Consider the following 72,089-nt stretch of genomic DNA (forward strand, 5'->3'; position numbering starts at 1 on the left):
CAAAACAGCGGGTAGTTGTTGAAAATATTTTATAAATTTTTCTTTCATTTTTGCACCCATATCAAAATAAGGTGCACCCCTACAATGAATTTCAGTCAACTTTGTGCACATGACAGCAATTTTTGGTAAAGCAATGGGGCTTGTTGGATAGTAAACCCCGGATAAACTAGTTGTGCAAGATTTAAAAATTTGAAGAACCTCCGTAACGATCTCAATCAATAACCAGTTTCTAGGATCGTACGGTGCACATTTACCCCTACTTGACATTATTTGATGAAACGCAACTAGTGATTCTTTTTGTTGGATGGCTTTCTCAAACATATCACAAGTCGAGTTCCATCTTGTTGGACAATCCCAATTGGGCCCCAACCATTGACAATTAGCTTCATCACAAAATTTTTTGTATCTTGAAAATGTTTTATTGTTGCTAAAAACATCTCGTAACATTCTTTTAAAATTGTTTCTTTGCGTTTCGATCACGTTTAACCCATCTTGCACGGCCAAGTTGATAATATGTGCAATGCATCGGCTATGAAAAAACGCTCCATCACAAATAGGTTTATACTTTAATTTTAAATGGCCAACCGCGGCCGTATTGTTGGACGCGTTATCAAACGATATTGAAAAGATTTTATCTTCAATCTTGTATTGTCGAATGACTTTATCCAAGAGTTTAAAAATATTTCTACCCGTGTGCGGGTAATCAAACAATTGAAACGCAACGGTTCGTTTCATCATTTGCCACGACCGGGGGTCAACCCAATGAGCCGTCACACAAATGTATGAGTCGGGCGAACCATTAGGTACCGACCACACATCCGTTGTTAAGTTCACACCAGTTTGTAAGTTTGAAAAGTATGAAATTAGTTCGGATTTAGCGTTTTTCCATGCTTTAAGCATATCTCTTCTAAGGGTCGAACGACTTACGTGTTGGTAGCGTGGTTGAACATACTTTTGCATCATCTCCGTGAATTGAGGGTTGTCGAAGTGGTTGAAAGGAAGTGATTGTTGAATCACAAAGTTGCCAAACTGTTGACGTACCGCTTCAAGGTCGTACGTAAACACCGTTCCTTGATTCGTCATCTCCGGCTGCGAACTACTTCCGGATTCGTCCTTCAAGACCTTGCAAGAGGGCCTTTCTACATGAGCTCTTAAACTGGAGTTTGCTTCTTTGTTATAAAACTTCAAACAATGTTTGCATCTAGCTTTTTGGGTTCCGTTAGACATTTCGCATAGGTCGAAATGTTGCCAAATATCTTGGTTTCGTTTCGTGGGGATGACCCGAACGACGGTTTCTCCCGTGTTCGAGGCACCCATGTTGACCGATGAAGCAGCACTTTGGGAGGCCATGATAATCGACTACGAATTAAGAGTGGTATACTCGAGTATGAAATAAACGACTACGAAAGAAGAGCGTTTGGAGTTATAATCGCGTATGAAATAAACGTTTAGAGCTTTTGGAGTTGTATAATCAAGTGTGATCTAACCAATACCCAACCTAAACTATATATAGATGTTTGTGGGGGTAAAAAAAACCAAAAAAAACGGCTAAAAAAACGGGCAAAAAAAAAAAAAAAACGGCTATAAAGCCGTTTGGTAACGTTCGAAAACCGGTTTAACCGGTTAACCGGTTATTAAAAAACCGGTTAACCGGTTTTTTTATAACGGCTATAAACCGGTTATTTTAAAAACCGGTTAACCGGTTTTTTAATAACCGGTTATTAAAAAAAACCGGTTTTTTTTATAACCGGTTATAAAACCGGTTTTGGCTCCAAAAAGTATAACCGATACGTAAACCGGTTACGTAAACCGGTCAAACCGGTTTTTAAAAAAACCGGTTTTTAAAAAACCGGTTTTCCGGTTAACCGCCCAAACCGGTTCCGTAACCGGTTTTTTTGAACACCTCTAATTGAGATTGAGATTTAACTAGTCATTATTATATTATATGTAGTTATATTTTTTAATCAATAGTTATAATAAAAAAATATTGTTACAATTTCTACTACTTATAATTTGTAACATCCCAGCCTTCTCGTATCACCAATATTGTTCGCTTTGTCCCCGATGGGTTGCTCATCGGGAACTCACGGCTTTGTTTTTGGTTGCCCAGATAAAGACTTCCCGGGTGGTCACCCATCCTAGTACTACTTCAACCTAAGCACGCTTAACCGTGGAGTTTTCATGTGCTCCACAACCAACTAAGCCCAAAACGCGTTGGTGATTGAGGAGGCAGGACATTACTTATGAACCAAGGATCTTTCTTGTCCACGGCCGATGTGAGATTTGCCTTAGAGTGGGACAATGTTATGTTTGCCAAGGGTGTTACATAATTCATTAGATCTTATCACTAGTTATTGGGTATACACATGTCATAATTTCTACTAATTGTCTATCGAATAGATTTACCAATTATAAATACATACTCATATCATACACAAATTATTAGAAACAATTTTTTTTTTTAAAAAGTAGGTTAACAAAATAAAAAAAAAATGAATACCAATACCAACTCCGATAAACCGATACCGGCACAATGGTATCGACGTTGTTTGGTCGGAATCGGTTTAGTTAGTTCTGTCGTTATTACTAGTACAACGTCATCACTTGTAAGACTTACTATAAAAAAGTATAAAGCTTTTGTTTTAACTTGGTTTTGTTAACTAAATAAAAATATGAATTTTATAAATAGTTCTTAACACTATTTTTGTTATACACTTTTGGAATACATATACAGAAATTGAGATGAAAAAGGGAGTACGTTTTGATATTATTTTAATTCTTTTTTTATGTTTTTTAAATAGAAGTTATTTTTAAATTAAAAAAGATTAAGAGTGATAAATGGTAACTTTATAAAAAAAACCTATTTTGAAAAATATTTTTCAATTCACCCATTTTAGTAAATAAATTATCTCATTCACCCATTTTGATAAAAAAAACTCGACACTTTTAAATAGACGGTTAGGAAATGACCTCTTACACTCTTCTCATAAACCAACCCTCACTTATTCGTCAAAGTTTCGCCACTTTCAGGCTACTCATTTCACACTAATTCTCACCGGACGCCGGTGATCTAACGTGCACCATTCCCACCGGCGACCTTATCCTACGCTCTCTTCAATGTCTAGCATTCCGATAACACTGTTGTTATTCATTCTCTGTATCTTCATCATGACGTCATCATCAGCAACATCTAAAACATCGATGACGTCAGGATCTCGTTCAATACTACGTGTTATGAAATTACCTCAACAACAAAGTAATTACGTGGTTGATTTAAACGCTACTAATTTCGATACGATTCTCAACGAATCACCTGCTACTTACGTCGTTGTTGAATTCTTCGCTCACTAGTTAGTTTTCGTTACGTTACATTACGGTTTATGAATTGAATTACACGTTAGTTTGATTCATAATGCTACGTTTCATCGTCTGTATTGTTATATTATATTATATTATATTATATTATATTATATTATATGAGTTTGGATTAAATACAAATGAAATTAACGTGCTAAACGTGAGAATCAAGTAGAGTAATTATATATACAAGTAGAGTAATTATGTAATTACACTAATGTAATTACATAATTACTCTACTTGTATATATAATTAATCTACTTGATTCTCACGTTTAGCACGTTAATTTCATTTATACGTTAACCTTCCCTTATATTATATTATATTATATTATATTAGGTTAGTGATCAGATCACATGTGAGAATTTGTGAAATTTGTAAGTGCACACCTGTTAGAGTTTATTATGATATTTCTGTGTTAAAAATTTAAAACCTCATTCGCTCTTAGGGGTAGGGGTGTATGTAAGTCGAGCCTGAGTTTGACTAGGCTTGAGCTTGGCTATTTTTTTTACTTACATTACCAGAGGTCAAGCTCTTTTTTTCTAAAGCTTGAGCTCGGCTCGTGATTATTTTTTTCAAGCTTGGGCTCGAGTCGTTTGTTATATGTTAGTTAATTTATATACATTTTTGATTATTTTTATACATTTTGAGAAAAACCTTAAACGAGCCCCCAAGGCTCGAGCTCGCCTGTGTAGTGTGAAAATAATATGTAGAAGTCCAAAATAGGTTTAAAAATTCATGAGCTCGTTATGGCTAGATGAGCCTAAGCGAGCTTCACATACAAAGCTCAAGCTTGGCATTGATAACTAAACGAGCTTGTTGAGGCTCGGGCTTAGCTAGAGCTTGGAAATGCTCGGCTCCTAGTGAGATTTTTTATCGATCGATCAGAGCTCGAGTAGCTCATGAGCGACTCGACTTGTTTGCACCCCTAGTGGCAACCCCTGGCTTGGGTCGATTTTAAAATTGGACGCGATTTTAATTAAATTCATTAGAATTTTAATATCAATCCGGAATTGTCACGCATGAAATTCGTAATTAAAACTGGGTTCAGTTTTAATTGAATTTGGATTTCAAAATGACAGCTGCTTGAGGCAGTTTCTGGCCATAATCCTGTACATATAGTTTCTTCGGTGGCGGACCCAGGAAAAAATTTCACAGGGGTCGGGAAGAGCGTCGTTGTCATAATTTTATTAAAAAGTGATAAAATTTCACAGGGATTGGCTGACCCCTACACTCAAACTGTGGGTCTGCCAATGTTTCTTCATCAGTTTTGATCATTCTCTTGAAATCTCAGGTTAAGGGAAATTCACACAAATTGACTTACTTGTTCTTGTCTCATTCCGAGTTTTATCCAATTAAGAATTAGTTATATCTCACGGATCGCCAACATAAGTTAGCATTATACCAATCAAATTTTCTATATAATGGATTAATTCTGTTCATTGCAAGTTGATACATTTGTTCGAAACTTCTGTTAATTGTCCATCTTGTTAGCTAATGCATGCTATTTATTATTAATAATAATAATTTGCAGGTGTCCAGTTTGCAGAAACTATAAGGTATATCTATTTCATTATTATTCATTTCATCTCAAAATAGTATACATTTTTGTTGTGTTTCCTATCATGCTACAAGCTTTACTTTTGCAGCCTCAATATGAGAAGGTTGCGAAGCTTTTCAATGGAGCAAATGCTGTTCATCCTGGAATAATATTATTAGCAAGATTAGACTGCGCTAATAAGGTATCATTACTTCAATTTTCAATTGGCTTGTTCCTATAATGTATGTTAGTGATAGGTTTATTTTAGATACATGTTTGGCAGTACAGGTAAATATAAAACTTTGTCGTAAGTTCCATATTTCTCATTATCCAATCCTGTTATGGGGCGCGCCTTCTAAATTCGTGGAATGTCATTGGAATGGCAAAAGAGAAAAAAGTGAAATTATTCCCATTGCTGATGGAAGGACTGCTGATCGCCTGCTAAAATGGATTAATACTAAATTAACAAGGTATTTAACTATTTATAAAGTGATTGAATAATACTCCCTCAGTCCCGGTCAAAGTGTCTTAGTTTGAAAAACACAAAGTTTAAGGTAGATTAAATTATTGTTTTTTTTTGCTTACCAAATGACAATAATGCCCTTGGAAATTGGGTCCATAAATATTGTTTATTAATGTTAGTAGTGTGTGTTTAAGGGTAAACTTGGAATTTAACTAATAAATTTTGAAAGTAGACATTTGTAATGGGACAAATAAAAAAGAAAACGTGGACACTTTTAATGGGACGGAGGGAGTAGTCAATATGATTACTATACATATGCATGTGATGTTACTAAATGTTTGTTTTTCTGTATAGCTCATATCACCTTGAAGACTAGAAATGTGAAAACGAGAAGTTTTTTCAGTCAAATGTCTCAGAACCTGGACAGGTTAACAATAAAATGAAAATTAATTTTTCATTGCTTATCAGGCCAGTGACTCTATCTTAAAATGTGCTAGATTGCACGCGCTATATACGACGTTGAAGAAGCCACGAATGCTGTGTTTAACATTATTACGGAACATCAGGTTTATTTATAATTTTTTAGGCTTGTAAACGAACTGAACAAACATGGACAGATGATGTTCGTGTTAATTTCGTTTAACTTTAAACGAATGGGTTTTCTTGTTCGTTTGTGAAGAAATCGAACGTGTTCGTGTTTGTTCGTTAACAATATAAACGAGCGGTTCACGCACGTAAACAAACAAATGTAACTGCACATTAAATGAACGAATATAACAGAGCTAAAAGTAGTTAAAAGTAATTTGAAAAACAGTGTGTTGGGTCTAAAAGTTTATAAATTAGACTAAATTGTAACGAGCCAAAAAGTTTTAAATGAAAATATTAACAAACACAAAGTGATGAACTTAAACAAAAGTAAACTAATGATTTATATTTAGTAGAATAGGCTTTGCGATTCAAAAGGGGATAGCGGCGCAGCTTGTTGCTCGCTTACCCATTATCCAGATGTAGTTCGGTTTGTGTTATATATAAAAGGATCAATATTTTGAACTAATGAACAAATATAAACGAAATAAAATGAACGAACATAAACAGACGTTCACAAATTAGACATGTATTCATGTTCAGTCATTTAACTAAATGAACAATACTTTCTGACTACTAAGCCATTTTATGTAAATTTTTGATAGATGATCAAATCAGATACTCGAGCTACATTCATAAAGTTTTTGCAGATTATGGTGGCTCATAATCCTTCCAGGAGGTTTGTATCTATCTACCTTTTCTTCATTTGGATTTTCTATTAGTTTTATTTTATTGTTGCTTATGAATATGTTAAATTTAAATATATGACATCAGGTGCCGAAAGGGAACTGCTAAAATACTTGTGAATTTTGATGATTTATACCCTTCAAATAATTTGTCAGTTAACAACGATGAGCACACTGATACCAATGGACCTGATGCTCTGCATACCTTTCATATTTGCGGAAAACAAGTTCCTCGTGGATATTGGGTAAACTTTCGCTTATCGACAAGGGTATTTTCGTCATTTTCAAAACGTTAAACCGGAAAACAAACGGTGTTAGTGTAATGCACTGAAATAATAAAAAATGAAAACCACAAGGCAAAAAATAAATCTTTGGATTAAGTGATAATTTTGACCAAACCACAAGGACGAAAAATGTTTTTTAATCGAATTTAACTTATTGTTCCTATTTTTGAAATTTAGATGTTTTGTCGTGGCAGCCGGGACGATAATAGGGGCTTCAGATACACAACCAGCTATATTTCTTCTTTACTTCTAAATTATTATTGTCTACATATATATGAGAAAACAACAGGAAATATGCAACTTTATGTCTTTATGCAGTTGCGGATTATGGGTTTTGTTACATTCACTATCTGTTAGAGTCGACAACGAAGAAAGCCAGCTGGCGTTTACTGCAACGTGCAATTTCATCCACAAATTTTTCATCTGTGAAGAATGTCGTCAACATTTTTATAAAATGTGCTCAAGGTAACCACCATTTTTATTATCATTTCATAATTTAGTTGTTATTTACAGAAACATGATCAAATACGTTTTATTCTTAACATGAAAACAGTGAGAACCAATTTGTAGTTATTATTATGTTTATTTTTATAGGTGTTTGCTGTTATTTTTTGTTCGTATTTGCTAATTTTCGATTATGAGACGTTATAAGTATTTTGCTGATTTATATTTTGTTGTTTTTTTTTTAATTAACAATCTTTTCTCATTATATAGAAATATAGATATTACATCAACATAGCAGGTAGGCGGGCAACAAGCTGCGCCGCCACCCCTTTCTGAATTACAAACCCTAACCTGCTAAAGACATACCCCTGCCCCTTTGGAGTCGATACATTGCCATACACAACCCGTTGGACCCTGGTTAGGAAACGGATAGCTTCCGGTGCCAAGGAGCCAAATGTAACAAAAGCAAGAGGGACAAAAACCTTCAGCTCATCCTTCATTTCGCTTCAATAATAATAATAATCAATTTCTACACCATCAACCAGGTAAGGTAAACACCTAATCTATACTATACTCTTTCGATTTATATTATTATTATTTACATCAACATCAAAACCCACTGTTTCATTTCAATCAATTATGTTTCATTTCGAAGAGACTGTCAAACATAACTCACAAACCACAACCCCCATTTCTTCGTCTTCTACTCCTCTCCACTGTCAAACACAACTCACAAACAAAGAACACCAAAATCCCATTTTCCCTAAAATAATTAAATCACAAATTCCATTTTGGTGGTTAATACGTGTTGCACGCCAGGTGTTCGACGAAATTACTACTTACGTTCGGATAAGTTAAAGGTTGTTTACTTGCATTTGGGTGCTTGAGGGGGTATTTTGAGTTGGAGTTCTACCCAGTTTGCTTTATTTTGGAGTTATACCTTCCTTATCTTATGCCTTAGCGGTTGTTGTGGGGTGCTAGATGGGGGGTGAGCAACCCGTAGTTGCTCCCCTCCTTCGAGTGTGACGAGTTTGGTCTTTGATTCTTGCTCTAACTCATCTCGAGTCCGGGTCTTTAGGGGTCCGTTGTCTTTTGTGATTTGTTTGTTTTCTGTTCTTGTGTGTACATGGCTACCATAAAAAAAATTCGAAACGTAAATACAGGAGGGCTTAGTCCTAGCTCCACTAACGGTTTAAGGCCATGCCCCTTTAAGCATTTCCACGAGTGTAAGGATGGTAGACGTGGGTCCTCGGGGTTTTTCCGCCTACTTGAGCACATGCAAAGTACCCATTTCAAAACGGATACTCGGAAGAACCTTTTAAAAGATGCTATCTCCAAGGATTTGGACCTTTTTATAGATGTTGGGGAAGCCCTTCGGGCGGGGAATAAATGGTTATGTGGGAGGTGCATGACGTTGCATGCCCTTAGCAGGGGGTGCAAGCATGCTGATGGTGTCTATTCTTTTTCTGTAGATTATGGAGATGCTAGAGAATTCATCGTTGGGATCCAGAAACCTAATCGTGTGTCTGTGGATAGGGACTCAGGTCCATCTGTAGGAGTGGTTGGGGGTGTATCCCTTTTGGAACGGGTTTTCTCCCTTCCCATTCAAACAGTTAAGAGCATCCCCCAAGTTGTCGTTTGGCGTTTGCTTAGACTTTGGCATGCGCTTTACGCAAGGTAGTGGATTCACCAGGCTCGATTGAGAATTGGGTCAAATTACTATTGCTACCGCGTTGGACTTTAAGGGTGGTGAAACCTTCCACTAGGCAGGAACGCAGGTCAGGGAATCGAAAGTCTTTGCAATGTAGTAGCATTCAGCAAGCACTTGCGGTGTGGAAAGATGGATCTGGATTTGCTGACTTGGTTCTTTCTCTCTTTGATAACGTGGGGGGAAGCACATTTTCTAAAAGAGAGGTGGGAGGGGAGGAGGGTTCTGAAAACAGCCTCAATATTAAACAATGTCTCAGGAAAGTCAGGGATGGTCATTTCACAGCCGCAGTCAAGGTATTATGCTCAAGTGGGGTTGCCCCTCTCGGAGATTCAACCATGAAAGCCCTCATTGATAAACACCCAGTGGTGCCGCTTCCGTCCTTGCCTTTTAGCTCTGTCGCCCTGCGTACTCTCTCTGTGGATGGGGACTGTGTGCTTAGATGTATCCGATCATTTCCTAAAGGGACCTCATGCGGGAGAGACGGGATGCGGGCGCAACACTTGTTGGACGCTCTTAATGGTGAGGGATTAGTGACTTCCATGGGTCTGCTCTCAGCCATCACTGAAGTCGTCAACTTATGGCTAGGGGGTCTGTGCCCCAAGGTGCTCGCTGAGTTTATTGCTTCGGCCCCCCTTACCCCTTTATTAAATCCGGATAATGGAATTCGGCCCATTGCTGTGGGGGCTATCTGGCGTAGGTTGGTTTCTAAAGTGGCTATGAAGATGGTTGGGAAGGAAATGACTCAGTATTTAGGGGACTTTCAGTTTGGGGTAGGGACCCCTAATGGGGCAGAGGCGGTGCTTCACAGCGCGAACCGGTTTCTTAACTCCTTTCACGCGGACGGTTCTTTAGCTATGCTTACCGTGGACTTCTCCAACACCTTCAATATGGTCGACCGCACAGCCCTTCTCCGGGAGGTTCATCATCATTGCCCGTATATCTATCTATGGGTCCAGTTCCTTTATGCCCAGCCGGCTAGGTTGTACGTTGGTGATGACTGTATAGGGGCTACTACTGGGTTCAGTAGGGAGACCCCCTTGGGCCCTCCTCTTTGCCTTAGCATTACACCCTCTTGTTCTCCGGGTACAAAATGACTGTAACCTCCCATTTCATGCTTGGTACTTGGATGATGGGACTATTATTGGTGGTGCCAACGAAGTCGCTAAAGCCCTAGACATTATCAGCTCTGAAGGGCCATCATTGGGGCTTCAACTTAATATTAAGAAAACCGAGGTTTTCTGGCCAGCGTGTAATGGAGTGAAAGTTAAAGATGGGCTTTTCCCTAGTGGGATTGGTAGACCAGAGAGAGGGGTAAAGATCCTTGGAGGGGCTGTTAGACAAGATCCCTACTTTATTAAGGAGTTGGCGAGGCGGAGAGCATCTCGTGCGGTTGATCTTATGAAACTCTTACCTTGCCTTAGGGATCCCCAGATCGAACTCCTCCTGCTTAGGTCTTGTATGGGGGTTGCTAAGTTGCTTTTTGAGTTACGAACATGCCACCCCCATATGATGGATGATGCGGTATCCTGTTTTGATAAGGGGCTTCGCGAAGCCATCGAAGACATAGTTGTATGTGGAGGCCCGTTCTTTGGTGATCTTCAGTGGCGACTTGCATCTTTACCGATGCGCTTGGGGGGTTTAGGCCTTCGTTCGGCTCATGATGTTGGGGTTTACGCTTTTGTAGCGTCGAGGGCTCAGTCTTGGAAGCTACAGAATCACATCTTAAAGAATAGCGGAGTTGTCGACCTGGAATCAGACTACGTGCAGGCCCTGGAATGCCTAAATGGCGCTCTCCCAGACTTTGACATTGGCGGTTTCTCTAATAAGGACACCGCCCCACCAAAGCCTCAAAAAACTTTGGCGAATGCCCTTTTTGGCAAAATCGCTCAGAGCCTGGGAGAAGTTTTTGGATTGTCCCCCCGACAGAAGGCGGTTATTGAATGCTTACAAGGTCCTCACGCCCAAGATTTTATGACCGTTATCCCGATTGATGGCTTGGGCCAAAGCATGTCTGCGGTCGAGTATAGGGCCATTCTTAAGTACCGTTTGATGGTCCCAATGTACCTAGAAGACGAAACATGTCCGATCTGCCGTAAGGCTTGCCTGGATAAATTCGGAGAGCATGCGGTTCATTGCAAGGAGATGCCTGGGTTCAAATACCTACATGATTGGGTGCGGGACGTTCTTTGGGACATCTTAAGGCGAGCTGGGATATCAGCTAAAAAGGAAGCCCCCGTAAACTTCCTTACAGACCCCACGGAAGGGAGATCCACTCTACGACCGGCAGATTTGCTCGTCTTTGGTTGGGCCGGGGGAAAACACGCTTGCGTTGACCTCACAGGGGGTATCTCCTTTAGCTGGTTTGAGGGATAATGGGTTTGTAGCTGGGCAAGCAATGAAAAGGGCTGAAACGAAGAAGGTGGAGAAACATGCTAAAGCCTGCGAAGAAAACCAACATGTTTTTGTCCCTCTTGATTTTGTTGTTATTATTATATTTTTTCTTTTGCTGTTATAAGTATTTGTTGGTATTTGTTGTTATTATTTCTTTCTTGATTTTGATTCTTTTGTTGTATTTTTTAAGATTTTTTCTTTGTTATTACAAATCATTGTTTATGTATATTGGTATTGTAGTTGATATTGTTTCTTACGTTCTTATTTCTTTATAAATTGGTATTATTTCCTACGTTCTCATGTTAAGATTAAAATGCACATGAACGTTCCCCGTTATTTATATAAACATCTTCAATGTTTTATACTTCTAGTGTGACAACACCTTTCAACACGACACACGACTATGCACTCTGGCTATGGTCAACACACAACAAAGTCAACAAACGAGTCATGAAAACCGAGTCATCATTCAAGACCGGTGACCCCAAATTCCCAAAAATAATCTGGCCTCCACAACAACTTTGTCCATCTTGTTACACAAACCAAACAAAAAACAATATTATTATCTGGGACCATAATGAGGTGTTCAAGTTCTTGGTTAACTACTACAGGCCCATGCTCGTGAGCCGTTACAGGGACAATGACACGGTGATCACAAGCCATGTGGACACCAGTTCAGAAGATTTGTTAGCCTCCAGAAACTCGGTTGCAGTGCCTGTGGGTGCGGCTATGGCGATTGGAGTGGCTAGCTGTTTGTTTGGAGCCATGGCTTACATTTGGCGGTCACAACAAAAGAGCCGGAAGTATTTTTAAACACCTCGTTTTATACAAAACGTTTAATTAATCTTGATTTGATTAGATTGGGAGATTCGGTCTAAACTTGTTCCAAATAAATTTCAGGCCAAGGAGAAGCTGGAGCAGAGATTTGTGATTCGTGCACGATGATGAAGTTGCTGAAACGAGTAAACATTTCGAGCTTGAATTGAAAAACCGAGTGATAATCCTGCCTCGGTGTCATTCTGCATGCTCTTGAGGTTTTTTTATTTTTTTATAATATATATGCTATGTATAGATTTGTTGATCTCAGTAGTGGTAGTTGTTTCGGTTAGTGATGATTACTCGATATTCTTTTTGGTTATGTTTTCTCTTGGTATGTGTTATTTTCTACATGCTGAAAATGTTCGGTTGGTGCAAGCACAAAAATGAACTACCTTTAGCTTAGAATATGTTAGATTTGTATGAGTATTTTAAGTTGGGCACCTATCAGTTTTTTGGGTAATAGAAATCACAAGTGGTAGTTTTGAAACCATATAACATCATAGACGAGACGGTTTGGGTTGGTTTTAAGCTCAAATCGAACAAAAAAACAAAATTTGGTTTATGATTTTTGAAAAATATTTGGTTTCGGTGTTCTCATTTTCTGGTTTTGGTGTTTTTGTTTTTGCATTCTCTGCTTGAAATTTCTAGGCAAAAGAAATTGGCACAAAGAGAATGGATTTGGGTATAATTCTTTTTGTTAATTAATTACTATAATCTAAATTATTTGTATTATTTTCTTATAATTACCATAAATTATAAATGGCAATCCATAAATTATATATAAGGATTTTATTCAGCATTAATCTTGAACCAAAGAAGTTAACCTTTAGAGGGCCCCAATTATTTCGTTTGAAGATTGGGTCGGACTGAATGCCTACGACGTATAGAACAACTGTTGAATTAAGTAGGTTGAAAATTGCCTGAGACATCCGCAAGCTATACCCAACTATCGGATTGAGAGGAGAAAATTGTTTGCTTTACGAGTTTATACATTGTTTGAGTTTTGTGCATTCTTGGTTATTAGAAATAGTGCGTGTCTAATTCAAGTTGAAGTCGCCAAAGGGATCACTGACAGTCTTACAACACACACACACACACACACACACGGCAAGTCATATATCTAGCCAGAAAGCAATATTGCTCCCGTTTCCAACAACTCCTTTCATTAGACTTCGAATATTCATACCATCGATCTAAATAAATATTTTTCCAAGTTGTAGTGAAACTCGATTTTTAAAAGGATTTTGTATCATCTACTATTTTTAGAATGAATTGAATTTATAACGCTAGACCAAAAAGTCCAAAACTTGGTTCTATGCTCCCATCATTTTTATTCGAGATGACAGTGTTTTCGATTTCCATAACAAGAGCCTTGATTCAAACGACTCACTTGTCGACTTCTAATGGCTAATAAGGTTCATGTTAGCACCTAATTATAAACAAAGATAATTTAAAGGAAATGTGCCTTTTGACATTAAAGAATGTTGGTGAATTGGACTAGCTCGGCATGATCCACACCAATACCAAAAATTCGACTATGTTCATGGTTTACCCTAAGATCGATTCGATGTGGAAGCGACGTAATAACCATTCCAACTCCTAACTGTTTCGCGATGGCCATTCTTCCTTTAGGATTACATCATGTGCATATGATAAATTAGAGAGTTGGGCCATTTTGTGATGTTTGAATGCCATAAAATATTCTCAATGTGTAATCTTGTTTGATGGCCACATTCAAAGCTTCTAACCCATTATGGAAAGGCGACAAAGGATCTCCTTGACGAACATCCCTTTGCGGACAGAGTTCTTTGGTTAGAGCCTATATATCGTTACATTGTTTCATGTGTGGGAAGAGTTTATTTCGTTACATTGTTTATTCTTATCGATAATCGAGTCTAGCATGGACATATATATCCGGACATAGAAAGTACCTTTAACTAGCTTTTACCCTCCAATCCAAAAGATCCAAACACATCATCATTAACTAGGATAGAACAAATGGGTGCCAAACCAAATAGTTATATCCAACTTGTTTGTTATAATAATGTTAATTAGTCGAATGATTAAGAAAATAACCTGTATTAGTCATTAATTTTGGCCAACCCCCTTTTTGCTAATCATGTTTTTGATGTCATTTTCCATCATCTAATAATCAATTAGTTTTAAGTACACCATTTTATAAAAGAAATGGTTCAAGATCACACAATGAGTTGTAGATAATATATATATGCTCCACAAAGTGTCTTAACTCTTGATTGACCATTCCATGACTATCAGGATCAATCATATCAAAAGTTATTACCAAAAGTAGCAAATGCAAATGTGTATGTAAAGTGTTTCATGCTTAAAAGACATGCAATAAGAATTTATATGTAAGCAAGTGGGTATTTCAACATAAGAGAATCTTGATCTCTTCAGGAGAATGAGGGCCACTAAGTTTTCTCTTTAAAAAAAACTTTATTAAGCAATATTATATATTTAGACTCCACATTTTAGTAGATCTGTGTATGATTGGAGACTTTTGGAACTATTTGAGATCGGAAAGTTACTAAAAGTTTAAATTAACATGAACTTAAACAAGGGTGACCAAACTTGAATATATCAAGGCTCATTTAATAGACATGCTTGAGCTTGAATTTGTTCATCCTAATGAGTTTAAAGACACTTATTATTGATATTAATATTATATTATATATATAATAAGACGCGAGTTTACATTAGTTGGCCCAATACCCCATATTCAATACATACATACAGAGCCTTTTGCATCAGGTTTAATATGTGTATGTATATATATATATATAATGTGTGTGTATAAGAATTAGGGTGAGTTTTGAGAACGACAAGGAACTCGAGCAAACCATCAAACTTTTTTTCAGTATTTTTCATATTCATCATATATAATTAAATATGAAAATAACGTATCAAAGAGAAGGATGTGTGAGAAGTAAAATTTACATGTGTAATCATCGGGCCACATTTCTTTTGCAAACACGGTTACACATATTTAAGAAGTCAACTTATGTAATTCTTTTAATTTCCGCATCTATAATTGTCATATTGACTTGATTGGAAAAATTTAGAAACCAGGTTACTATTCTATGGAGTTTCTTGCGACTCTTAAAACTTAACATAATTCTTATGGTTTGGATGAGTTCCTGGCATCCTTCTCTTTGATACATTAGTGTTGTATGTGGTTACTTGACAATTGACAAGTAAATCACACTTCCGTTACTACTAGAGAGAATGATTGATTTGGAGAGAGGTTCGATGTAAAGAAGATTTTGAACTACATTTGCAAATTCAACAAGACATTTATGTCAAGCATTAAGCCATTCGAGCGATATAATTTAGAAAATATTGGTATTTGGACGAGAAAACAAGATCATCATTAGAAAAACAATAGTGTTCTTAAGTGAATTGCGGTTATTAGTGTAAGAAACCGAACAATCAATTGAAACAAAATCAATCAAACAACGGTGAACTTGGAATTTCTTTTCATTAGATGCGATTGGGAGGTATAACAAATATTTTATGAGGACAAGGTATTTTTGTGTATAAATAACACTGAAAAAATCTTTTTATAAAAGGTGGCTAACCCCTATTCTCCTAGTGTAGATTCGTCCATGTTGATCAAACTTAAATGTCCCTTGTTGATTATATATCATACCCCTAAAACATTACATTAATACGAATTTTTAGTTGTCTTCTCATTTTATCTTACTATTACTATTACTATTATTATATTATTTTAAAAAGGTTTTTATGAAAAATTAAGAATTTTTATTAACTAAAAATGACACACACTGTTTTTTAAAAAACATATTAAAAAGTTTTAATAAAAATAAATTGTTTTTCTAATAAAAGATAATTTATAAAATTAAACATACACTTTATGTAAACCAAAAGTAAATTTAAAACGTTGTTTGAAAAGAAAATGTTTTCTGGAAAATAAGAAAGTTTTTACATATATTTTGTTAATAAAAGAACAAAAACAGCAGTTTTATAAAAAGAAACATAGAAAAACACTTTGTCTAAAAGAATTAACAGAAAATTACTTTCTCTAAAAAATTTAAAATCCATTTTTAAAATAAATTTAAGACAATATTAATAATAATAATAATAATAATAATAAAATCAATGATGATAATAATAATAATAAAAAAAAAACAAAAATGACCAAATAAAAAAGGTTTGAATTATATTGATATGATAAGAAAACTTGAAGGTGCAGTTGATATGAAAAATAAAGGAACAATCCATTAAAAATCCCTAATTGGTCAAAGAAATAAAAAAAAAACTCATAATATTAAAACTACCACACTTGCAAGCAAACAAGAAGGTATGATTTGTAGATTTCTCAAATCTTTTCTCCACTTTTATGATTTATCCCATCAAATAAACAAATGATTTTAATCTTTTTGTTGTGCTTTTTTAATTTATTTTTATTTCTTGTAAATATGTAAAATATTATTCAATTTTAAAATTACATATGTTTTATGATACAGTGTTTTCTTCTGTACATAAATGTCATAACGTATGAAGTTAATATTGCTTTCTCGTTATATCATAACCATTGTTTATATTCTTGAATGATAAAATAAGTCAAAGAGTAGAAGATGATAACTTGAAATGATTTGATTTAACTTGGAGCTTTTGATTAATATTGATATAAATCATTTCTAGTATATCAATTAAGTTGAATTAAATCAATTACAATGTAATTAAACTAGTAAGAATGGATTAGTATTGCAGCAAAGTAATTTGTGTGCTTTAAGGTCCGTATGCACACTATGTGTTTGTAAGAAATTTGGAAATTTTGTTACTCTATACTAAATTATATAGTGGAATCCTTCCTAATGAGCCAATGATTAAATGAATGTAGTTAAAATGTGAATCTAAGTTAAGCTTTTTTAGTGGATAAATTAATCATAATGATAATATTGGGATATGAGGATTGAAGTCGTTGCACAATGTAATGATGTATACTAAATGTAGTGTATTGACACGCAAATTATCAATGTATGTTGACTTCAGGAAGTCAATGGTCCGGAGAACGAGTTCATGATTCAATCCATCATATGGGCGAATGTGGATCATATAGATCAATTTTGTTAAATTGGATGATTAAACTATGCTTTTGAGTTATGTGTCGTAAGTCACAAAAGATATAGTGTGATACTTATTTGTGTGATTATTTGAAAGCTATGTTTGGATATGAATCTAAGTTGTATATTGGATTTCATTGTGGCTGTTGCTAAGCTATAGGAATACATCATGTTGGATGTCTTTATGTGTCTCAAAAAGTTTGCCATTTGAATCACAAGGTGTCTTATGATCCATCATGTTGTCAAAAACTACAAGAATGATTAGATGGATAATGAACATGCTTTGTTGGGATAAATGGCTATTCAACAAAAAAAATGTTATATATATGTTTCATGACTTCATTGACTTGAGTACTATTGTGTTGTTTAAATGGGGATGAGTTGTATAATAAGTTTATGCAAGTTAATATATTGGGACTTAAAACTTCTTTTGGGGGTGTGAAGAAACACTAAGTGACCCGGTGCAGATTATAGATAATCTGGGGGTTAAGTAATGTTTCCCACGAGAATGAGGTCCAACAGAGACGGTTGTTCTTCAGGGGACCTGCAAAACAAACACCGTAAGCTCGTCACTGAGAAGGGGGGGGGGGGGTTCCTCCTTGTGACCACCCTCCGGCGTGAGAATCAGACTAGGTTGCTCTGAATATAAGTGTATATTGAGAGATTGCTAGATAACAGGATAGCAGATGATCTTACCATTCCAAGATGTTGGAGTATTTATAGCCGAAGGTAGGTTTCCTAGAAGGTACAGCCGGCTGAATAGTATTCCTGTTCTACCAACAGTGGACTATGCACAGGCCATACTGGTTGGTGGATAGGTTACGGCCAACAGTAACTATGTCGGCTGCACTATTCCTCCAACTGTAGATTATGCACGTCCTACCTACTGTGGATTATACGCAGGCCATGCTGGTTGGTGAATAGGTTACGGCCAACAGTAACACTATTTCACCAACTGTAGGCTGCGCACGCCCTGCAGTAAGGGTTGGTGAGTAGGCAGCGGCTAATAGTGACAAACAGTACTAGAGGGTGCTCCTCCTCGTACTGTTGTCGGTGAGCTGTCACCCTGTGATTGGCTCATGGGCTGTTCTGATCAGATTGTCTGTCCTATCCATACCTTGGTAGGTATAGTACAGATCTTTCAGAATCATACGGACTGGCTCACTTTGGCGGGATTGTTCCCGCCTTGCTCATTCCTTCATGTGACTACTGAAGTATCTATTGTCTTGTGCGTGTAGCCCTGCTGTCTGCGGGTAGCCTTCCCTGATGGCTTGTATCCGCAACTGCGGGAACAGGCGGGGTACTTCACCATTGGGAGGCTTTCCCTGCGTGTACAGCTTGCGTACTGCGCGTAAGGTTCTATGAGCATGGTGGGTCCTGCGGAAGCAGATGGCCTTTGCGCAGACGTCCCTGTTCAAGGTGAGTCTTGCGGGACCAACTGGGCTCTGCTGGGACCTACCTCTTCAAGTCCCCCCAGTCCAATGTTCTTCTCATGAATGTTTAATAAAGTGAGGTGAACTTTTGGACTTTGAGCAAGGGGTTTTGAAAAGGGTTTTTAGTTTTGAGGTTCTCCGTGGGGATTCTTCCCGCGGGTTTCCTAATGTCACTTTGCAAAAATTCCCGATTTTTTTGCTTGATCTTTGGGTATGATGCGGGTAGGTATGTAACCTTCTCGCAAGGCAGGAACGTTGAGTCTTACTTGTATATAGTCTCCATGAGGTTCTGGTGGTTTTCAACATAGTGATCAATTATGCTAAGACCACCAATTCCATTACGGAGTTTCAAACAATATAATTCTCGACGTTCCCGTTATGCGGGGATATTATTCCTCTATCCGCAAGCATTGCCTAGAAGATCCTTCTTGGTTTCAATTCTTTGCGGGTGCTAGGTATGTGAAGGGTTTTGCCTTAACACTGTACCCGCACCTGTCTTATAGTTACTTGATTGCCAAGGTATTCTTGGCTTCAATTCCCTGCGGGTGCTAGGTATGTGAAGGGTTTTGCCTTAACACTGTACCCGCATCCGGCTTATGGTTACTTGGTTGCCAAGGTATTCTTGGCTTCAATTCCCTGCGGGTGCTAGGTATGTGAAGGATTTTGCCTTAACACTGTACCCGCATCCGGCTTATGGTTACTTGGTTGCCAAGGTAAGGGGTGTTTTCCCGCTTACTTTTGAATCTTTTTTGAATTTTGAATTTCAAAATTCGAAGAGTTGGTAGAAAGATAGGAACAGTCCAAACGTCTGAAACGTCGTGCGACGGTTTCTTCTGACTGTGTCAGGACGTGCAGGAAGTTATGGTGACGTGACATTATATGGTCATTCCAGTCTCTTTTTCAGGCGCGTGGGCGCGATTTTTCGGGCGCGTGGCCGCGAAATTACTGGCACACGTCATGTCAACAGCTGTTGCCAGCCTGCTTTTTGCCACGTGTCATAGTTTCATTGCACCCTCGATTTCTCTCTCCTCCGCATTAAATTCACCGCATTAATTGCGATTAGTATATAAAGGGGGAGAGGCCTCTTTGTAATCCACACTTTCACCTCTCTTCTTCTTCTTAGTGATTTCCGGCAAATACTCCCCTTTTCAGGCAAGCATTTTCCCGAAATCACTTTCTTTCTGCAAAATGTCTTCTCGTGATGCTGAAGCTGTAGCCGACGATAGGAGTACTACTGGCGAGTGCCAGTGTGCTCTACCTGTCGATCAGTACCAGTACATCGTCAGGAAGTTCATGCTTGAGTCTCTCGAGCCTGAGTTTCCTGAATCCCACCAGACTGTGTACGATGCCCCCAGTGGCAAGATCGGGGTATATGCTGCATTCTTTGTTTATGGGAACCTTAGGTTCCCATTGACAAAGTTTGTGTACCGTGTCCTGGAGAGGCACGGTGTGCACCTGACCGAGGTGCATCCGATGGCGATTGCCAAGGTCCGGCACTTCGAGTGGGTGTGCCGGATTCTGGGTATTGAGCCCTACGTGGACCGCCTGATGACCTTCTATACTTGGAGGTGCGTCCAGGGGTGGTACACCCTGACAACCCGTATTAAGGGTTTGAAGATCTGCGTGACCGAGCGCAGTCTCCGATCGTGGAAGCGGGAGTTCTTCTACATCTCTGCCCGCGCCATCCCCATTGCCATGAAGTTCAAGAAGGGTCAAGCGCTTCCGAGCCTTCACGCTTCCAGCTACCAGGAGGCGGAATGGTTCGCGAAGATATCCCGGGTCCAATCTCCGGTTTACCGGTTTGCGGAGTCCGGGATGGTGCTGCTGGGGATGAGCCGGGTATGGAAGGAGGCGTCTCGGTTTCCCATCCTTCTCGAATATGGTTTGAACTCTATTCCTTATGGTATGTCTTGTCTTTCTTGCTGATATTAGTTTATTTTCTAACTGTTTCTTTTCTTTCAGAGGGGAATAATTTGGAGTCGCTCCTGTTCCCGCGGGAAGCTGACGGTCCCGTGCGGGTGGGCACTCGTGCTCTGGACGACAATGAGTTGCCCATCCTGGAGCAAACGGCGGATCGGTTTGTGGAGGTCTATCCGCCGGGCCAAGAGATCCTGAGCCACCGGCGGCCAGGTAAGGCGATATTCTATCCTCAACCCCTCAATGCTGTACCTGCTGCTGGAAATCCTTACATCCTGTCTTCTTCTGAGGAATCCGCAGATGGTCCTCCCCTTGTGCGGAAGAAGAAGGCTGCCGGAGGGAAGGGAAAGGAGAAGGTGGCCTCCACGGCTGATCCGGTGCTTCTATCTGACACCGAGTCAGATAGTGAAGAGGTGGCGGGGAACCCTGGTGGTGAGAAGACTACTGCTCCGGAGGCTACGACTGTTACCTCCGAAGCACCAATGACGACGACGGTGACCGGCGTCAAGAGACCGGCCCCATCGGGCTTGTCCCCGCCCCTCCGTACATTCAGGCTCAAGAAAACCCGTAAGTACAAACATTCTTTTTGTAGATTTATCATACTTCATAAATTAACACTAATCTTCTTGTGCAGGCGTGGATGTTGACGCATTCCAGGGTGAAGTACCGAGTAGTACCTCTCCGCCGATGACGGTAGGCTCGGTCAGCCTACCTGAGGCGTCGACCCAGGCACCTTCGCCTGCTTCCGCTGGTCCAGTTGCTCAATCTTTTGAGCCAACTGTTCCAGCCGAGATGACGTCACCGCCGGCGGTGAGTGCAATTTTTACAGCATCGTTCACCGAGCCGGCGGTTACTGTTGCTGCTGACTCTTCGGCGGCGTCCGCGGCGGACACCATGCCTCCGCCATCGACTGCGGCGGAAACCATGCCGCCACCGGCCTCGACGGCTGGACCTTCAGGTACGCGCGGGACTTCTCGCCGATCTTTGTTACCTTCCCATCTGCCTGACCTTTTGGATGGATTTCCCTTAGGTTCAGGTGATGGGTTCGGTGGCTATCGGCCTGTGATCGACCCTACAGGTGCGTAGGGTTCTTTTGTCCTTTATGTAATTTTTATCATCTTTTCCTAACTGCTTTGTTTATTTTGCAGTGTCGGATTCCAATGAAGTGTATGTTCCAAGATGGAACATACGCCGAGGAACAACCCTTCGTACCCCTGTGGAGTGCGTGGACTGGGCTCGCCACGCTGCTCCTCATGGTGCGTTGGGGGAAGCCATGGCTAGCTACCAGGAGGGTAGGCTAACCAATGAGCTTCGGGTTCTCCAGGCCCGGATGCAGCCGCGCGTCGAGCTGCTTTGTCGTGAAAACGACAAGTTGAAAGCAGCTCGCGCCAAGGACGTATCTCAGGCGCGTGCTCTTCGGGAGGAGAACCAACGATTGACCGCAGCTGCTGCGGAGAAGGAGAAGGCTTTCAAGGCCCTCGAGGTTGAAGTTCAAGCGCGACTCGAGGCCCGCTCCAAGGCTGCCCAAGCTGTTAACGAACAGCTTCGGCTGGCTAAGGAGACTGCGAGGAACGCGACTGAGAGGGCTACCAAGGCTGAAGCTGTTGCTGAGCCTTTACGCATGGAGAACGAGGAGCTCAAGGCCCAACTAGAGGCTCTCCAACGTGCTCATGATGCCTTGGCCATGGAAGATGCCAAGAAGCTCCAAGAGATCCTGGACCAAAGGGGCGTGCTTGACCACACCGAGCGGAAGCTTAAGGGCGTTGAAGAGGCTGCTGCAAAGGAAGTGCAACTTGCCAACCTCAATAAAAGCGAAGCCGAACGCGCCTGCACCCAAGCCCTGGTTGCCAAGGAATGGCTTCTTCGAGAAGCGTTGCCTAAGGTATTTTATCTTTACGTCTTCACGCTTTCCTCTGTACATAGAAAAGGTGTTTGACACTTGTATTTTCTTTGTAGGCTGTGCATCGGGTCTTCTCAGAGACATCCTACGACGATGCTATGAGCGCAGCCCTCAACGCTTCTCACGAGGATGGGGAACGGGCTGGCTTCCTGCTTGGTCTAGGGTTCGTTGAGAAAGGCTTCCCGCCTTCCAACTTCCCTTTGTACAATGTTGACACTGAAGCCATATATGACCAAGCAGTAAATCAATATGCTGCCTTCCCGCATCCAGTGGTGGAGAAGGTAAATGAAATTGCTGCTGCTGATGATGGGCTTGCTGTCCTTAGAGCTTTCCTTGAACCGTCACCCTCTGCTGATGGTGCGGGTCCAAGTGGGAGTGGTCCTGAAGCATGATCCAAAAGATCCCTTTCCGCCACTAGCGTAGATATTTGCTCTTGTACTTTTGTATGCGGGTATATACCCAGCAATGTTTGTAATATTCAACTTGATGAAATAAAGAATGTGTTTGTCCTTTTCTTTGTTTATTTTACGCATGTTTACACTTAGCGATTTCTTTAGTACTTAGATAAGTTAACTTTTTGACATGGTAAATTATAAGTTTATTTTTGCTTCCTCTTTCATGATTGTGCGGGTAGGACCGTCACTTGCACTTAGTAGGATGGCTAAACTTACATTTATCCTGCGTGGAAGTTTTCCTTATCTTTTCCTTGAAATTTTCTAAGTGTTCAGAATAAGTTAACCTTTGAACGTGGTAGATGATAGGTTGAAGTTTTGCTTCCTTGTTTGTGATTGTGCGGGTAAGACCGTCACTTGCACTTACAAGGATGGCTAAACTTTACTTACATCTGACCTGCGTGTAGGTTTTCCTTAGAACTTTTTAACATTTTTAGCGTTGTGTTTATGCGGGTTTTGCCGCCTTCCACACGCAATTACTTACTTCTTCACGCATTGGTGCGGTGAATACCGGCACATGGGAAGTTCATAAGTTAAAGGTTAGGCTATCAACACATTGTGTAAGGAGAATCATTTCCATTAGAAGTGGCTCTAGGCCTTTTCTTTACAAGTTTGGAATTGATCTACATATAACATTTGCGTAATTGAGCTCCATTCCATGTTCTTGGGATAGGAGTGCCATCGAGCCTTTCAAGCCGGTATGCGCCTTTTCCCAGGACTTCTTTGATAATGTATGGCCCTTCCCAGACCGGGGCCAGCTTTCCTGGGCGCTCTTGGTTTGAAGCCTCGTTGTTACGCAGTATGTAGTCTCCTTTATTGAAGTTGCAGAGTTTTACCCGCGTGTTGTAGTACTTTTGCATTTGTCGTTTGTAATTTTCTTCAAGCACTGCGGCTAAGTCTCTGCGTTCCTCGGTTAGCATAAGGTCTAACCGTCTTTCCGCATCATTGTCTTCTGGCTGGATCAAGACCCTTGGTGAGGGTAAACCAATTTCGACTGGGATCATGGCTTCAGTGCCATAAGTGAGACTGAACGGGGTTTCCCCCGTACTGGCCTTTTTCAGCGTTCTGTTTGCCCAAAGGACGTGCGGGAGCTCGTCCACCCAGCCGGATCTGTGTTTCAAGAGTCTTTTCTTTATGCCATCGACGATGCTCTTGTTTGCTCTTTCCACCTCACCATTACCTTGCGGGTGTGCCACTGAGGTAAAGGTGTGGGTGATTTGAAGTTCTTTCAGCCACTGCTGTAGCTTCTTGTCAGCAAAGTTGGTGCCGTTATCGCTCACCAGATTCTGTGGAAGTCCAAAACGACAGATAATAAATTCCCAAATAAATTTTTTGATATGTTTTGCGGTTGTTTGGGCTAAAGGTTTTGCTTCTATCCACTTGGTGAAGTAATCGATGGCTACCACTAGGAACTGAACATTTCCTGCTGCTGTGGGAAATGGGCCTGTCACATCGATGGCCCACTTCTGAAATGGCCACGAAGAAGTGACTGGAACAAGTTCGTTCTTCGGGCGATGCGTGTTGGGTGCGTAAAGCTGGCAAGACCTGCATTTTCTAGTGTATGCCAGTGCATCCATATGCATCCCCGGCCAAAAGTATCCCGCATTGTTCAGCTTAGCCACAACAGCGCGGGGTCCTGCGTGGACTCCACAGATGCCCTCGTGTACTTCCCTTAAGAGGTAGTCAGCATCTTGGTTGTTCACGCATCTTAAAAGTGGGCCAAGAAAGTTACGTCTGTAAAGGTTGTCATTGATGAGTTGATAATTCAGTGCTTTACAGCGTAGTTTTCTTGCCTGTGTTTTTGATTCTGGTAGTGTTCCTGCTGCAAGGTAATTTATTATTGGTGTCATCCACGTTTCTGTACCGGTTTGGATGACACAAATTTCCTTGTGCGGGACTGATGGTACTTCGAGGAGTTCAATGCGGATGTCCTTTCCCAAGTGGGTAAAGGCTAGTGATGCAAGCTTGCTTAACGCATCCGCAGATTTGTTTTCGCTGCGCTTGACATGTATGACTTTACAATCATTAAAATCACGCATAAGGGTTTTTGCCTGGGCGAGGTACAGGGCCATTGTGTCGTTCACAGCCGTGTACGTCCCATTCATTTGGTTGGCCACCAGCATGGAATCCACGTGGGCTTCCAAGTTTTTCACTCCCATTTTACGTGCAATTCTCAATCCGGCCAAGAATGCTTCGTATTCGGCTTCGTTATTCGTACTTGGGAAATCCAACCGAATAGCGTAAGTATATTCTTGGCCCGCTGGGTTGGTTAATTTTAGCCTTGCGCCTGAACCCTCGTTGTTGGCTGCTCCATCAGTGTAGAGTCGCCAGATATCGTTGATGTCTTGTGCTGGGGAGGGTTGAGCCTCCTCCTGGCACTCTTTCTCCCGCGTAGCGGGGACTTCTGCAATAAAATCGGCCAGGACCTGGCCTTTTATGGCTGGTCTTGGCTTGTACTTAATTGCATATTCTCCCAATTCAATTGCCCATTTGGCTAGACGTCCCGATAATTCGGGTTTGCCTAGAACGTTTGAGAGTTTGAAGTTGGTGAGAATGGTGATTGGGTGGCCCTGGAAATATCGTCTTAACCTGCGTGAAGCGTGTATAAGTGCTAAGACTAATTTTTCGAGGGTAGAGTACCGGGTTTCTACGTCTGTTAGTACACGGCTAACATAATAGATTGGCATCTGGATGCCTTTTCGTTCTGTTAGCAGTACTGCCCCGGTTGCTCTATCTGTTGCGGAAAGGTATAGGATTAACTCCTCTCCCGCTTGTGGTGCTGTAAGTGTTGGGAGTTCGATCAGGCGTGACCGAATCTCCTGAAAAGCTGCTTCCGCTTCTGGTGTCCAGCGGAAGTGCGTTTTCTTTAAGCAGTTTCTTAATGTTGACACGAAAGGAAACGACTTATCTGCATGGTTTGCCAAAAATCGATTAAGTGCGACTAGTCGTCCATTCAGTGTCTGAGCCTGTTTGATGGTGGTAGGTGATTCCATTTTAACAATGGCTTCGACCTTTTTAGGGTTCGCTCTGAAGCCATCTTTAGTAACAATGACTCCCAAGAACTTCCCTTCTTCCATCCCAAATGAACACTTGCTCGGGTTGAGCTTCATGTTTATCTTTCTGAGCGTGTTGAAAGTTTCTTCAATGTCTTTCAACATCGCTCCTGGCTCGGGGCTTTTGATGACCAAGTCATCCATATAGACTTCCAAGTTTCTCCCGATCTGGGCATGAAACTCTTTGTCCATCAGGCGTTGGTACGTGGACCCTGCATTCTTAAGTCCGAAGGGCATCATTTTATAACAAAATGTACCATCGGGCGTCCGAAACGCGGTTTTGTCCTGGTCATCTACGGCCATGTGGATTTGATGGTACCCCTTATACGCATCCAAGAAGCATTTAAGGCGAAATGGTGCCAACGAATCCACCTTAAGATCAATTTCTGGTAACGGATAACAATCTTTGGGGCATGCTTTGTTCAAATCTTTGAAATATATGCACATGCGCCATTGTTTGTCATTCTTCGGTACCATTACGGGATTTGCAACCCATGTTTGATATCTACTAACGCGTATGATGCCTGCGTCAAGGAGTTCCTTGACTTGGGTTCTACACGCGTTAGTTTGTTCAGGCCCCATTACTCTGCGCTTTTGTACGACTGGCGTAACAGCCGGATCGCACTTGAGCTTATGCTCCGCCTTACTTCGGGGTACACCAGTCATGTCAGCTGGTGTCCACGCAAAGATGTCAGCGTTTTTCTGCAGTACGCGTTTGAGTAAGGTGCGGGTGGGATCAACGATTGTTGGTCCAATGGTAACGGCCTGGTCGGGGTATTTGCCATTGAAGGCCCAACTTTCCGGTTCGGTGATGGTTGGTTTGGCCATTTTTGGTTTGGGTTTAGATGAGACAGATGCGATGCATACCTGGGGAATGCCAGTGATCATCGCTACACCCTCAGCTGTTGGCCATCCCATCATGCCGTGGACTGAAGATACCACGGCGTTGAATCTTGCCATCCCGTCTCTTCCGAATAGGATGTCGTACGTGTGGTGTGGCTTTCTCATCACGACAAAATCCACGTCCTCTGTGCGTGAATGATTCCCATCGGTGAGAGTAACGGGGAAAGATAGGATACCCAGGGGGGTTTCTGTGCTGCCATCAAACCCTTCCATTGAAGCGTAGACCGTTTCCAAGCGTTCTTTGTCTTCATCATCCAGCTTGTCAAAGAACTGCCTGTACATCACCGTCAACGAAGCGCCGTTGTCAACAAGAGTGCGGGAAGTGATGTAATGCCCCAGCTGGCTTTTGATGACGATGGGGCCTTCTTTGCTGGGGCCTCCTGGCACTCGCGGGAAGCGCACCTCAGCTTCCTTCCACGCGCATGGTTCTGTCGCTCGTCTTTTTCTTCCTGCGACTTTGCCATGAACCATGTTGATGCTGATGTCGACGGGCTTTCGTCCGTTACCTCTGTACCGGTTGTCATTTCTTCCTCCCTTCCTGATTGATGCCACGAGATGTGCAAGTCTTCCATCCTTCACAAATGTCTCAACAATATCCTTCAGGGATGTGCACTCTTCAGTACCATGACCCTTTGTCCCGTGGAAATCACAGGATTTGCTCTGATCCGCATTAGGTTTCTGCCGGATCAATGGGGCTTTTGGCCATGGCAATTTCTCCGTGGCAAATATCTCCGTGACGCTCTTGGTGAGTGGCGTCCACCGGTGTTTTCGGTTTGAAGGGTGTGTGTTGTCCCTTCCACCAACAAGAGGGCGAGAGCTGGATGAGGTGTCAAAGTTTACCCTTGACTGCCAAATACCCAGCCGCCTCTTTTTGTTCTGCCGGGCGGTCCTAACGTTGTTCTCCCTTGTCCTCTGCGTGTAGAGGTGAGTACTCTGGGGAAGATCTCTTCCCAGCTGCTTCTCCGTCTCGGCAAAGCGCTTGGCTGCCGTCATGATGGCATCCCATGTGGATGGCATGCCGTCCTTACCCGTTAATGTGCGGATAAGTTCTGGGTACTCGGCGCCCTGGATGAAAGCGGCGCGAACGAGATCTTCACTTACGTTGCCGAGACTCAGTTTCTTGGAGTTGAAGCGGGTGATGAAGTCTAGTAAAGATTCATCCTCCTCTCTCACGCAGTTGAGGATCGTCCACTGCTCTTCAGTATACTTCCTCTGCTGGCTGAAGTGCTGGCTGAACTTATTCTGAAAGTCCACCCAGTCATATATGTGGTGGACCGGTAAACGATCGAACCATGCCCTGGCTGCTCCGACCAGAGTCATCTGGAACATGTAACACCACGTGGGCTCCGTCCAGTTACTGACGGTAGCCCCTGCAATGAACCTGTTCAAATGGTCGTCTGGGTCGGATAGACCATCATAAGTGCCAATGTTGGACATTTGTTTGGCACTTCTTGGGGCAATTGCCTCCGCAATGTCCCTTGCAAATTTCGACTTTCCTGCATTCGTAGCAGTTGGTCTAAAGGTTTTGGAGAAGTCACGCGGGTTTTTCTCCGCATTTGATGGTTTAAAGGCTTCCCCAAAATTCCTCTTTGGCAGGGAGTCCGCTTCCTTACGCTTCCCTTTCGCCTTATGGCGAGGGTTTGCGTCGGTATCGGACTCCTCCCTTTCGTCTGAGTACTCGCCCTCGCTGTTCATAATAAGGTGTTGGCGAGTACTGCCGAATTCGTCAGCCTGTTGAACTGAACGCAAGCGTTCGTCCAACTCAGCTTGGAACTCTTTCTGACGTTCTTCGGCCCACGCCTTCACTTGATCTAGTGTTTGGCGAGGGACCCTCGTACGTTTTTCCAGCTGGGTATCGGTGAACCCCAGTGGAATATTTACTCCACTTGCCCCGGCTTGGGTAGTCGGGGTAGTGTTCGTAAGGATTGTATAACCGCCGGTGTTCCCCCCAGTTGCTGGGGTTGTTACCGGGGTTTCTTGGTCGGTTACTGGCCTTTGGACCGGAGTAACGTTAACCATTTCTTCAGAAAGTTCGAAAAAACTAAATTAGTTCTAGCTTTTATGCACGGATGGCGCCAATGAAGAAACACTAAGTGACCCGGTGCAGATTATAGATAATCTGGGGGTTAAGTAATGTTTCCCACGAGAATGAGGTCCAACAGAGACGGTTGTTCTTCAGGGGACCTGCAAAACAAACACCGTAAGCTCGTAACTGAGAAGGGGGGGTTCCTCCTTGTGACCACCCTCCGGCGTGAGAATCAGACTAGGTTGCTCTGAATATAAGTGTATATTGAGAGATTGCTAGATAACAGGATAGCAGATGATCTTACCATTCCAAGATGTTGGAGTATTTATAGCCGAAGGTAGGTTTCCTAGAAGGTACAGCCGGCTGAATAGTATTCCTGTTCTACCAACAGTGGACTATACACAGGCCATACTGGTTGGTGGATAGGTTACGGCCAACAGTAACTATGTCGGCTGCACTATTCCTCCAACTGTAGATTATGCACGTCCTACCTACTGTGGATTATACGCAGGCCATGCTGGTTGGTGAATAGGTTACGGCCAACAGTAACACTATTTCACCAACTGTAGGCTGCGCACGCCCTGCAGTAAGGGTTAGTGAGTAGGCAGCGGCTAATAGTGACAAACAGTACTAGAGGGTGCTCCTCCTCGTACTGTTGTCGGTGAGCTGTCACCCTGTGATTGGCTCATGGGCTGTTCTGATCAGATTGTCTGTCCTATCCATACCTTGGTAGGTATAGTACAGATCTTTCAGAATCATACAGACTGGCTCACTTTGGCGGGATTGTTCCCGCCTTGCTCATTCCTTCATGTGACTACTGAAGTATCTATTGTCTTGTGCGTGTAGCCCTGCTGTCTGCGGGTAGCCTTCCCTGATGGCTTGTATCCGCAACTGCGGGAACAGGCGGGGTACTTCACCATTGGGAGGCTTTCCCTGCGTGTACAGCTTGCGTACTGCGCGTAAGGTTCTATGAGCATGGTGGGTCCTGCGGAAGCAGATGGCCTTTGCGCAGACGTCCCTGTTCAAGGTGAGTCTTGCGGGACCAACTGGGCTCTGCTGGGACCTACCTCTTCAGGGTGAATTATATTTAGTTTATGTTGTATGTTGAGATTCCTTGGTTGTCGCGGTGCTCACGAATGCAATTGAATGTATTTGAAAGATACACATTTTGAGCTGTATGTGGTATATGTTGCACCCATCGCGTATCATAAGCTTGTAACGCTAGTATATAAGTGTAGCAAAACTCCAGATGATGTTGTCTACAGTACCTTATGCACCAACCAAAATGTGGATCGTTTTGTTCGGGAACACAAGTCCTCAACCACCACCTTTCTCCTTAATCTTTTTTCGTGTATTTTTGTTTATTTAAGGAATTGCACTATAATGGAAACCGATCGAATTCGCGTCAACTCATTGTCTCAACACCTAAGGCCAGCAATGCTTGGGTTTTACCAACCTCTGAGTTTTAATGGCTCAATGCCGCAATGCCGGGACCGACAATGTTCGAGTTTTTCTGACTCATCTCCGTAATGCTTTGGACTGATAACGCTTGGGGTTTACCGTCCGTTTTGTTTTAGTTTTGGCGCTGTTATGATTTACGAACGTAATTGAAACTAACAAAATTTGCGTGGAGTCAATTCCACAATGCCCGGGTTCAGTAATGGTTTTATCAACGCCTGAATTTTACTTGCTCACCAGCGCAATACCCGGGTTTTATTGAGTGAATAAACGACGTTTTTAATATTTTATTTTTATATGCACATCTTTTTATATTTTTATATGTTAGTTTTACGAATGTATTTTTAGGATTTTAACGTTTGGCTACATAAATAGATTCCAACTTAACGTGCCAGATAAAACACTAGTTAGATAATTTAAGAATTAAGTTCCTACCATTTTCCTTCACTTGTAAAAACTAGAGCTACATATCACACTGCTTAATTGAGATCCACAAGTTACATATTATAAACATTTAGAGTAAATCTATATGAATAAAAGTCTTTTATTAAAAGGCTTGATAACAGAACGTTAATAACTTAATACGAGACTGAACGTACCGTAGGCCATAACAAGTTAACAACTTACATAGAACACACAATATATTAATGTTATTGTTATACTTATACCTAAATCTTTTCTTTTTCTCAAGAAAAATAGTGTGAAGGTCAAGGTGATTGATGGCTGCTACATTTTTTAATCTAAATTAAACCCTAGAAATGACATATGCCCCTTCACACAAATGAAGGTGTTAATTTCTTGTCTATAAATACCATGCTGTTTTATTAACATTAACATACAAAAATGGCTCATTCTTCCATGTTTGATAGCATTTTCTATCTATTTCTATTCATCTCTCTTTTCTCCATTGCCAATAATTCCCATGCTAGACAACTTCCAAACTCAAAAACCTCAGACTCTCTAGTCCTAGGTTTAACTAATAGTAGGACCACAATCAAACTACCCAAAGAATCCTTAACCTTAACCTTAAACCTTAAAGTCAAATCCCAAATGTCACAAACTTTTGACAATATGATGGAGCCATTAAGAGAACTCAGGGATGGATACATAATTTCTCTAAACCTAGGCTCACCTCCACAAGTTATTCAAGTGTATATGGATACCGGAAGTGATCTCACTTGGGTACCTTGTGGAAACCTCTCCTTCAATTGCATAGATTGCCAAGACTACACAAATCTTGTGAGCATGTCACGATACTCGCCTTTACATTCATCATCTTGTGTTAGGGATTCTTGCTCCAGCCAGTTTTGTATTGATGTGCATAGCTCCGATAACTCTTATGACCCTTGTAACATTGCGGGTTGCTCGTTAAACACCCTAATTAAGGGCATTTGCTCAAGACCATGCCCTTCATTTGTTTACACATATGGTGAAGGTGTTGTTTCAGGAACCTTAACTAGGGACACCCTAAGAGTCCATGGAAGTATGGACCCTGATGTTACTAGGGAGGTAAGCGATTTCAAATTCGGGTGTGTTGGTTCAACTTATAGGGAGCCTATTGGAATCGCAGGGTTCGGTAAAGGTTCACTTTCTTTACCTTCTCAATTAGGGTTTATCCAAAAGGGTTTCTCTCATTGTTTCTTGGCTTTTAAGTTTGCTAATAACCCTAATGTTTCAAGCCCTTTAGTTGTTGGAGATCTTGCAATCTCTTCAAAGGAACAAATGCAATTCACTCCAATGTTAACGAATCCAATGTACCCGAACTATTATTATATTGGATTAGAGGGCATAAGTTTAGGAACCGGTTCGGGTTCTTTGTTCCAAGTTCCTACAAACTTGAAAGACTTCGATTCGTCAGGCAATGGTGGTATGTTGATAGATTCAGGAACCACATACACTCACTTACCACAACCATTCTACTCTCAACTTTTGTTAGAGCTCGAATCGGTCATAATCCACCCTCGAGCAACCGAAGTTGAGGAGCGGACGGGGTTTGATCTTTGCTATAGGGTTCCATGTCTAAACAACATTACAAATGGTTTGGAACTTATGGATATTGATGACCATCTTCTTCCTTCAATCACATTCCACTTCATGAACAATGTGAGCCTTGTTTTGCCTCAAGGAAATAGCTTTTATGCAATGGGTGCACCACATAACTCAACAATAGTCAAGTGTTTGTTGTTCCAAAGCATGGATGATGAGGAGTATGGACCAGCTGGGGTGTTTGGGAGCTTTCAACAACAAAATGTGGAGGTTGTTTATGATATGGAGAAACATAGAATAGGGTTTCAGCCTATGGATTGTGCATCATCTTCAGCTTTCCAACAACTTCACAAGCCTTGATATATAATTTGCTCTTTAGTTTACTTCTTTGAATGCAAAATGTGTGCTCTTTGTTGGAACCAAAAGATCACCTAGGTAAGAAGGTGAATAATCAATATTGTGTTATATCCTTAATAAAGTGTAAAATATTAAAAGACATTCCAACATCTGAAATGATTCAGAAAACCACATCTTATGTATAAAGTATTTTCCCCTATCATAATACGGAAGAAACTGCTAGATGCATTAAAGCAAACTTTTAGATAAAACCCAATATGAGAGAAAAGTTAAAATATCATAATTAAGTTGTTTTTTAAGTAATACTTATGAATCCCTATTTAGGGAAGGCGGGGGCGTTCTACTCGGACTCCCATTGCGAGTTGAGCGAGTAGGCTAGCACACAGCCGAATTAAACCACTCTCTATCTGTTTTACAACCTCCTATTTTTCTATTAAATGTTTTAATCCGATTCAACTGGTGTTGGTTGCTTTCTAGCTTATCCGATTCTAGTAGTATTTCCCTATTTTCCGACGCATCCAACTTTAGTGGTATTGAATTATATATGTCCAAAGTCGAACTTGAAAATACGGCCAGATCCAAGTAAAGATATATGCCACGTGATCCTGAATTGCCCTTCAACGTACTTATAGGGTATGATATCAACAACATATTCCTCCTTAGCTTTTAAATACTCATAGCAGACGCATAACATTTAAAGGAAACTTCAACCTACAAATTAACCAGCCATCTAAATAGAATAAAAAAACCATAACCGAAATATTAGATTAGATGAACATAACCAATATCTAGACTTAATTAAAGAAAATAATAAAATCAACCAACAATCTAAAATGAAAACCAATATTACTAAGGACCCCTATTGTTAATAAGGTTATACGTTTCGTTTTAATTTTTCACTCTTTATCTGCTTCACAAATGCACTTCCTCATTCCTTAAGGTCCATCAAGAGTCGCTTGTTCGAATTATCGATCCCCTGTGATATCGCATAATCATTGTATATATTATTTGTCCTAAATTGCAAACCCTCTTTATATACACTCTATATATATGTATCTAGGTTAAACTCCAAGAAAAACATAATTACATATATTGTTAAAAGCAAATCTGAACAAATATGAAGTAACTTAACACTTAGAATAAAATGTAAAAATGACACATTAAAAAGAAAAATGCTAGTTGTGTAAACTAAATAAAGATAACTATAGTATTCATGCGTGCATTGGCTTTATGCATGTTTCAGGTGCTTTAGCTTATTAATATATAATATCCCATGAGCTTAAGGTTGGCGATCAGTTGGTTATAAAAAGATGCATACAGCAAGAACTGAAAGTAACTTATGTTTGATAGATATCTTCTTTAATGATGTGTAAAATATTATTTAACTAGATTAGTTGTACCTAGTCATGCAGAAAGCCAGAAAGATTGTACTTGGTTTCCTTATATTATTCATTAATTCAAAGGAAGAATCTTCCTAATCCCGTTGCAGTTTAAATTATATTGTTCATAAGAAAAAAAAATAATACAACTTTTTTATACTTTCCAGGAATAGGGTGTAGTGGATGTGCATATGTGATGACGGGGGTAGCCAAAGAAATAATAAAATGGCTGGAACACATTAACGCTAAAAGGGTTAAAAGGTTAAAAGCTTCATTTCCCGCCCAAACTTATGTAAATAAGTACCCACGTGCTACAGTACGATGTCAAATCACTGTTCACATCCTTGTCCCCTCTGAGCAAGGGACATGCTAAGATAAAGTATTATTATTTTAATCATGGACCAGCGGTCCAAAGCTTCCCGCCCATAAATGTCAACTCTCTATACAAACTGGAGGTAACTTAGTTTGAACACTGGACAAAAGGCTTGGTCACTCATTCTATATAATGAGAACTTAGCCATAAACAAGAGACCCATCAGATCTGGAGCTAACAAATACTCCCTGATCTTCTCTTCTCACTTGAGGAATACACACCTTGCTTATTCCTTTCTTACTTCACAAATATCTTAGCTTCACCAAGAACTTCATCCAAGAACCGATTCCAAATTTCACGGTTCTGGATCTTCGGTGAACTTCAACAATCAACAAACAAACTAGTGAACCTCCTTCTACGTTTTGCAAACGTAGAGGGACACCACGACCTGCGTTAGGTTAACCTGAACCCTTGAAGCCTGTTAGCCTAACCAGTCCATTCACTATCATTGGTCTTATCTTTGTTGTAGCAACAAGTTGGCGCCCACCGTGGGGCTACGCCGCTTACTTTATCTTAAAGACCAGTAGTGTAGCTCCATCACCATGTCAGAAGGTGGATCTCCCGGTTAAGTTAACCAAGTGTCAAGAACACCGACACCAAGCGCCGGCCAAGATACTCCGGCGACGACCTCAATTTTCCACCCCAGGAGGAAATCTGACGGAACCTTTGTTCCTCGAGTTTTCATCTTTTCGAACTCCAACCCCTTCACGATCCGGAGTTCCCTCTCCTCATGCAGGAGTCATGAACACCCCGGAGCGTGTAGACTTAACGATGGAAGGAGTTTCTCGGAATTTCTTGCAACTAAGACACCTTCTTAACCAACACGTGAGCCAAGAAAGAGAAAAGGGATAAGAATTAGGCTGGAGTATGATGAATCGGAGCCCTCGTAGTCGCTCGGACGTCCACCTTCCCCTCTAACCAGCTCACGGCCGGCTGCTTCTCTTTTTGAAGCTGGTCCAAGTGTAACCTGCCAACCTTTTAACCCGTCTCCTTACACCTATGGGAGACCAAGCCCAACGGCTTTCCCCTTGTTTACTTCATAACCCCTTGGGCACGAGACCACTCTCAACTAAATATGGCAGTCACCAGATTCAAGTGTTCCTCCTACAGCCACTACATGGGAGTAGGCCATGTCGGTCCTGCCCTTGGCTCGAAGTACTGCGATGAGCACTCCCATGGAAACGAATCAAACAGCAGCAACTCCTGAAAGCCTTCAATGCTTTAACCTCATGCCTCAGATGATGGTTCAAATGATGGCACATTTTCCTTGGACCCAGCTCATCAACCAAGCGCTGGGTACTCACCAAGGAACAACGAGCCATAATCCTGCTATAAGGCTAGATGAAGATTTGGCAAAACCTTACAAGCCCGGTAACCTATCTTGTTTCTCTCAACAAATCGCCGATTACGACTTTCAAACAAAAATCAAGATGCCACCCTATATAAAAACATATGATGGGACTGAAGATCCCGAAGACCACCTCCAGGTCTTCATTGGGCGGCCAGAATCGAGAAATGGTCCCATGCTGAGTGCTGTTTGATGTTCATGCAAACACTAGTCGGATCAGCCAGGATATGGTTCAATGATCTTCCTACTCAAAGCGTTCGAAGCTTCGACGATCTGAGCAAGGGCTTCTTGACCAATTTTTCACAACAAAGAAGGTACGTCAAGGATGCCACTGTCATTTTCCAGATAAAGCAAAAAGATGATGAGAGCCTTCGAGACTTCATCGAAAGGTACAAAAAAGAAGGGTTACAAAATGTGGGGGCTGACGAAAAAATAAGTGTGGCAGGCTTCATGAACGCCATCACCTCCAAGCACCTCACAAGGGACTTTAACAAGTGTCTGCCTAAAATCCTTGAAGAAGCTCTTGAACGAGCTGAGGCTCATATTCGAGGCGAAGAGGCCGTTGATTTCAAAGAGCAACGAAAAAGAGCTCCTAGTTGTAGAGGCAACAACCCCAACCGAAAGAGAGGGAACTACAATCCCTATGATAAATATCCAAGGAGCTCAGATCAACGAAGGCCTGAAGGTCGGAACCCTCCAAGCAGGGAAAAGACTGTGAACTTCACAGCCTTAACTAAAACCCCTCAGGAGATCCTTGCCACCGTAGAAGTGAAACACAATTTCCGACCTCCTCGACCCTTGCCCAAGAGCAAGAAGAACGAAAGCTCCACCCAGTTCTGTGAGTTCCACGAAGAAAAAGGTCACCACACAAACGATTGCTTTCAACTCAAGAAAAGAATTGAGGAAGCCGTCAAGTCTGGAGAATTGGCCCATTTGGTGAAAGGGGTCAAAGACAAGATGGCCGAAAGAAAAGGCAAAGAAGTGAATATGGTGAATATAGATCAAGGTATTCCCAACAAACGGCAACACTTGGAGGCTTGGGAGCTTCAATGCATCTGCTTCCCACCGCCTCAGTGTGACTTACTCTCCAACCCTCTAACGGTGGAAGCAAAGGTGGGAACACTCAGAACAAACAAAGCCTACATTGATACAGGGGTGGCCACAGAGATCATGTATGAAAGATTCTTCAACCGGATGAGCAAGGAAGAACGTTCAAGGCTTCAACCCTCCGAGTCATCTATAAAAGGTATCGCCGACGTACCCTTGAAGCCTTTAGGCCAACTAACCCTTGATGTCTGTTTCAGTGAAGGAAAGATGAAGAAAATCAAACCACTCACTTTTGTGGTTATCATCACATCTTCCAGCTATGATGTAATCATAGGAAGGCCAGGGCAATGTGTGTTCAACATGGCTGTCTCAGTTGGTCAAGGTACTGTGAAGTTTCCCACCGACATGGGAATTGCAACCCTTCAACCCACCCAAGAGGTGTACATGGTTGAAGGGGAAAGTTTAAAGAATGAAGACAAAGAGCAAGGCTTAATCATAAACCCCAAGTACCCTGAACAAAAGGTACGGGTAAACACAAGCCTCTCCAAAAAAACCCTCTCACACCTTGAAAAGCTGTTGATACACTATAATGATGTCTTTGCTTGGTGCCCGGAAGACATGACAGGCATCCCTCGAAGCATTGCAGAACATGAGCTGAAAATACCTCCCGATATTAAGCCTGTTGTCCAAAAGAAACGGAGCCTAGCTCCTGAAAGAAGCTTTGCAGCATGTCAAGAGGTGGAAAAGCTTGTACAAGCCGGGATCCTACGTGAGGTCAAGTATCAATCTTGGGTGGCTAATCCAGTCATGGTTCGAAAGCCTAACAAGTCTTGGAGGATGTGCATCGATTTCAAAGACTTAAACAAAGCATGCCCAAAGGACTGCTATCCCTTACCCGAGATGGACCTCAAGGTTGACTCTTTAACCGACCATCCCTTTAAGTGTTTTCTCGACGCTTACAAGGGTTACCATCAAATTCTCATGAAAGTGGAAGATGAAGAAAAAACTGAATTCCACACGGACAAGGGTATTTTTTGTTATCAAAAGATGCCTTTTGTCCTACGAAATGCCGGTGCAACCTACCAACGTTTGATCGACAAAGCATTTGCTAGCCAAATTAGCAGAAACCGGGAAGCTTATGTTGATGACCTGGTAATCAAAAGCAAAACCGAGCATCAAATGCTTGAAGACATACAAGAAACCTTCCAAAACTTAAGAAAGATCAACATGAAGCTTAACCCTGGAAAATGCTCATTCGGGTTCGAGGAAGGCAAGTTTTTGGGGCACATTGTGGGGAAACAAAGCATAAAAGCTAATCCCAACAAAGTCAGGGCTGTTCTTGAAACCAAATCCCCACAAAGCAAAAAAGAAGTGGAAAGTAAGGCTTGCAGCCTTGAAGCGTTTTACCTCCAAACTTGCTGAGAAATCCTACCCTTTTTCAAAACACTAAAGGGTTGCACCAATAAGAAAGATTTCAGGTGGACGGAAGAAGCAGAAGAAGCCTTCAACCAAATGAAGCAACACTTAGCTTCACTTCCAACTATTGCAGCTCCTGAAACGGGAGAGTTGATCTCTCTCTATCTCTCAGTCGCTGAAGAAGCATTAAGCGCGGTTCTAACCATCGAACGAGACAAAGTTCAGGTACCCATTTATTTCTTTAGTAAAACACAAAAACTGGCAGAGGTCAAATAACCTCCTTTGGAAAAACTTGCCCTGGCCTTAATTCAAACGGCCAGAAGGCTTCGAAGGTACCTTCAAGCACACCCTATACAAGTGGTCACTGACCAACCCATCAAAAATGTGCTTGAAAAATCAGAAAATTCAGGCCGATTGGCTAAATGGGCTGTGGAACTAGGTAAACATAACATCACCTATGTCCCAAGAAAAGCTATCAAAGCCCAAGTCTTGGCGGACTTCATTGTGGAAATTACAAAGCAAGTCATTCGTGAAATACATACAACTGCCACTAAACCTTCTGACCCTGAATCCTGGAAGCTTTTTACTGATGGAGCTTCCAGCATCGAAGGGTCAGGAGCTGGGCTCGTTTTAATCAACCCCGAAGGGTTAGAATTTACATATGCTCTTCGACTTGAATTTCAGACCACCAAAAACGAAGCTGAATACGAAGCATTGATCGCTGGTCTGAAGATTGCCAAAGAGATGAAAATCCAAAAGCTACAAGTCTTCACAGACTCGTTACTTGTTTCAAGTCAAGTCAATGACAGCTATGTAGCCAAAGAGCCCAACATGAAGAAATACCGTGAAAAGGCAAAAGGGTTGATGACCACGTTTCAAGAGTGCACCATCAAATAAGTCCCCAGATCACAAAACAAAAGAGCCGATGCCCTAAGCAAACTAGCATCCCTCACATTTGCACAACTCACCAAGAAAGTATTGGTGGAAGTGTTGAAAACTCCTTCAATTCAAGAATTGGAGGTTCAAGACGTAATCACCGAAGAAGGTCCCAATTGGATGACTCCCATAGAAAAGTTCCTCAAAAATGTTGAGTTACCTTTGGACCAGACAGAGGCTGAAAGGGTTTGAATCAAATCCAGACAGTATGTTTTGCAAGGAGAAATCCTTTATAAAAGGGCCTACCTTGCACCACTACTGAGATGTGTGGGCCCCGAACAAAGTCAATATCTGATCAAAGAGGTTCACGAAGGGATACGTGGAGCTCATTTTGGGCCAAGAACGGTGGTTGCAAAATTGATGAACCTTGGATACTTCTGGCCCACAATGCACCGAGATGCAACAGAACAACTCAAGAAATGTGAAGCTTGTCAAATTCATGCACTGGTTCCCAAAAGCCCTAAACACGATCTAGTCCCCATCTCCTCGGCTTGGCCCTTTCACAAGTGGGGAATGGATATTGTTGGTCCATTCCCACCAGCCAAGGGTGGGGTAAAATTTTTGTTAGTAGCCGTGGACTACTTCACCAAGTGGCCTTAAGTCAAAAGTCATTGACTTTGTGTGGGAAAGCATCATTTGTCGCTATGGGTTACCAGGAGTGTTGGTCACGGATAATGGGAAACAATTTGCTGAGAAGCCTTTCAGCACATGGTGCAAAGAATTCAGAATCATCAAGTGTTCAGCTCAGTCGCATACCCACAATCCAACGGCCAAGTTGAAAGAACAAACAGAACCATCGTTGAAGGAATCAAAGCAAGGCTGGGAAGGCATAACAACAATTGGCTTGAAGAACTCCCAAATGTTTTATGGGCAATAAGAACAACCGAAAAAACAAGCCACAAAAGAACGCCTTACAGCCTAGTGTTCAGATCGGAAGCTGTAATCCCAGCCGAAGTCGGAGTTGTGACTCAAAGAACACTCAACATGGACCTCGAGTCAAAGGGCCAAAAAGGCCAAACACAACCACAAGGCAGAAACTTTAAGAGTTTCATGCCAAACCTACATTATTTTTGCATTTACATAATATTGTTTAGCGGTGCTAAGAAAGCTACGAATCAAGTGTTTAAACATCAGAAACAGGCTTTGAAGTACTATCCTTACCACCTTTAGCCTTCTTGGACTTCTTGACTTGCGGGCCAACATCAGCAACAGCCGAGCCTTCGAGGCTTGCCACATGAGATCCGTCGCTGCCCCCAGATAAAGTCTCTTCACTATCACCAGAACGGGAGCGTTTCTTCAACAAGGACTCGAGCACCTCTTTAGCAACTTTCTCATCAAGGCCGGCTGGTTTCAAACCCTGCAACACAGAAAGAGGCTTACCAAAGCATGATGAAACTTCACCCACATAAGGGTAAGTGAGCCTTTCCATCGCACGAACTGAATCCATAAAGAGCTGGTAAGCTTCACGGTTGTACAGGGGTGACTTCTCCACATGTTGGCCAGACTCGTGATAACTACAACCAGCAACGAAGCCCAAATGCTTACCATGGGCCATCAGCTTCGCATACACATCGCCAAGTACCGAGTTGAATTCGCTAGAATGAAGCAAATAAGTCACAACCTGTTGACACCCGTGCTCAATCAGCCACTTGTTGTCAACAGAGGTCTGGGTGACTGAAGCCTTCAAGCCTTCCTTCTCCATCTCAAAGGCTTTCCTCTGCACCTCAAAGGCTTCCCGGTCAGCATCCAACTTGGCCCTGTAAGCCTCCATGGCTTTCTTCAGACCTGCCATCTCAATCTCATGACCACGAGACAACTCGTCAATCCTCTTCACATACACCTTTTCCTTCTCTGAAAATCTTTCAACCTCCTTCTCCATGGCCGCCATAGAGGCCTTCATCTTTTCCTTCGTCTTCATAAATTCCTCGTACTCCTCCATCCCTTTTCGAAATTGTCACACCCTCAAAATTCACTAACGGAGTTTTACCGTCAGAGAGTGTGAACTAACAGGATCGGAATCATTAGTTATAATCAAACACCAAAAATAAAGTTTTCAAACAACCAAGACATCAAGCCTTAAGGAAAAATGCAGAAGCGTAAATCGTAAACCAAAACAGTGCGCCACACAGGACGACTTAAAAACACAAGTTGTCAAGACAGAAATTAAAAGCAGTTTTTAAAAACAATGATATTTAGCGAATGCATGTCCTAAACCGCGCGCCCGCCTCGGCTACCTGAGAATAACATACTAAAAGTGTCAACACAGGGTTGGTGAGTTCACAAGTTTATATAAATAAAGCGTTTGCGTTTGCGTTTACGTTTTGCGTTTGCGTTTGCGTTTGCGTTTGCGTTACCAGATAGTGTTAAGTCAATTTATATATCAATAGGTAGCTAACCTATCAACAAGTATTACTAAGTGTTCGACACCGAAGCTGATTGTTTATCAATTGCCTTGCCACAATGTCAACCACGACCATGGTAATGTGTTAGCCAAGATTACACCCACTCGACCTACAGTCGAGTTTAGAGTTGGGTGGGGTTTGTCAAACCCAGTTAGAGATGGCCAAAAAAACCGGTTGGGGAACCGGTTTACCGATTTAAACCGGAAACCGGTTTTTACGAAAACCGGTTTTTTAAAAACCGGTTTGACCGGTTTAGAAACCGCCGGTTCGTCTTTCGGTTACAAGTTCTAGATCCAAAACCGGTTAACGAACCAGTTAATGGAAAAACCGGTTTTTTTTATTAACCGGTTATGGAAAAACCGGTTAACCGGTTTATAAAAAAACCGGTTTATAACGGCTATATGCCCGTTTTTTTTGTTTTTGGACCGTTTTTTTTTTTTTTTACCATTTTACCCCCACAAACATCTATATATAGTTTAGGTTGGGTATTGGTTAGATCACACTCGATTATACAACTCCAAACGCTCTAAACGTTTATTTCATACGCGATTATTTTGTTATCTCACGCTCAATTATACCACATTACCACTCCATACGCTCTTATTTCGTAGTCGTTTATTTCATACTCGAGTATACCACTCTTATTTCGTAGTCGATTATCATGGCCTCCCAAAGTGCTGCTTCATCCGTCAACATGGGTGCCTCGAACACGGGAGAAACGGTCGTTCGGGTCATCCCCACGAAACGAAACCATGATGTTTGGCAACATTTCGACCTATGCGAAATGTCTAACGGTAGCCAAAAAGCTCGATGCAAACATTGTTTGAAGTTTTATGGCAAAGATGCAAACTCCACTTTAAAAGCGCATGTACAAAGGCCCTTTTGCAAGGCCTTGAAGGACGAATCGGGAAGTAGTTCGCAGCCGGAGATGACGAATCAAGGAGCGGTGTTTACGTACGACGTTGAAGCGGTACGTCAACAGTTTTCAAACTTTGTGATTCAACAAACACTTCCTTTCAACCACTTCGACAACCCTCAATTCACGGAGATGATGCAAAACTATGTTCAACCACGCTACCAACACGTAAGTCGTTCGACCCTTAGAAGAGATTGTCTTAAAGCATGGAAAAACGCTAAATCCGAACTAATTTCATACTTTTCAAACTTACAAACTGGTGTAAACTTAACAACGGATGTGTGGTCGGTACCTCATGGTTCGCCCGACTCATACATTTGTGTGACGGCTCATTGGGTTGACCCCGAGTCGTGGCAAATGATGAAACGAACCGTTGCGTTTCAATTGTTTGATTACCCGCACACGGGTAGAAATATTTTTCAAATCTTGGATAAAGTCATTCGACAATACAAGATTGAACATAAAATCTTTTCAATTTCGTTTGATAACGCGTCCAACAATACGGCCGCGGTTGGCCATTTAAAATTAAAGTATAAACCTATTTGTGATTGAGCGTTTTTTCATAGCCGATGCATTGCACATATTATCAACTTGGCCGTGCAAGATGGGTTAAACGTGATCGAAACACAAAGAAACAATTTTAAAAGAATGTTACGAGATGTTTTTAGCAACAATAAAACATTTTCATGAAGCGGGCTTGTATGAAGACGAGGTCAATGAAGGACACACTCAACCAATGACCGATGAAGAAGCCGCGTACGACGATTACCTAAGAAATAGCTCGGGATCGGGTAGCGAAGAAAATTAGTTAAAGAAACAGCAAACATGGAGGCAAATCATGAGTAAGAAACAGCAAGTTGTTCATGTAATCGTGTCTAAGCATTCTTTTTCCTAATATGTGCTCTTATTTACTTGTTGATTTGGATTTTTCTAATTTAGTTAAAGAAACAGCAAACATGGAGGCAAATTTAAAAAAAAAAAAATAATGGTCTTCATTAAGTACAAAATATAAAAAACAAATATTCGTATTTGAAACCGCGAAATTTAAAAAAAAAAAAAAAAAAAACCGGTTAATAAAAAAAACCGGTTTATTAACCGGTTCTAACCGGTTTCTAAACCGGTCCTAACCGGTTAGACCGGTTAGGGTTTTGACAGCAAAAAACCGGTTATTAACCGGTCCGGTTATTAACCGAACCGGTTTTTTTCCGGGCCAAAAAAACCGGTCCGGTTAATAACCGAACCGGTTTTTTTAAAAAAACCGGTTTGTGCACCTCTAAACCCAGTAGTACTACTCAACAGTGACTCGCTATTATCCAAATATTAACCGGTTCGATGTTATGAAGGACTTTAGTTGGTTTGTTTGCCACTTAGCCTTACAAGTGATATATAAAAACTAAACAAAATCTACAGCGTTGGAGTATGTTATCTCCCCCAAATAAAAGCGTTTAAAAAGAGTAAAAAAGGAACGTGAAACTCACTGTTTGCGAAGATAACCAAAAAGATCCGAGAAAAAGGTGTGCGTCACAGAAAATCCTCACTAGTGTTCTAAAAACAAAAACGAGATTTTCTAAGTATTTAAACTACGAGTGAGTCCCTAGACTCGACACATACAACTTATGCATGAGATGCGTTTCGTGTTTCGTTTGTGAAATAAGTGCGACTTGACAAACACGTTGGTGATACGTTACATGTGTGAACAACTACTTACGTGTCAAGTATTAATATTGTACATTACTAGCAATTATCCCCCCAAAAGGGCAATTTGGTCAAAACATAGCAAACATCGATCGGTTATGCACTTTTCATGACAATTTAAATAATACAGCAGCTAAATTATCCATGCAGATTTTCACTCGAAAAGATTACTCTTCTTAATAAATTCTAACAAGTCAAATAAATCACCAAAAATCATCACAGAAGCACACGTGAGTTAGGTTTCTATACATATTTTTATTATATTTTTATCATATATGGTTTTATCACAAAGATCAAAACATCACAGCAAACACACAGCAATCATTATCATGCGCAACAGAATGTTATTTGTTATTCCTATTAAATGAAAAATCCAATTAATGCAAGACCAATTGGGTTAGGTTCCTAACTCAATGTATTTTCTTTCAGAAGTGGAACCAACCCATTTGTTCTTGTAGTTTATGAGATATCTTAGTTGCAAAACCGCCTAACAGCAGGTCTCCCAAATCAGCCTTGCACAACAGTTTTGTAAAATAATAAAAACAGACTTTTATACGTCCAAAAATTACAAACTCGGACTTTTCAGAAACTAGACTCGAATTAGTATACTTTAGAATCAACAATCACATCAAAACATAAGATTAACATCGAGTTACAGTCATCCAAACACGAATTCAATAATCTGTCCAGCATCAGTTTTCAACAAAACTCAATAAACAATTAACCTATGAACAATTAACCATGCAAGCAACCCTCTAGACTCATAATCTATCAACAATAAATAGTTTTAACATCTAGGGTTTATGTTTATTATGCTTAATCATGCAATTAACTCAATGGAATAAACTAGAGAGGATGTAATTTACCTAGCTACCACTTTAATTCTTCAAACAAGCTTGCAAGGAGATTGTATGTGTGTGTGTGTGTTCACGGCTGCCAAGAGGAGAGGGGGGGAAGGGGACGATCGTATGCAGGGATTAGGGGGTTAGGGTTTGTGTAATAATATGTTTATATTATTAATTATGTTACACTTAGCCCCCTGAACTTCTAGTTAATCAATTTCTAGCATAAACTAGGCTTTTGCTTCTTGAATTTAGTGTTATATATGTATATATATAAATATCAAGTAACACATAGATTAACACATAACTATCAATTACTTATCGTTTGTTCACCAACGGTTTGAGTCGACTCGTGTGTGTTTCGGTGAAATTCCGAAAGACTACTTGTGTAGTGATTGTCATGTGTCATCTAAACCCTAGTTTAAATGTAATAAGATATGCGTTATGGTTCGTGTAATCTTAAGTTTGAATTAACTAGTTCTCTCTTTAATAGAAGTTCTCTCTAGATCTCACCCCTATATATATATAATATAGTATCATACCGTAAACGTAAATTCAAATTTGAATAAGAATATAAGACTTACTTGAATGTGAATATTGAATCTAACCAATGTATTCAACAAATGATGTCTTCTTGTTTGTTTTTTTCCTTAAACAATAAGGTAGTTTTTGGAGCGCGTGAATGGTAGAAGGTTCATAATGAACTATTATGAGGGAACGAAAAATAAGGTTTTTATTTTATCAATGAAATAGAATCATCTATTATACAATGGTTAAATGTTGGATTTATGGTAAGTCTTTTTCCCATAGTCTTCACTTCCAGTGTCTTAAGTGTTTGTCGATGAGTTGAGCATTCTTCCTTTATCAAAAATATAAAGGTCGTCAGGAATGGTAAAACGATTAAATTCCATACTGAATGTTGGACTCAAGATACTACTTTGCGGTCTAGATTTCCGTGGCTTTTTGCACTTGAGGTGAATAAGGATTGTATGGTAGATCAACACTTAGACAGGATGACTTAGAATTGTCGTCACTTAATCGCGCGGGGGAGTTGGTAACATTGGACGAACTTGTTTCTATTATTAATGGGACGGTTTGATCTATTGAAAATGATAAGTGGGTGAGGGCATGTGGTCTTGTGGTTAGATGAAAGAATTTACAGTTAAAGGTATGTGTTAGATTATTAATATACGATTATTTATTACTCCCTCCATCTCGGTCAAAGTGTCTTAGTTTGAAAAACACAAAGTTTAAGGTAGATTAAATTATTGTTTTTTTTTGCTTATCAAATGACAATAATGCATTTTGAAATTGGGTCCATAAATATTGTTTATTAAGGTTAGTTGTGTGTGTTTAAGGGTAAACTTGGAAATTGGCTAATAAATTTTGAAAGTGAAAATTTGTAATGGGAGAAATAAAAAAGAAAATGTGGACGCTTTTAATGAGGATTGAGTACTAAAGAGTTCAAAGGCTATATTTGGCATTCATCTTTTCCTAGGAAGGTTAATATATGCACATGGCGGTGCTCATAAATAGGCTTCCAACAAGAGTTAATTCGAAAGATAAAGAGATGGGCATTCCTTCTTCATCGTGTCCTTGGTGTAATGCTGAAAGGGAATCAATAGATCGCTTGTTGAGTCGTTGTTTGATGGTTATTTGTGTTTGGAATCTAGTCGCTGCTTGGCCTGGGTTGCTAGTTCCAGTCTATAAAACTTCTAGTTTGTTGACGGAGTGGCTCGATACATTCAAAGTATGGAATCAAAAGATAATTGTTATTGGGGTTGTCTTGTTCGTGGGTTGATGAGTGATTCACATATTAAGAGATAACCCAGTTTATTTGAAGAAAAGACACCGAAGAGAGATTCTGTTTAATGATATTTAGCATCTCTCATTTTTATGGTATAGTTGTCAATATCGTAAATTCCTAGATCGAGTAGATCAAAAATCGGCTTCTATACATGTGATAGTTCTTTGCTTCTAACTAGAAGTTGTTTTTCTATAATAAATACCGTCATTCTAACAAAAAATAGAAAATAAAAAGGAAAAAACACTATTATATATTATATAAGAAATCTCATTTCTTATAAACACATCAAAACTGGTCTATCATATTAATCTTTATATATTCCTTCTTCATCGTGTCCTTGGTGTAATGCTGAAAGGGAATCAATAGATCGCTTGTTGAGTCGTTGTTTGATGGTTATTTGTGTTTGGAATCTAGTCGCTGCTTGGCCTGGGTTGCTAGTTCCAGTCTATAAAACTTCTAGTTTGTTGATGGAGTGGCTCGATACATTAAAAGTATGGAATCAAAAGATAATTGTTATTGGGGTTGTCTTGTTCGTGGGTTGATGAGTGATTCACATATTAAGAGATAACCCAGTTTATTTGAAGAAAAGACACCGAAGAGAGACTCTGTTTAATGATATTTAGCATCTCTCATTTTTATGGTATAGTTGTCAATATCGTAAATTCCTAGATCGAGTAGATCAAAAATCGGCTTCTATACATGTGATAGTTCTTTGCTTCTAACTAGAAGTTGTTTTTCTATAATAAATACCGTCATTCTAACAAAAAATAGAAAATAAAAAGGAAAAAACACTATTATATATTATATAAGAAATCTCATTTCTTATAAACACATCAAAACTGGTCTATCATATTAATCTTTATATATATTCCTTCTTCATCGTGTCCTTGGTGTAATGCTGAAAGGGAATCAATAGATCGCTTGTTGAGTCGTTGTTTGATGGTTATTTGTGTTTGGAATCTAGTCGCTGCTTGGCCTGGGTTGCTAGTTCCAGTCTATAAAACTTCCAGTTTGTTGATGGAGTGGCTCGATACATTCAAAGTATGGAATCAAAAGATAATTGTTATTGGGGTTGTCTTGTTCGTGGGTTGATGAGTGATTCACATATTAAGAGATAACCCAGTTTATTTGAAGAAAAGACACCGAAGAGAGACTCTGTTTAATGATATTTAGCATCTCTCATTTTTATGGTATAGTTGTCAATATCGTAAATTCCTAGATCGAGTAGATCAAAAATCGGCTTCTATACATGTGATAGTTCTTTGCTTCTAACTAGAAGTTGTTTTTCTATAATAAATACCGTCACTCTAACAAAAAATAGAAAATAAAAAGGAAAAAAACACTATTATATATTATATAAGAAATCTCATTTCTTATAAACACATCAAAACTGGTCTATCTGTTGGTACATGATGACAGTAGTTCAGTATCTAGTGTTATGTTTGTGTCTGTAATCATGTTAGTTTGTTTTGGTTTGATTTAGAAAGGTTGTCTCACAAGTTCGCCTGATATAAGCGAACTTGTGGACAAGCGAAGTTATTGACAACTTCACCTAGTCTGTTAGGTGAAGTTGTCGTAACATATATATACTTATGTTACGGGTTGTATAGAGGAGTGAATTCCAGTACGTGTAATTGTGATTGAATATCACGTGTTGAAAGGTTGCAATACAACGTGTCTTTTGAGTATTGTAACGTGTATTTGTGCTTGATTTTAACGTATATCGCATCTAACGCTCGTATCGTCTTACGTAGGGATTCCGCACCTACGTAGAACGAGATACTTCCGTGTAGATCCGGCTGGGAACCTACAATTGGTATCAGAGCTTTTGCTCGTGATTGTGTGGTTCGGGATTATCACACGAGTGTAGAAATCGTTCCGTTCGACTATTCGCGGGACGAGTTTACGTTGAAATACCGAGTTTTTGTGTCCTACCCATCTCCCACTATCAAATATAACCCATTACACCTTTGCATACCTCACAATACGTCATATTAAAACCTGCAAAAACCTTGTGTTCATCAGGCGAAGTTGCCGTCACTGTTCATAGGGTTTGGGCGAAGTTATAAGTTTAAGCGAAGTTATCAACCAAGCGAAGTTGATCTCAGGCGAAGTTAAGTAGCAAGCGAAGTTCAGTAGCAAGCGAAGTTAAAAGTTTCAGCAAAGTTAAGCATAACTTCGCCTACTGATCACTGTTCAAATTAAATTTTTTTTTTTGTGTTTTCAATTCGGGTTTCCTTCAGCGATGACTTCGATAAACATTACGGAACTGGTGAAAATGGAAGTTGAGGCCGGTTCAGCAACTAAGGCTCCGAAAATGCTTAAGGGTACCGATTTCGTTGCTTGGAAAGATCGGTTTGAACAGTATGTTAAATATCAAGATGCTAAGATGTGGGTGTGCATACAAGATGGATACATTCCACCAACGGCTTTGTTTGAGGGTCGTGATCAAATAAAGAAGTACAGTAAGATGGATGAGGAGGAGAGGAAAATGTATGAGGTAGAGAGTAAAGCTCATGCGGCGATCACCATGGCTCTTCCACAAGAGATTCTTCACACCTTCAGGAAATACAAAACCGTTAGAGAGCTATGGGAAGCGCTAGAAAATCGATATGAAGGTAATGTGGGGATACGTGCATCCAAAATTAAGCTACTAAAAACCCAATTCTCGGTGTTCAAATATTTAAAAAATGAATCACTTGATGATATCATCACAAGATATTATCACCTGATGACCGAACTCAGCAATTACTCCATTGTATACAAAGAAGAGGAAATAGTAGAGAAACTTCTTGATGCTCTTCCACTGAAATGGGAAATGTACACGGTTTTGATGAGAGAAGATAAAGAGTTTGCCAATATCGATTTGGAAATAGCAGTCAATAAATTAGGAACTTTTGAACTTAACATGGTTCGGAAAGAGACACCAACTGATCAGGTTCAGGATCCGGGAATGTATGGTGCGAAAGTTACTTCAAGTACAAGTTCAAAGTCAGAATCCTCTGCTAATTACTCAAAAGGAAACTCAAACTCAAATTCAACTCATGACGGTCATGTGACTCTCAACATGGATGGTGATGTATGTTTCGTAGCTGCAGGAAGTAATTCTTCAAAACCTCAAGCCACAACTGGTAACTTTTCATCAAATGTTCCAACCAACAAATACTCACAGATGCCCATGAGTGTTAAATCAGCTGAACAGCAATTTGCTCTCTATGCATCTTTCATTGCATCTTATGAGAATTACATCAAAGGTAAAATAGTCGATCCTGCAACTTTGGACGAAGACTATGATCAAATCGATGCTGATGATCTAGAAGAGATGGATCTGCAATGGCAGATGGCTATGATAGTAAGATGGGTTAAAAGATTCATGAAGAAAACGGGTAGAAAGTTCGTTGGCGAAAGACCAAGTTTTGACAAATCAAAGGTTAGATGTTACAACTGTCAACAAAATGGTCACTTTGCCAAGGAATATACAAATGAGAGAGTCGAACGTAGTCAGAACAGGCCTGCACAACAGAATGGGGGAGGTGGTGAGAATAGGGCTATGGTATCTATACACAATGGTGGTTATAACTGGAATCAACAGGATGAGGAAGTCTTCGAACAGGCAAATTTGGTGAACATCGAAACTGCAGGAAGTGAGAAAGTGACGGGAGAAAATCAAGCTTACATGGAAGAAGTGAACGATCAGCTCTCTGAGGTAAGTTCTGAACTTCATTGTATGAAATGTGAAAATCTGTCTGAACAATTGAAAACAGTAACTGATCAGTTTGTTAGTTTGGACGCTCAATTTAAAACGCTAAAAGAAGATCATCATTACACTAAAACTAGAGAAAACAGTTACTCGGTAAAAATAAAAGCTAGTGAAAAAGATATCAGAAGTCTTAAAGCCAGTCTAGCAGAAAAAATACAAGTAATTGATCTTAGTTATGAAGTGTTAGAAGAAAAAACCAAACTAATTGCTGAAAGGGATAAACAGATAGCTGATTACCAGGTAAAAGTGGTGGAATTAAACAGAAAAATTGAACAGTTTAGAAATTCCTCAGCAATGCTTGATCACATCGTAAGTGTTCAACGTTCCCCAGCTAACAAAGGGGGAATTGGATTTTCTGAAGTTCCACCACTATATAACCATAACTATACGTATGATCCTAGTAATCAGAAATCTGTTGATGTTGAGATTAGTCAGACAGTTCCTGTCAAAGTTTGGATTAAAGAACCTGAAGTTAGTAAAAACGAAACGAGTAAGCCTGTTTCGAATGTTAAGATTTCTGTTCCTAGTTCTGTCTCATCAAATTCGGACAAGACATCCGAATCTAGTGAGATAAACGAAGAGGTAGTGTTACTAAAACGTGGGGAGGAATATAAGCCAACTGAAAAGAACTCTCCCCTAAACCCGTTTGTCCCACCATATGTTAGACAAACGAATAGTAATGCAACCTCAACATCTGAAACAACTGTTGAGACGAAAGTTGAACACATGAGTTGTTTCAGATGCAATCAAATAGGACACCTGATTGTCCTCTAAATCAGAGATTCAGAAGTATGAGGCCTCAGAAAACTGAGAATAAAACGAATAGAAATTATTATAATGGTAAGAATGCTAACTCATCAAAGTTCAGACATTGGACTAAACCAAGATTTCAAAGATATCATTCTCAGTTTTTCCCAGTTAACAACCAAACCAACAATTATAACTCAGTTAATCCACTAAGGTTTGGATGGCCTCATAGTCAATTCTCAAGAAGGTATACTTTCAGAACTTACAGAAACTACTCTCAAACTGCCTTTGGGCAATCAAAGTACGGGATGCCGTTTAACAGATTTAATCGACCCAAGACCAGTAGGTCTTGGGTCCCCAGATTTTAATCTTTTCGTTAACTGTGCAGGAACAGTTGAACAGGACTGTAAACAATCGTTGGGTTGTGGATAGTGGCTGTTCCCGGCACATGACTGGTAACAAGTATTTGTTACACGAATGGAAACATGTTCAAGGAGGTAGGGTAAGTTTTGCTGGAGAGAGCGGAGGTAGGATTACTGGTATTGGAACTGTGACAAATGGTAAAATGAAGTTAGAGAAGGTGAATTTTGTTGAGGAGTTGAAGCATAATTTGTTGAGCGTGTCTCAGATTTGTGACAAAGAGTACACAATGCACTTTACTAAAAATGAAGCAATTGTTCTGTATCCTGGTTTCAAGATACCAGAGGCATGGGTGGTGATGAAAGCTCCAAGAGAAAAGAACACATATGTAAAGGATATGAGGTCAACTGAGATGGCAACAGAAGAGTCATGTCTTCTGACAAAGGCAACTGAATCTGAGTCTGAGTTATGGCATCGAAGAATGGGACATATACATCTTCGAAAAATGAACTACATTGTCAAGAATGGGCTGGTGCTTGGTGTTCCCTTGAAAAATTTTAACTTTGAAGATCAATGCTTATCGTGCAAGAAAGGAACGCAACACAAAAAACCTCATCACTCCAAGAAGGTTAATTCAATAGTCAGTACCCTAGACCTACTTCACATGGATCTCTTCGGTCCCGTGAATGTAAAAAGTCTAGGTGGAACATCATACTGCTTGGTAATAACCGATGATTACTCTCGATACTCTTGGGTATACTTTCTGAAGACGAAAGATGAGACGGTTCAGTTGGTAATTAACATGATTACCAAGGTTGAAAATATTGTGGGGAGAAAGGTTAAGTACATCAGGAGTGATAATGGGACAGAGTTCAAGAACTACCAGATGGAGATATTCTGCTTACAGAAAGGGATAGACCACCAGTACAGCGCCCTATATACTCCGCAACAAAATGGAGTGGCTGAGAGGAAGAACAGGACGCTAATTGAAGGAGCCAGAACCATGCTGGCTGACGCTAAACTTCCCGTGGTGTTCTTGGCTGAAGCTGTTGCAACAGCCTGTTATATCCTTAATCGTGTTTTAACTGTTAAAAGATTGAATAAAACTTGTTATGAACTTATGCATGGTCGAAAGCCAAACTTGAATGGTCTCGAACCATTCAGGTCCCCATGTACGATATTAAAGACAAACTCTAAATTTGGTGAGAAAGCCGACGAAGGTATTTTGGTCGGATATGTTGTTGGGACACCCAACAGAAGAGTCTTTAATTTATCGAACAGCAAGGTTGAAGTGGTATGTAACACCGACATCACAAGTTACAAACCACCAATGCCTAGCACGGGACCCGCTGAAGCTTTTGACTATGATAAACTGTTCAAATCCTTTAATATGCCTTACTTGGATTTGGCAGAGGTTGATGAGAAAATTGCTTCACAGATTCTGTATGATGAGGAAGAAAATATTATGCAACGTTCGCGATACGATGAGTGTCATCCTTCCTCGTCAAGAACCGCTGATATTCCTGCTGCCTCTTCTGAGGAAGAATTCTACAATCCTTTTCACTCTCAACACCAATCACCCATTTATGAACTCTCTTCGAACTTGGAAAACAATCTGGAAGTCAGTACAGTTCCGACTATTGGAGTTCACAAAAATCATCCTTTGGATAACGTGATAGGTGATTTGTCCGATGGTGTACAAACAAGACGAAGCTTGAATGAGCACACCTGTGTTTAAGCAAGCATTAAGGAAACGGGTATCATTAATGAGTGCTTGTACACCTGCTTCATCAGCCAGATTGAACCAAAGAACTATCAAATGGCTCTCAAGGATAGCTCGTGGGTCGAAGCCATGCAAGAAGAGTTAGCTCAGTTCGAGAAGATGGAAGTATGGAAATTAGTTGCAAAACCGAAGAATGTACACGCTATTGGCACTAAGTGGGTCTTTAAGTGTAAGAGAGATGAGAAAGGGATAATCATAAGGAACAAGGCGAGGCTGGTAGTAAAAGGGTTTAATCAGCAAGAAGGAATCGACTACAATGAAGTATTTGCTCTTGTGGCAAGATTGGAGGCAATCTGACTATTTTTGGCATTTGCTGCACACAATCAGATGAAGGTGTTCCAGTTAGATGTAAAAAGTGCCTTTCTGAATGGTAAAGTCGATGAGGTAGTGTACGTTGAACAGCCTTCGGGTTTCCCTGACCCTGATTTTCCTGATCATGTGTACAAGCTGAGTAAAGCGCTATATTGTCTACATCAGGCCCCTCGTGCCTGGTACTCAACCTTGTCTGATTATCTGCTTGAAAATGGGTTCGAAAGAGGAAAGATTGACAGCACGCTGTTTGTCAAGATAAAAGGGCGAGATTTTCTACTAGTTCAAGTCTACGTGGACGACATCATATTTGCTGCATCAAAAGTCGTCATGTGTCAGGAGTTTGAAGAAGTCATGAAAAAGAGGTTTGAAATGAGTGCAATGGGTGAATTAACTTTCTTTTTAGGATTGCAGGTTGATCAGAAGAAAGATGGGATGTTCATTCATCAAACTAAATATGTCCAAGACGTTCTCAAACGCTTCAAGATGAAGGACAGCACTCCATTTGATACTCCGGTTTGCGTCAACCACAAACTGGGTGCTGAATCGGACAGTGATGAAGACGTGGACCCCACCCAATATCGAGCAATCATAGGTTCTTTAATGTATTTAACTGCATCTAGACCTGATATTATGTTTGCAGTTTGTCTTTGTGCTCGATTTCAGGCAAGCCCGAAGGAATCTCACTTGAAGGGAGTGAAGAGAATATTGCGGTATCTCAAAGGAAAGCCTAAGCTGGGTTTGTGGTATACGAAAGGGGGAGACCTGGACTTGGTTGCTTACACAGACTCTGACTATGGAGGTTGCAACCAGAACAGGATGTCGAAAACCGGTGGATGCCAGTTTCTAGGAGGAAGATTGGTGTCATGGCAGTGCAAGAAGCAGACCACAGTAGCCATTTCCACCTATGAAGCAGAGTACATGGCAGCATCAAACTGCTGCTCCCAGGTTCTTTGGATACAACAGCAATTGCGCGATTACGGTCTGAATTTCACTCAAACTCCTATTTGCATTGATAACACTGCTGCAATCTCAGTAACTAACAATCCCGTCAAACACAGCAAAACCAAACACATTGACATTCGTCATCATTTTATACGGGATTGTGCTGAGAATAAATTAATTGTGCTCGAAAAGGTTGATTCGTTAGATAATTTCGCTGATCTTTTTACTAAAGCGTTTGACAGAACTCGTTTTCAAAATCTTGTTGAGCTTAATGGGATGATCAATCCCGAGTAACCTTTTTTTTAGTTTTTACATAAAAAAAACGTCACTATCGCTTAGAATTATGTCGGTTGCTTCAGTTTGAAGGACATATCTTCGGATGTGTTTGGTCCTCACTTCTACCAGTAGATTATGAGGATAGCCATTAACCAGATGACTGAAAGTGACCGGGGCGGTTTATGATGTGTTTTTATTCTTTCGCTGAAAAATAGTCCTTCATACTTAGTTAGAAGGACACATATTCGTATGTGGTCGGTCCAGCTGATCCATTGGATCTTCAGGATAGCCGTTTACCTGAAGACTTTGACTTGATCGGGGCGATAGAATTTAAAATTTTTTTTGGGGAGATGATATAATTTTTCAAGTCTACACTTCGTAAGAAGTTTCTATACAATGTTTCTTAGAAAATTGATCCAACCTTAGAAAGTGATACACAAACTATTTCTGTGTGCTTAACTAGTGAAGTTATTAGGCCTAAAAGACTCTAGAACAGTCATTGTATGTTATGGTAGCTTTTTATGGTGCGTAAAAGTGATACTCACTAAATATTCTCGATTTAAAGGGAAGACTCATTCAGAGTTGTGTATGTCTCCATATACGTCTTTCCGAATGATAGGCAGAAAAGCGATTACCCAGTCATACACGAGCCCGAGAGTGTTCTGATTTCCGAGAAGAAAATATGTCAAGTACCTGCAGTGATCCAGATTCGGGACTTGCAGTAGTCTACTGTTTGGAGCTATGTAAATCTTTATTATTTAAAAAAATATATATATGATGATGTTAAGCCTTCTGAAGCCTAGTGTGTTATAATTGTCAATCAAGAGGCAAGAAAGAGAACGGGTAGAAGACTCTAAAAGATCAAGATGGAATTACAGTTTAATCAGACACTACGGGTCGAGGTCAACTCGGGGTGACTTGGGGAAAGCCAAATAAGCTTTGAGAATAGATAGGAGGCATCACAATCTCTGATGTGTTGTCCATTTAAATTTTGAGCTTAATTGTACCTAATCCGTATCACAGAAGCGATGAAAACCATACTAAGTTGTTTACCTGCTTACAACCTATTTCTTTATGTCATAATACCGCTGAACATGGATCTATGCGACAGTCACTTAACTAGTATGATTCCTGTTCGGATCTTTTCTAAAACATGCTAGTCCCTGTCAAGACTGAAATTTGATCCCGTGTACTTTATTTCTAAAATTTACTTTACATATGTCGTTTTTTGGTTTAATACTTGGTTACTTGGTCTTTGATCATAACATTTAAATCTTTAAAGGAAGTTTTAAATGAAAGTTGCATTTTGTTCAAATGTTTAAGGGCCTCTTTTGTAAATTTAAAGCGAAGTTACTGGGCGAAGTTAAGGGTAAGCGAAGTTAAACCTTAACTTCGCCTGTGTAATGTCAGCCCTATATAAATGACTTTTTGGTCAAACACCAGTTAATATTTACAAAACCCAGGCGAACTTATCACATTATCACCTTGTTGTTAATTGATTTCGATCCGTGTTAAAGGTGTGTAGGGTCTGTGATGCTTATAATTCTTGTTAATGGCGTTAATTAGATGTCGTTTTGGTCCGATTTGGGATCTCGTTCATGCAAACCATCACACACCCACTTTTCAAACTCCTTTTAACGTGTTTGTAACTAATGTGATCGTCTAGATCTCTTTAGTAACATGTTTTTATTGTCCACAATCACCAAATTCACCAAACTCACCTCGTCTGGCCTTCTGAACATTCGCCGTTTCAGTTCAGGCGAAGTTATAGTTTAGGCGAAGTTGTTCTCAACTTCACCTGCTGCTTTTATCTTTAACTAATCAAGAGCGAAGTTGTTCAAGGGGCGAAGTTATGGTGAGGCGAAGTTATCCTTAACTTCGCCTTATAGCTAACTTCGCCTAGTGTCTTATATTATTTAAAATGTTAATCTGTTATCAGGCGAAGTTATTGTAAAGGCGAAGTTGTAATCAACTTCGCCCTATGTCTAACTTCGCCTGCACACCAGAGGCTATCATAACTTCGCTCATGGTAATAGGCGAAGTTGTGATCTGATTTGACGATTTTCTAACTTAGACCGTTTGTTATGCAGATATGGCAGCTGTAGCAGGAGCCGGTGATGCTGGTGGTGACGAAGGTGGTGATAACAACCGTCAATTCTTTCCGGGTCACAATATGTACATCACACTGGACCCGGAAGCTAGCGGTGTTGATGATTATCGCGAGATCATCTCTTTCCTTATCCGCCCGCGTATCTTCCATGCTATTACTACAACTCTGCCCATCTCTCTGCCGAACATTGAAGACTTCTGGCAAACGGTAGAATATGATTGTAGGGTCGAGCCCCCAGTTATGCGCGCCATCGTTAACAATCAGGAGGTGCAGTTCTCCTCTGAGCAGATAAGGGTCGCCTTGCAGTTAGGGAATGAAACTAGAGATGATCCTACAGACTTTACTGCTCCAGTCAGAGATGGTGCATTTTTACGAATGGGCTATTCCGGTCCATTGGGTGACACTCAGAGGCGTAAGGGATTTTTGTTGGATCAATGGCGTTTTCTCATGCACGTGATGATCGTGTGCATGTCGGGTTGTAAGGCTGGTACAGACGGTATGGGTGCAACGATGCAATCGGCAATGACAGCACTGACTTACAACAAGCGTTACAGCTTCAGTCAGATGGTGTTTTATGAAATAGACCGTCAGAGACGTGCGGTAGCTCGTGAAAGATTCTTGATGTATCCAAGATTTTTACAAATGATCTTGAATCATGTGGCTCCTACGCTACCCCAACGCCGTCCAATTCGATATGTAGAGAGTGTCAGCAAGAGGATATTCGCACAATGCAGATCGTTGAGTGCTCGAAGTAAACCAGAGCTTCGTCCTCGGCATACTCCGTTATTTGGGTATTTGATAAACCCGGCGTATGTTGCTCCTCGTGGAGACGAGTTTCAGGATCCGGCACCGCAACAGGCTGTTGTTTCTCAACCACCACCTGTGGTACAGCAAGCATTGCCTGCTGCTCCTGTTGTGGCACCGGAGGAACAAGTAGACCTTGAAGCTGCTTTTGGTGGCCAAGGGTTCTTTGATATGGAGCGAGTTGATCCTGAGGCAGAGATTCAGGTCTCAGTAGCAGAGGTTTCTGGTGCTGATGTGTCAATGGTAGCTACGTCTGTAGCTGATTCTGAAAGAACCGACTCTGACCCCTCAGCTGATGATGTTGCTGAAGCAAGACAGATACTAGTCGCCCAAGAAAGAATTCATGGAAAAAGAAAGAAAGACACAGATGACAGTGAATCTGACTATGAGGAGGAGTTAGATCGGTTGATTCGTCGATCGAAAAGGGTTAGAACGGGTGAAGGCTCGGGAGCTGGTGAAAGCTCGAGGGTGGTTCGTTTCTCTCCACCCGCCTTATCGGGTATGACTATAGTCCCTGCATCGATGACTGTGACAGGACCGATCACCTCGGATGTTCCCGTGATATCTACATCATCTTCCTTTGGCATTCCACCCACTACTTTTCAGTTTTCGGCTCCAGAAATTGTTTCCTTGCCACCTCCTACTCTTACTCCATCGGAGGTTGTTGCAAGATTCGTTGAGTCGACACTGGTTGCCACTGCAGGGTTATCTGTTACAATACCACCTGTGGTTACTTTTCAGCCTGTTTCTGATGTTCCGGCTACCTTGGGAATCCCTCCACCGTATGCTCAAGACACTTCTCATATGAGGTTTGATTTTGATGCAACTTTATCTGACTCGGAAAGGATAGCAACTCTTGAAAGGGTCGTGGCAGAACAGTCAAGAATCAACTTGATCCAGACTCACGCTATCCAGCGCCTTGTTGCAGAAAATCAAATTCAGTCGTCCCTCCTGATTGAGCACGGTAAACTTTTTGATGCTTTAAAACAGTTCTTAGCATCTCAGGGGGAGACGAGCTGCAAGGGCGATGAGTTGAGGACGAAGAAGAGAAATGATCGAGACGATGATCCCAATGCATCGAAAGGTGCAGGTGGTGAGTTGCCAAGAACTGAACAAACTCTTGGAACTTTCACATCTCAGGGGGAGTCAACTAGTGCAACAGGTGGATCAGGGGGGTGATGATGTGGTGGTAGTGAATGATGAGGAGATGTTGGATGATGATACTGTGGGTGACGACGATGTGTTACCGGTTGAAGAGATTGAGAAAATAGGAGCTGAGATTGTGATTGACAGTGAGATTGAAGAGGGAGAGATTGTGGAGGATAATGTTGAGCATGAAATTCCAGAAGTGGATAAGTCAAATGTGGGTCAAGATATGGGAAGCGATGAGACTGAATGGGAAGAGCAGCCGAGATGGAAAGAAGGCTACGCTCAGTGGTTCGTAAAGACAAAGAAGCCAGCGGTTCCAACTATGTTTAAAAAGAGTTATAATATCAAAGGGTATACTGAATCAAAGAAGGGGATAATATGCTGGTTGTATGATGACCAGTTGAGGCTGTTTGTGATTAAACGTTTTGACGGAGTTCAGTACTTCAAAAGGTTGTTGAGATCATTGAATACCTTGCCGGAGTGTGAGGTGAAGGATTTAGCCAAGTTGGGGTTGATAAACAGGAGTGATGATAATATGGCTAGAATTATTGGAAAGATCGTGTGGAAAGAAAGTATAAAAGAGAAAAAGTTCGAGTTGTTAAAGCCGCAGAAAGGGAAGCTTGTTGAAGATAAAGACAGAGGAATGAGAGCTGATGGCAAACCTTGGATGATAATGAAGTATAAGCCTATCCGGTGTTTGAAAGAAGTACCGATGAAACTAATGCCCAAGGATGTCCTAAAGAATCTGAAATGGTGGTATGTCGACAGTCAAACAGCTGAAGCGGTTATGGAGGATGAAGATGAACAAGAGGTGCTGAGAGTGTATGATCCTATGCACTTGGTAAATTTGTCTCAAGCTGACTTGCAGGTGCTAGACGAGAAAAAGATATTCTATATTCCTGCATGGAAAGAAGAAGCCAAGAAATACCAGAGAGTTGTCTCTGTCTGTGTAAGACAGGGAGTTCATGCTTGAAGACGGGAGATACAAGATTTTGGGATTACCAGACACGTGATTAAAGATAGAGATATGAAGCTACTGCCAAGGGGGAGTCTGTTGGTACATGATGTCAGTAGTTCAGTATCTAGTGTTATGTTTGTGTCTGTAATCGTGTTAGTTTGTTTTGGTTTGATTTAGAAAGGTTGTCTCACAAGTTCGCCTGATATAAGCGAACTTGTGGACAAGCGAAGTTATTGACAACTTCGCCTAGTCTGTTAGGCGAAGTTGTCGTAACATATATATACTTATGTTACGGGTTGTATAGAGGAGTGAATTCCAGTACGTGTAATTGTGATTGAATATCACGTGTTGAAAGGTTGCAATACAACGTGTCTTTTGAGTATTGTAACGTGTATTTGTGCTTGGTTTTAACGTATATCGCATCTAACGCTCGTATCGTCTTACGTAGGGATTCCACACCTACGTAGAACGAGATACTTCCGTGTAGATCCGGCTGGGAACCTACACTATCATATTAATCTTTATATATATTCCTTCTTCATCGTGTCCTTAGTGTAATGCTGAAAGGGAATCAATAGATCGCTTGTTGAGTCGTTGTTTGATGGTTATTTGTGTTTGGAATCTAGTCGCTGCTTGGCCTGGGTTGCTAGTTCCAGTCTATAAAACTTCTAGTTTGTTGATGGAGTGGCTCGATACATTCAAAGTATGGAATCAAAAGATAATTGTTATTGGGGTTGTCTTGTTCGTGGGTTGATGAGTGATTCACATATTAAGAGAGAACCCAGTTTATTTGAAGAAAAGACACCGAAGAGAGACTCTGTTTAATGATATTTAGCATCTCTCATTTTTATGGTATAGTTGTCAATATCGTAAATTCCTAGATCGAGTAGATCAAAAATCGGCTTCTCTACATGTGATAGTTCTTTGCTTCTAACTAGAAGTTGTTTTTCTATAATAAATACCGTCATTCTAACAAAAAATAGAAAATAAAAAGGAAAAAAACACTATTATATATTATATAAGAAATCTCATTTCTTATAAACACATCAAAACTGGTCTATCAAATTAATCTTTATATATATTAACAATTATCTTCGGGTTTCGACCTCATGTCTCTCTATGGGAATTTGTTACATGTTACACCTTCGATCTTTACTCCGGAAAGCTAAAATCGGTCCAACCCGGCCATTTTTAGCTAAAAATACCTCAACAAACATCATATTTACCCTGTTCTTTAATTCCTTGCATTCTTGATGCGTTAAACTAACTCCAAAAAAGTATTAAGATTTACTATACAAGAAACATCTAAAAACCCAAAAACACAAATGAAAACAAAATCTTGATGCAAACAAACCCCCACTATGGCATAAAACTAATAAAATGAAGATAAATAATTAAACTTTTACATCCTAATATTGTCATCTTTAACCCACTCAAAAAAAAAAGAAAACATAAGTTACATCTTTTCTTTCTTGTATTAGTCTGTCTAATTGCTTCTACATATTTTTCTATATATTTTTCTATAATATAGTTGTCGTTCTCAAAAATTACGTCTCTGACTTATTCTTCACGGTGACACCACTATCACCAGCGACAATCACCGTCGCCATATCAACAAACAACCCATGCTCCACCACTCCTGACAGCCTCAAAATCGCATCCCCGGCCGCCTTCAAATCTCCAATACTTTCCTTAAAATACAAATCCACCGTATAATTATTATTATCCGTCACAAACGGGTCTCCCGTCTCGTCGCAAACTCGTAGCTTCACGACACAACCCGCTTCCTTAAACAACATTTCAAGTCTTTGCGCGGTAAATTTCCAACAAAACTTAACAACCTCAACCGGCATCGCCAACCCGCTCCCCCCAATATAAACAACAACCTTCGATTCATCGACAATCACGACGAACTTTTTCGTCGCAAATTCGATCATTTTTTCTCGTAACAACGCCCCACCACGCCCTTTAACCAAATTCATATCCGGGTCGACTTCATCCGCTCGATAGCCAAATCGATAACCGGGTGGGTATCAAGATCCGACAACGGAATATTAACCGACAAAGCATGATCATGTGTTTGTACGGACGTAGGAATTCCTATGATGTTTTCTAACGTTCCATTATTAATAAGCTCACCTATTCGTTCGACCGCGTGTTTTGCTGTCGACCCGGTTCCTAACCCGACAACCATACCCGACTCGATAAACTCTACCGCTTTGTACGCGGCGAGTTTCTTTAATTCGTCTTGTGACATTTTGGGTGTAACGTGTTGTGGCATTGTTATAGCCATAATGATATTATGATTGTGTGATATATTGTTAGGAAGATATGGTGTGTATTGATTTATGGGATTGTATGGAGGATATGGTGGTGGAAACAATATATAAACATAGGGAGAATCATATCCGGAGAATAAACCCGATGGTAGCGTGAAACATCATGGGACGAAATCAACTTCGGGTTTATTATTCTTCGGATGGTACCGATTAACTTTGTTAAACACTAATGTGTTCCTGAGTCTCGTTAGGGAGGGGAAAGAAAAGAGAAAAATTTTAAAAAGTCATGTTACAGAGATTTTTTAAGAAAGAGAGGGGATGGAAAATACTAGAAAATTTAAGCATATTATCATCCTCTCAAATTTGAGAGATTAGGAAAGAAAATATTCATGTCTAATTATAACTTTTATCAATTCCTAAATTACTCTTATATCTAACTCCATGTAATAGTTTACTTAAAAGGTATAATAGGAAAATGTATCTTTCTTTTCTTTTCTTCTTAACTCGGAAACACCTAAAATGTTTAATTTCCCTTCTTTTCCTTTCATTTTTATTAAACTCAGAAACACGAAATAAAATCACACATTTTTCTTCCCCTAGCTTTCATTTCTGTCATAATTCCCCTTTCCTCCCCTCGTTAAATGAGACTCTGGAACACAACGTAAATCTAAAAAATATTCTATAAACGTCTAAAACAGTATTGGTACACATAAAATAATAATAAGAGGGACTCGAATTGAGGCGGTATTGGTTAGGTTTGTTACTACACCGGCACTAAAACCAAAAAATAAATTAGTGAACGGTATCATATTGAAAACGACGTTTATTGGGTCGGTAAAATCCGACTGTATTAGAGAATACAAACACAATTATATCTCAAATATAATTCTCCATATGTATTCTCTAATAGACTGTTGGTAAAATTCGCGTTTTGCGATGACGAGTTGGTGCCAATTGATCGGTATTGGTAAACTTCCTTACAGTACCGAAACTAAACCCATATAATAAACTTGCTAAATTAACCTTTCCAAAAAAGATTTTAAAAAATCGGCCCTTGGCAATACATGGGCTTTATGACGGCGACTTAACGTGGATTCAGTTGGTATCAACTACGTTCATCACGTTAACACATCTAGAACACTTAACAAAAATGTAAATCAAAATAAAAATAGAAAGAAAACAAAAAAAAAACTAATAAAATATCAAAAATACTCATTTTGACACCAAACCTTCAATATTTATCTTATATACAGTATAATAATATAATTATCATACATTTAGCCAACGTGCTTACTTGGGATATGTACATCAAAGCAGGGGAGGCTTCGAGGGTGGGTAATGTAAGCGTCCGGACGGGGTATGTGCTTTTCAGTGGCTCGAAAAATTTTAAAAAATTCCAATATTATATATATATTTAGAATACCCGAACTTTTATAAGCCAGTTATTTTATAATACTCAAACACTTTATAGTCTACGTCATTCTAATATCATGAGTTTGCTAATTGCTATGTTTATTGTTATAACTTTAACCGTCCTTTAAAAATAATCGTTTCCATTATTTAGTTCCTTAAAGCTTAAAATGACACATTTTTCCAACTCAGCCGGGGTACGTGAATTCTCAGGATCGGCCCTGCTGATCAAACCCAGGTTGACTTAATATTCTGCGTTTTGAGCATACGGGAGCTCTATGGGTATGATAGTGCATAGATAGGTATATAAACGAGCCAAGTGGCTCATGATTCAAGAGGCTAAAACTTTGAACGAGTTAAGCATAAATAATTTCGGTCTAAAATTAAACTAATTTAATAAGCAAGCATGGCTTCATTTTTTCTATTTTTGTTTTAGTTTTTATAAACAGTTCTTCTAGGTCTTGTTTCACAGACCGTTGCTGACTAGGAGGACACCCGTGTTAGACGAGACCATTGTGCCGCTTGCAACACAACTTGTCAAAAACTAGTCATCATCATCGGTATTCTACAAAGACTTGTTGTTGCGCTGTGATTCACGACAAATGGAAATTGGTCATTGGCTTATGAAGTTTTCGTCTAGCCGAGGAAAACCGTAACCGACGACGTTAATAAAAGTGACCATTTGGGAACTTGTGAAAACTAGGTATGATATTCACGAATGGGAGACATTTTTTAGAATTTCCTTACTATTAGAGCATTTTCAATCCGTTCTCTATATATATTCTATATATATGTGAGTGAGTTTTGTAAATTATATGGTATGCTTATGAGTGGTTGAAGTATAAGGGAGAGAGAAAATGTTATGTAAGAAAATCAAACTTGGTTTACACCGTATAATTTTTTAATATTTTTTGAAAGTGGTTGTGATGAGATGAGAAAAAAAGTAATGATAAATGTATGAAAAAGTATTGTTAAGTTGAAAATGAGATTGAAAACATAACTATTTTTAATGTAATTATAGAAATATTGAAAAGGAATAAACGGAGAATACGTGTTTCAAGGTTTGTCTGTGTAGTTTGCTTCAAAATACATCAAAGCACTATCATTTCAAGTATACTAAATGTATTTGCTAGCAATGTTGTAAAAACAGGTTTACAAGGCCGAATATTCGCTACAAAGTATGTCACTGAGACGAGTTTCTTTAACTCCGTCTAGTTACTAAGAATCGATCAAAGGTGGTCAACGTCGGCTAGAATCGCATCTAGTCGGTGAATATATGCCGATTTTGACTTAAAAAAATAAACATAATTCATATTTCTATAATATTAAACAATTAATGTGATTTTTTTTAATTAATGATTAGTAATTTTTAGAATAATTTATTATTTAAAAATGTATTTCTATTATTTATATTGATATTCACCTATTTTATTATAAATATTAGAAAACTTATGATATTTAACATATATGTATAATACCTAAAAATTAAGTTTCTTTATATTTATCATGTCTAAGTACTCTCCGAGTACACCCCGGGTACTTTAAATACACCCAACTCCCATGTCAACCGTCTCATAGTGACTTTTGCAACCTTGTTTGCTAGTAAGATAACTTATCTATATAAACACGAATCACAATTATAGCCCCCCAACGTATTCAAATAACTATTTACTCACCATAACCACCTATTGCTTTCTAAACTAACATCATTAATTCATACTCGAATAATGTTTCTTTTTTACCTCACTAGGAATGACTTGATATAAAAGTGGTTGGTTATGAATTGAGGAATAAAGATATGGAATGGAATGGAATGGAATGTAATGAAAGCAAGTTTCATGCCTAGTGGTTGGAGTCAATTTGATTTTCAAACCGAGTCCATTGATTCCATATTCACATGGGTCCATGCCATACCCTCGTTCAATGGTCTCAAACCATTGGACCGCTTTAAGTAGACGTGCACAAAAAAACCGGTTCCGGAACCTAACTGGTGGAACCGAACCGGAACCGGTTCCAGTTCCAACCCGGTTGGAACAATACCCGGTTTGGGTATTTTTGTACCCGAAAATCGTACCCGGTTCTCCTATTTGTATGTCAGTACCAGTTCCAACCCGGTTCCTACCCGGTTCTTAATTGGAACCGGTTTGGTTCGTATAAAAAAAAACCGGTTCCGACGGGTTTTTTTTGAAGGGTCAAACAAAAGTCAAACTAGCCGTTGGAACCGGTTCCAACGGTAATATAGCCGTTGGAACCGGTTTTTTAGACACCAATTAGCCGTTGGAACCGGTTCCAACGGTAATATAGCCGTTGGAACCGGTTTTTGAGACAATAGATCCGTTGGAACCGGTTCCAACGGTAATATAGCCGTTGGAACCGGTTTTTGATGCCCAAACCTATATATAACTTGTTTCCATTACTTGTTTCACCACCAAACTCAAAAACAAACTACAATACTACTCCTTTAGCAAACCCGTTCCTTTACCCGACCATCCAACTAAATATTATTATGGCACCCATCAAAAAAACTAACAACAAGGCTAAGAAGAGTGTTTTTGTTGCCCCCGTTCCTGTTACGGAGGACCCAAGGGTTGTTACGGTAGTCAACCATAACCGCAACCAAGACATATGGAAGAATTGGGATTTGATTGTGGATGACGAAGGTTATCAAAAGGCTCGTTGCAAACTATGTGGTTCAATATTAAAGCACGATTCCAACTCTACTTTGAGAAAGCACATCGAGAAGCCTATTCCAACTCTATATTGCAAGGCGTTGAAAGGGATTGGCGTGACCGATCAAATTGACTTGGGTAAAGCTGGTACACTATTTCGTTACAACACGACTCAAGTTCAAGATAGAATGGCAAAGTTCGTTATTCAACGAGGTTTGCCGTTTAACCACTTTGATGACCCGGAGTTGACGTCGTTGATTCGCGAAACTCTACAACCGAGATACACACATGTAAGTCGTACTACCTTAAGACGTCATTGTATCAGGTTGTGGGAGTGTGCTAAAAAAGAGTTAATCGAGTCTTTTCATTCTTTAGAAGCCATGGTTAGTTTAACTACCGATGTTTGGTCGGCACCACACGGGTTGCCCGAATCATACATATGTGTCACCGCTCATTGGGTTGATCCGGTGACATGGCAATTGATGAAACGCACCATCGCTTTTGAAAACTTCCCGTTCCCACATACCGCCGAAAAATTGTTTGAATTACTTGATGAAGTTATAACGACTTACAACTTGAGAAATAAAATATTTTCGATTTCGTTTGACAACGCTTCAAACAATACTAAGGCGGCTGAAAAATTTATCATTAAATATTCACCACCTTGTTTCGGGGATTTTTTTCATGTCCGATGTGTTGCACATATCATCAACTTGGTTGTTCAAATAGGTCTTGACAATGAACACATTTGTGATGATTTAAAATACTTTAGACTTATGTTACAAGATGTCTTCAAAAGTGGTAAAAGAAGACATCTTGAATATAAGAACTATTGCAAGTCGGTTGAAAGAAAGTATTTGGGGCCGAATTGGGACGTTCCAACCCGTTGGAACTCAACTTGTCATATGTTAAAGTGTGCTTTTGCCCAACGCCAAACTTTACAAGCTTTTCATAACAATCTTGTTGAAGAACGCGAGGCCGATATGTTTCCGGAAAGTGTTTGGGTCCAAGTCGGTTATTTGTTGGAGTATCTTGATGTGTTCAAAAAGTCAACAACAAAATTATCGGGAGTCTATTACCCTACTAGTTGTTGGGTTTTGCAAGAATTGTACTATATGTCTTGTGTTTTTAAAAGCTTTGCGGAGAAGAACAAACTCTTCGAAAATATTGTTGCGGTGATGAAAGAAAAGTTCATAAAATATTTTGAAATCATACCGCCGGTCTTTACTTGTGCCGCCGCATTAAACCCCTATTGGAATGTTAATGGGGTTGAAACAACGATTGAGGAAATATTCGACAACTTAGGTATGCACGAGATTGACCCGAAGTTGTCGACGGAAGCGAAGGACAAGTTCAACAAAAACCTTCAAGACCTTTATGACCATTATTTTCAAATGTATGGTCCAAGCACGAGATCGTCTTTTGTGAAAAAAACAACTGGTAGGCCGTGCAATGACCCACTTATAAACTTGATGAATGGGATTCGTGAATCGGCATCTAAGAGGCAAAGAGGAAACACACCAAGTAGCGAACTTGGTCGATATAGTGGAGCAAACTATGTTGAGGGCGCAACGGTCGACAAAATTCGCAATATTGATTTGTTGGCTTGGTGGAAAGGTAAACAAAACGAATTTCCCATTCTATCCGCCATGGCTCGTGATTTGCTTGCCGTACAAGCCTCAACGGTTGCTTCCGAATCGGTTTTTTCTCTTAGTGGGAGGGTGTTATCTATGCGAAGAACAAAACTAACTCCCGAGTCTCTAGAGGTTTGCATTTGCCTAAAGGACCATTTGGATGCGGTGGATCGCGTACAACACAAGGCGAACTTTGAAGACGAAATACCAATAGAGCGTCATATTCATGATGAGGAGGCGGAGGACGGGGTTTCTTCCGATAACGAAGACGAGGGTGAAGACGAGAATGAAGACGAAGAAGAGTTGTAGTTATTTGTTTTGGTAAAATTATTTGTAACTTGTTCAACTAATATTTAGTTTTGATTTGTTTTATTATAATTACTTTTGTTACTCATGATTAATTGTTTGTTACTTTTTTAATAACGACGAACATTTTATTCATCTAAAAAATAACTATTACAAACATTATTAAAACATAAACGATACTAAACATAACAACTAAAACATAAAAAACAAAGTCCGTCGTTTTAATCCAGGAATACTTATTTTTGGGTTGTAGAGCCGGACGACTCTCCCACTTCCGTTTTTTTAGCTTCCAATCTTATTTTCTCTCGACAATACTTATTCGTATGTTTTCGTAATGTCGAGTTGGACCCTGCTTTAAGAAACTTCGAGCAATATTTGCAACGTGCCAACTCATGTGAGTCGGTCATGAGACACAAATCGTAATGAACCCAAACATCGGGGCATCTTGTTGTTTCGATCACCATAACAACGTCATCATTGGTTGCCATTTGTTGTCGGTTTAAGGTTAATTGTGGTTTGGAGTGTGTTTTATAGTTTTGGGAGTGGTTTAACAAGTACACAAACAAACCTTGCTATTTATAGAAAGAAGATAACCTATTTATAGTTAAAAAAACCGGTTCCAACGGTCAAAAACGGCTATATAGCCGTTGGAACCGGTTCCTAACGGCTATAATGTTTAAATTTCAAAAAAAACCGGTGGAACCGGTTTTTACGTAAAAACCGGTTCCGGTTCCACCCTACCCGGTTCCTAAAAGTTTGCATTTCTGGGCATCGGTTCGGGTCGGGAACCGAACCGGTTCCTGACTGGAACCGGTGTCATTTTGTACCCGGTGTGAAAAAAACCGGTTCCGAACCGGTTCGGGTTTTCAAGGTGAACCCGAATTGTGCACGTCTAGCTTTAAGTATCCGATCCTACCAATCCATTTGGTCACTAGCATCATAGCCTCAAATATTCATTTCGTCAGCTAGGGCCGTCTCATCCTTTTCGAAGGCTTAAAACGCATAATAAAATTATGGTCTTTTACAAAATTAATTGTTTTCAATCATGTGACTCCTATTTCGTGTAATTATAGCAGAGCGGTTGGAGTTTGATTGGAAAGGTGCAACCCTGATGTCCCCTAGCTGCCTACCTACTTGTGTTCGTAGCTCGAAACAAGAGAAAGTCGTGAACCATTGGTTAGCTTTTAATCAAAGTAGCGATTTTGAAATGAGCACGTCAATATATGAATTGTTCCATTATTCGTTACTTTAAGATATCAATTACTAAACTAAACAAAGTACAAAATTCATAAGTGGTATTTGGAAGTGTTGCTGACTTAACATTTCGGTTTCAAAATTTTTAATTTTATGTTTTTACATTTTATTATTTAACTTGCTTTAGCTATTTTCATTTCAAAGAAAATTAATTAAAAATATTTTATAAGTTCATTAAAAAATAGCTAATACAAAGAAATAAAAAAAACTAATATGAGGTTGTCTGGATCTATAGACTATATAAAGAAATTTTGTAGTATAAAAAAGGGTTTAGTAACTAGAGTTTTGAAATTTTTAAATGGGTAAAAACTAAAAAGTTTGAAAATAAATTAGTATTTATTGAGTATTGTATTTATTTGGAAAACATCTCAATTTAGTTTGCAAGTTGAAACGAACCGTTATTTCATTTTTTACTAAATACACCTTCAACTTAGTTTGTAACGATGCACTTCAATTAATCCAATTTCAAATCCCAATGTTGTTCTGCTATGTGACCATGGGTCATGTTAACCTGGATATCACGAGACACACCGAAACACACGATATTTGAACGTGACTCGTCCGACTCTTTCTTAGTAGTTAAATAAAAAGAACAATACATAAACAAAAATAAATAAACCCTATTTATACTAGATAGGAATCTTGTCATGCAAGACATTCTAATACGGAAAATAAATTTGAACTAAAATCAAACTCAAACATAAATTAATCCAGTTAACTAAATTTTTCTTTTAGCCCTCAATCTTTATAGCCTTTAATGATCTCCTCCTAAACCACCCATTGAGACCATACCGTACCACCCTCGAGTCTTATAACTTAGTCGGCTTCATAGTCGGCGTTGAATATATTTTCACAGGTCACGCATCTTTCCTCGCGCTTTTATCACTTAGCATGTGTCATGGTGAAAGTGTTTGATGGTTGCATGATCAAGTGCCACTTTGGATGGTCACTTAATGGCCAAGCTCCACTACACTGCTACACATGCCTAAATAACAAACCGGGTTACAAGATTACAAATTTAAAAAAAATCTAATGGTTATTACACGGAGGGTAGAAACTTATTTGACTTGATGCTCTAAACTATTATAAAACTTTTATTTAGTAAATACAAATATACTAAAGTTTAATAAATCAAATGATACTGGTTATACTATGAATTATATAAATTCAGTTTTAAATTTACTTAATATAATTCTATGTGATATATAGTTATTTTATCAATATAATATAATATAAACGAAACCATAAAAATCTTACGTGTCGCGATGTGGTCGCTCCCTCTTTTTTTGAAATCACCAGATTTGTTTGATTTTTAAATGAAGGCTTCTCATGCATTTGACCCGAATTCACGGATTATGTCTTACCAAACCGATGTATTCCTTAAACGGGTTATAACGTCTCATTAATTAAAAATTATTCTCACCAAATTATTGATGTGAGAATCCTATAAAATAGAGAAATATGCAATTTGCCTCCCTGGTTTATATTGTCACTGGATGGATAAACCACTGAAAATAAATTTGCGAACTTTGACTCCCTGTGTTTCTCCGGCGGGTTCTTTTGACTCCTACCATCAGTTGACTGTTGGTATTTTAGTAATCTTCTTCTAATAAATAATAAATATAATAATAATAATAGCAATAATAATAATATAATAATAAAAATAATAATAATAATAGTCATCGTAGCAGCACGTTATATTAATATTAATATTAATATTATCATTAACTAATATCAATATGTTATATTATTATAAATAATTAATATGTTATATTTATATAACAACACCAGCAACTGCAGTTCATCTTTCTAATCATCATCACCAGTTCATCTTCATCATCATCAACCTTAAACCTCAGTTCATCTTCATCATCATCAACCTCAAATCCTCAAACCCACCACCAAGTAATCCCTCTTACTCTCATCATCTTCATCATCAGTTTCATAACAATTAATCGAATCTCTCAAATCCTCAAACCCTAGATTTCATCACTCAAACCTTCAAATCTCTCAAATCCACCACCAATCGCTTCAATAATTCAACCACCGCACCCATAAATCATTCCGATCAAAACCCCTAACCTCTGGCACCACGCCGCCACCACGGCAGCCATCGTTCCCATGGATTCCGGCCATCTCGTTTTTCCGGTCACGGCAGCCACCGCCACGGCACCCACGCTCGTGGCTTAATCGACCTTCTGCAACGCCACCACCACGGCATCCATGGAAGCCACCACCACCGTCGCACCTCCACCTCGTCGCACCCGTTTCTCCCGTCGCCGGTCGTAAAAGATTTCGCCGG

The 72,089-nt window shown here is 39.9% G+C and overlaps 1 protein-coding gene and 2 pseudogenes across 1 annotated transcript; 2 read left to right on the forward strand and 1 right to left on the reverse strand.

Annotated features, from left to right (window-relative positions):
* Nucleotides 1–3,117: 3,117 nt before the first annotated feature.
* On the forward strand, nt 3,118–12,301 carry LOC143590553 (sulfhydryl oxidase 2-like; annotated as a pseudogene).
* An 18,900-nt stretch (nt 12,302–31,201) lies between these two features.
* On the forward strand, nt 31,202–32,891 carry LOC143590554 (putative aspartyl protease At4g16563). Its single transcript, XM_077071002.1, has one exon. The coding sequence runs from the start codon at nt 31,374–31,376 to the stop codon at nt 32,874–32,876; it is 1,503 nt and encodes a 500-aa protein (XP_076927117.1). The 5' UTR covers nt 31,202–31,373; the 3' UTR covers nt 32,877–32,891.
* A 28,859-nt stretch (nt 32,892–61,750) lies between these two features.
* Nucleotides 61,751–62,730, reverse strand: LOC143590555 (putative ribose-5-phosphate isomerase 2 pseudogene; annotated as a pseudogene).
* Between the last annotated feature and the right edge of the window lie 9,359 nt (nt 62,731–72,089).

Source organism: Bidens hawaiensis, unplaced genomic scaffold, assembly GCF_021521415.1.
Source record: "Bidens hawaiensis isolate Kalapana, Puna unplaced genomic scaffold, B.hawaiensis_p1.1 tig00038657_1, whole genome shotgun sequence".
In the NCBI taxonomy this organism is placed as follows: domain Eukaryota; kingdom Viridiplantae; phylum Streptophyta; class Magnoliopsida; order Asterales; family Asteraceae; genus Bidens; species Bidens hawaiensis.

What these genes read in the sequence shown, in the direction of transcription:
- LOC143590554 (XM_077071002.1), top strand. Translation starts at nt 31,374, where the DNA reads ATGGCTCATTCTTCCATGTTTGATAGCATTTTCTATCTATTTCTATTC.